The 72,089-nt window shown below is 36.4% G+C and overlaps 2 protein-coding genes across 2 annotated transcripts; one reads left to right on the top strand and one right to left on the bottom strand.

Annotated features, from left to right (window-relative positions):
* The first annotated feature begins 37,913 nt into the window (after positions 1–37,913).
* On the top strand, positions 37,914–60,540 carry LOC145765564 (trypsin 3A1-like). The gene is made up of 7 exons (XM_082577399.1): positions 37,914–38,022; positions 47,848–47,954; positions 52,402–52,490; positions 53,200–53,359; positions 57,183–57,270; positions 59,809–59,951; positions 60,220–60,540. The coding sequence occupies exons 1-7, from the start codon at positions 37,983–37,985 to the stop codon at positions 60,373–60,375; spliced, it is 783 nt and encodes a 260-aa protein (XP_082433525.1). The 5' UTR covers positions 37,914–37,982; the 3' UTR covers positions 60,376–60,540.
* A 3,241-nt stretch (positions 60,541–63,781) lies between these two features.
* LOC145765572 (chymotrypsin B-like) lies at positions 63,782–69,720 on the bottom strand. Its single transcript, XM_082577407.1, has 7 exons — positions 69,673–69,720; positions 68,875–68,981; positions 68,178–68,266; positions 67,778–67,937; positions 66,553–66,637; positions 64,257–64,399; positions 63,782–63,968 (listed from the first exon to the last, which is right to left on the bottom strand). Exons 1-7 carry the CDS (start codon positions 69,710–69,712, stop codon positions 63,813–63,815), a joined length of 780 nt encoding a protein of 259 aa, XP_082433533.1. The 5' UTR covers positions 69,713–69,720; the 3' UTR covers positions 63,782–63,812.
* Positions 69,721–72,089: the final 2,369 nt, after the last annotated feature.

The raw sequence follows: 72,089 nt of genomic DNA, 5'->3' as shown, positions 1-72,089 counted from the left end.
TTTCTCGTGTAAATCGTCTTGATGAGGCTTCAATGTGAAATCAGTTTGAAGACTACTGAACTTACTTGTTTGTAGCCAGTTTTTCGTAAAAATCAGTATTCAAACAATCGTTTCTGACATTAAAATATTCTTAGTGGCAAATTGATTTAACCCTATCTGTAGCGACATTGGGTTTTATGAGGACGCCCCACTCTAGTAATGAAAATTTTCACAGAAGGAAATATGCTAGAAATGTGAAATTTCTTGACTTTTAGTTTTTATTCTTTGAAAATTTTCTAAATCTTTACTGGTCATTTCTCTACCTTTCTGCCCTTCACAATAAGCATTTCGTCTCAGGAGGCTAGACATTTTCGTGCAGTGCTAGATATATATAATTTAATGCAAGTGCAATGTAAAAGTTAGTGCAATTACTTTGAAATATTAAAACGCCCAAAAATGCCTTATGTTTATGAGCAAAAGTATTTTTTTGTTTAGTTTAGCATTACTTGATGTTATAATTCAAAAATTTCAATTTTGAAGCTATTTACGGGAAATTAAAATAAAAACCGACTTTCCGACGTTTTTTCATCTCAAACACTTTATTTCAATAAGTTTGTTGGTAAAAATTTAATTTCTATGCGCAACAATACACATGGCTATTATCTTGTAAAATATTTTGGCTCTGTGATTTTCATAGCTCCGTTATTAGCGATTAATCAGCACCGGGCTAAGATAGCCCGTGACGTGCTTTCCGCGTACGAAAACAGCTCGTATTAAGATAGGGTTAAATGGGTTAACCCATGGCGTACTTAACAGAGGCCAAACCAACGTGCGTGCTGGAGTCTAAACTGGAGGCGAACATTTTCATTGACATATTGCATTGCAAACACAGTATATTTAAACCTAAAACGCTTATAATGAAAATTTTGCTTTCAAAATGTAAAATACATTTTCATCCATGGCATTTCATATGCTTGACATAGTCTATTCCAATGAATAGTTGTTCCCGTGTGTGTTACAATAATAAAAACAATTACAGTAGATGTGTAAGGTTTTAACTTTGAAGTTATTATTTTGTATAGAGCTGATTCACAAAAATACAATGTACCTACATGGTCAAAACTACTACATGAAAGGACTGTGGCTAGTAGCGCAACCAGGATTTTAGTAAAGTGGGGGGGGGGGGCTAAACCAAGCCCCCCTGTTGCGCAACTAATGTGGTGCTACTTTAGTTCAAATAATGAACGAAAAAATTATCTGTTACGACAACTTTAAATAATATCAGTGCAAGGACTTCTCAGGAATGAAAATGGACATTTAAAGAAGTTCTATAACAGTCCTTACAGAAGTCTCAACAACAAAGAAAAACAAACAAAAAACAAGTTTGCATAAGTTTTAAAATCTTTTGTTTTACTTCCTTTTCTGATACAGGTGAAAATAGACAACAATAATTTTTAAACATAATATTGGCCAATGTAGCTGCATACTTTTTGTTCACAGATACCTGGTATTGATCTGATATAAAGTGAAAAACACGACATAACGAGGTTCTGCAACAGTGGTTAACAACTTCATGAAACATGATATAACCATAAAGTACCCATTGGCAAACTGTGTCACCTGGTATATGCATATATATGGTATATTTCTCTTCAGGATTTCGAGGTAAACGAAAAGTTGTTTCTTTGTTTGCCTCATCATAATTTTCATGGCAATTAGTCACAACATTTTCTACCCATCTTAATTAAATATCAAATAACCTCTTAACATACTTTGAAATATACATGAAAATGAAGATGTATTGAAAACTATGCCTGCACTAACTATAGGCTACACTTTACAATGGCACAAGTTTGACAAAATTAAGGTCACAAATGATGCTTTGAGACCGCATGAACTGACCAAATTCAACTTATCAAACTTTAAGCAGCACAATTTAAATGCACAGTTTTTATAAGAACAATCTAAACATGTTAACGTTTTGCTTTTTTTTTAAAAACTTTGCTGGTCTCAAAATTGGAGACTAAATTTTTATTAATGCACACAAACTTAAAAGCGTTTGTTAGACTATTCCTTCTTATACCACATTAGACTATTCCTATTTATACTACATGCACAATATAGAACAATCGGGTATTTTAGACTGCAACAAAATTTTAAAACCAGGTTCGAAAATGGGAGTGTCTCTTAATTCCTGGGTGCCTTCATGCTACATTTTTGCTGTACTGTTCTACAGTGTAGCAAAGTATTAGCCTGCACAAGTCTAGCCAGACTAAGCAATTATTTTTCTAAAGTAGAATTTCAAAATGCTGCATAGGATTTCTAGATTTGTCTGAGCCATGGCAACCTTGAAATACTGACTATGCAAGCAATTTTAGGCTCAAGAGCTGAAGGCTGACCCTACAATCATGCGTTTAATATACTACACCTCTACTAAAAATAAAAACAGCTACACCAATTTGGAAAAAAAAAACAAAGCTAGCCTCAACAATTCCCATCATTCTCAAAGGTACCGTACAGTAAGTTACTTTTCACACAATTTCATAACACTTCTGGGTGTGCCCTCAAGTAGCCTAACATTATTTTACCAAAACCGATGCGGCTACCGGCATTCGCTAGCTAGCCTTCAGCCTCGGTACTCAATATTTGTTTGCATGGCCAGTATTTCAATAAATCAACATTTCATTTATCCAAATATCCTACCCTAAATAACATTTCAACAGCAAGCACCTTAAAAACCACCGCAAAACCTAATTCAATTATTGAACACAATATCAGTGTTGCCAGAAGTTTAAAACAATTAACTTTTTAAAGGAAATGCCAATGAAAAGGAGTGCAATTTTCAAAACAAAGCTGAGTAAAATTAAAAAAATTGTTCAATATATAAATTATAAAAACCACAGATAAAGCTGCGAAATGAAACGTTTAGTAAAGTTTCATCATATAGGAATTATATTAAAATTGAAAGAAAAAAAAAGTATTTTAAAAACTAAGACTTTTCTGCGTTTTTGAAAAGTAAAGATAGTTCTTGTAGATTTTTTCTGTTCAAAGAAGGGTATGTTAAAACAATTGTGCAAATTCAATAACAGAACAACGGGACAGTACCGATTAAAGCACACAGATATCTGTTGGGGTTTACTTTTCACACCTGGCAACTCTGCATCGTTTTAGTATGCTTGCGCAAATGGCGAATGAATATACAATTAAAAATTGATTTTCTAGCAAACTTTTTCATATAAGATAAATATTTAAGGTAAAAAACATTCACTTCAACTTTTTATACATATCTTTTCAATGTGGTATGTCAAAGTCATGAAAACATGTTCGCCTCCAGTTTAGACTCCAGCACGCACGATGACATGGCCTCTGTTGAGTACGTCATGGGTTAACCTAATCTCTAATCACAGCACTGCTTCATCTCTTCAATTCTATCTTAACAACGAAAAAGATACCCAGCAATTTTAAAGAAGCTCTAATAATTGTAATCTACAAGAAAGGCAATAGACTCGACTGCAGCAACTACCGTCCAATAAGTCTACTCAGTCATGTATACAAACTCTTTATCACTATCATTGCGGCACGCGTAAAAAATGACCTATATGCATCCCTCCCCCCTACACAAGCAGCCTACCAACCAGGAAGAGGAACAATCGAGCAAATCTTAGCGTTGGAACACACCATAGAAAAGTCTATTGAATTCAACAATCCCGTTCATATCACCTTCATTGACTTCAAAAAAGCGTTTGACAGTGTTAAATTACCCTACCTTTGGCAACTTCTGGATAAAACTTCCATCAACAAAAAATACATCAAGCTCTTGAAAGCAACGTACGACGACTCTAAAGCACTAATCAAAACAGACATCGGAACAACCAGACGAATTGATATTATAAAAGGTGTTAAGCAAGGAGATGTCTTGTTTGCTATCCTGTTTTGCATCGTAGCGGCTGCAATAATCTCAGAAACAGAAAATAAGTGTACAACTGGATTCACCATCGGCGGTCATGTAATATCCAACTTAAGCTACGCAGACGATATGGCCATTTTGAATAATTCTAAACTAAAAATGCAGGAATACCTAGATGCTCTGTCAAAAAATGCTGCTAAATACGCCTCCAAATAAATGTGTCCAAAACCAAATGTATGACAACAGACAAAACTAACAACACACTCAATCTCACTCTCTATGGAAAACAAACAGAACAAGTACCAGAATTCATATATCTTGGCCACCGACTATCCGCAACCAACGATGGAAAGACTGCAGTGCAACACCGAATTGGCTTAGGCTGGGTAGCATTTGAAAAGAACAAAAAGATTCTAACATCCAATAGACTCCCAGTCAAACTGAAAGCAAAAATTTTCAACACCTACGTTTTACCAGTCGTGCTGTACGGTCTAGAATGCGTAAATTGGACATCATCAACAATGAAAAAACTCACTACCTTCCAAAATCACATCATGAGAAGCATGACCAACAAAAGGTTACTTGCTCACACAAAAATAGAAGATCTTCTAACTATGACAAAACTACATCCAATTGCAGCAATAATAAAATCAAAAGTTTTAAAACTGTTCAGCCACACTAAAAGATCACAATTCGGAATCAGCAAAGTTTGCACAGAAGGCAAAGTAGAAGGAAAAAGAAAACGTGGCAGACAACCAAAACGATGGCAAGATAACATTCAATCATGGACCGGACTCCACTTGACGACACTGGGCGAGTTGGCTCAAAATCGCCACTCTTGGAAGCAAATAAGCCATGTTGATGCGCAATCTGCCGCAGGCGGAGATAACGACTGATGATGAAATGGGTTATAGGTGAATTGTTGGTAAACAGTTGTTCGTAAAACAATTGTTCGTAAACAGTTGTTCGTAAAATCAATTCTTCGTAAAGCAATTCTTCGTAAATCATTTCTTCGTATACATCAATTGTTCGTATAGGGAATTGTTCGTAAACAGGTGATAGGTCAATTGTTTGTGAACAATTTTTCAGTTGTTACTCAGGGACGCCGGAAGCGGGGGGCAGGGGGGCATCATGGAGGGACAGGAGGGCAACGGTGCTCTTTTAAAGTCATGTAAGCTACTGCACATTTTGAAATATAATTTCTGCTCTTTGCTTTTAGCCTAATTGTAACACAGGACAACAAAAAAATGTTGGCACAAATAAAGGTGAGAGTCATTTTAAAGTATTTCAAGACCCCCGATTCCGAAAATGCACTTAGTTTTTTCGAATTGGCTCTAGCTTTCGAGATATTCGACAATGAAAATATTTTTGAAATCGTTAATCAAAAGCTCAAAATAATATTCACAGCACAAATTCTGCAACACAGTATAGGTTACATCATTATAACATAGCATGATGTCCTTCTTTGTATATCGGACACTTGTGTCATTACTCGATAGTGAGCTGATAGATGGGCATTATTGCTATAACTTATCTTAAAAGTTTTAAAAAAATTGGCCTTTCAGCAACAAAAGTGCCCTTTTTCATAATCCTGCTCCCCAGTCAAAAATTGTTTCGGCGCTCCTGTTGTTACTCGTGCAGGACATTTCCTTTGAAAATGCTTAAATTTCCAATAAGTAGTTTCTTGTCCTTGTGCGACGTGCGTTAGTGCACTATAATCTTTGTAATAAAGCTGGCCACCATACAAAAGTTTTGGCTTTCCTTTTTCGCTGCCACTCTGAATCAGGGACTCTAAACTCTGTCTGCTCGTCTACAGGAACAGCACGTCACATCTATCTGCTCTAGCACATCTCTAGCATATACGCTACTCTAATTAATTGTTCGTAAAGAATTGTAACTGTTTTACGAACAATTAGTATTACGGCCAGTTGCATGCACGAAGAAATGCTTTACGAAGAACTGTGTTACGAAGAACTAATTTTACGAACAATTGTTTTACGAACAACTGTTTACGAGAAAAACGTCGGACACCGGTTAGATGTATATGTTGGTATTTTACTGTATTCCATACACTGGGTTCGTGCAATGTGCAAGCGTATTAAGCGTGTTTCTTGTACAAATTAGACTATTATTCTACACTAATTTTGTACAAACACAAGTGTTATTTTCATTTATTCAACTGCATTTGATATGTCAAAATTTAATTCAAACATGTTCGATCAACGACAATACATAATTCTTAGCATTACAACACTGTTTTTGAGTTCTTGAAAATTACATGCAGTCAATCATTAAGTTACGTTTTTCACACTTTACTAAAAACTGTTGATTGCAGGTTGTATTTGAAGTGTCGCCATCCAACAATAGTGATGTCATAGTGACTATCAACAACGCCACCGTGCCATTTCCTGGTAAGTAGCGCATGCGCAGAACTTTCATGTGTGACTGCAGAAAACTCTTGGAAATACTTTTTATTGTTTCGTGCTAGTGATAGCCTACCTCTTTCACACGTGCATTGAAATGCTATTGAGCCTAATACATGAACCAATGAGCGATTACAGAGCGAAAGAGTGCTTTAAAAAGTGTAAGCTACTACATTTTTTACCATTTTCTTCATTGATGGTGACGAATAATGTCTACCATCATGTTTTATAAAAACATCATGATAACATCAAGCATTTCTTTTTGAAACAGCTGAAGAGGAAATAGAAACTGGTTTAGATGATTTATCCTTTTTGAAAACATCTGATGGATATTTTGAAGTCAAGTTTTCAGATGACATTTCTATTGCTGTTTTATCGACTAATGGAATCCTTGACTATCTTTTCTCCATCAGTGAAGAATTTGGTAACAACTCCAGAGGTCTTTTAGGTACGAAATTGAATTTTCTTAGAACATTTTTATCATTGAGGTAGCCAGTTAAATTATTGTAGAAAGCACTTTTTTATCAATAGTTGAATAAAAAGTGACTAAACTATTTCAATAATGTTGAACATAGAATTTTTTCGGAGTTAACAATAAAGAATTAATTTGAAAGGCGGTCTCGCTTTCATTGTTCCCGTACATGAACGCTTTTCGAAAAGTGAATGATTTAGTGCATTTGAGTGATGTTGAACAATTTAAAAATTGTACATCATGTTAAACGTCAGAAATTTAAAAATTAAAAATCTTTGTTTGGTAAAGAAGTTGATCTGAAAAAAAAGAGAAACTTAAATTTTAACCTTTCATTTTGTTTTCTAATTACAACTTTAGTTGTCGGCTAGTTTACGAGCCTACATAGTGAAGTGTGTAACTGCATGAGAAAAGGGTAGCCTAATAATTTTAAGTTCAAAATGAGGTAACACTTGCAAAATATCTTTGGATTAAACTTGCATCTCAATCTAAACATCTTTCAGAGTCTTTGTTTTGATTTTACTTATCGTTTAATTTCGAAATGTGTAACTTCCTAAAGTCTTTACCAATGTAAATACAAACGACCTGTTCTTCCGAGGTCCGAAGCCTAGTTTGTTGCTGGTCCAACTTATTCTAGCTAAGGAATGTTTACTGGATATGAAACATTTTTTGTCGAAAATAGAATTCGCTACAAAAAGGCTTTTAAAATCTGATACAATTGTAAATTTTAACTTTTTGATTCAAAACCCAAAGTTTTGCATATAATTTATAGTTACATCTTGCTAGCCGAATGGTTCGAAATAAAACTCTGATGTCAATTCAGTTTGTTAACAATGCCTAAAGGTTAAAATGACAAATTAAAATTACTCGGATCACATAATCTTTGTCACTTTATTTCGCCAACCTACACAACAGTTTCTCAAAATTTGATAAAATTTTGCTTTTAGAACTTTCTGTCGTATCCAGGCTTTGGCAACAAATGTGCACTTTGTGCAGCTCAAGCTGGTAAAATCTCTTCTTTGGGCTTAAAAGAACAAATCTCAGTTTGTTTTTAAGCTTGTAAAAAGTTAAAACACTGATACCTTAGGTATATAAATGAAAATATTACATAGAAACTTATTTAATTTTAGGAACTTTTGTTGAAAGGGATGGAACTGTACTCTTGGAAAATGATTTGCGATTAACTGATCGCAACGACTTTTTGAATGGAACGTTTGACCAGCGAAAAATGTGGAATTACGGTCAAACATGTGAGCTTTTCATCTGTGAATTTTTAACTTATGACGTATGAGAAGTAGGCTATTCATTTTTTATATGAAGCGTTTCTCTGTTTAGAAACATATCATTTTTTTGTTCATCATTTTAGCCAAGTCTCAAGTCATGGGGACATGCGTTCCAGCGCCAACTATGAAACACAGACATAATCTTCAGTAGTAAACTTGAAGATCTTTACAAAATGGACTCTTTTAGGAATGTAGCACTTTTGCAGCGTTAGTGCATATTGCTAGCAGCAGTGGACCTGACAAGAGATGTTGTAAATTTTGCAACATATGCTTTTGTGGGGCCACGATCTCAACTTGTTGAATTTGCAATAATTATAATTACACATTAAAGCAAAGTAATTCAATAGAATGAATAAATAAAGTAAACTGTAATGTCAAACATTAAGGAAAATATTGAGTTCAATTTTGAAAAATGTTGCTTAAAAAGAAGCAAGTATTAGCCTAGTATATAACAATATTAGAAATTTAGTTAGCTTACCAACTAAGTTAAGATAATTACACTGTTTTATTATGGATTATTCTGTGACTTTTGCGTGACGCTATTGATGAAATATCACAAAAATCTAAATGGCTGCTTTTGTGGGGTGCTTTTTTTACTTTTTTGTTTCTAGGACCTACTAAAGGTAGCGTTTGAAGTTAACCTTTTTTATTTTTTTCGCTGTCTTCTCTTCTTACAGTAGGAATTGTTAGTTGCTAATTCTTTCATGACTAGTATTTTTGTTCTTTCTACAGGATGGAAAAATAAACTTGATTGCTTGAGTAAGGTGAAATATAAACGAGATTAATTTCTATCAGGGCGCGTTCTTGAAAACGAAACGATGTTTGACTATCCTCCTGATTCCAACTGGACAACCTACAATCCACAAAACCATATGCCCCCATTCCTAACGGATCTTGTAGATAACCTTCCCAATGATCAACTCCAACCAATACTAAGTGTCTGTTCCAACAATGCTGGAAGTCTTATACTATCTTGCGTGTTTGATCTCGTAGTTACAGGAAGCATGGAGATTGCTATGCAAACCAGAAGTGTTGCCATGCAAATAGAAGAAGATCGGGCATTTGAAAGTATGAAGTTTTTTGTATATAGGATGATTTTACGTATATTGTGTAAAATGTTTATTTTAAAAGTACTTACAGTAGAAAACTCATTTTCTGTTTAGTAGCAGATTTAAGTTCACAAAAACAGACATTGTCATTCGTAATCCAACATAACTCATTGTTTGCTACAACAAAATGTTCTTGCAAGGCTTACAATTAAAGCAAAATTAAAATTTCAACAAACTTCTTTCCCTACCACAGATAATATGGCTCCTGTTATCACATACGTGTTGCCAGATGAAGGCCAGGTCAGGTTCACTGTGGGCGAAACTTCAACTCTGTTATTTAGCGCTGTAGATCAAGATGGTGACAACATAACTTTCAGTATCACTGATCTACCTGGAATTTCCATTAATGGTAGCCTTTGATTATAAAAAAATTACCCATTTTTATTTTGAAAACACAGTTTGTTTTCGTTTGTTTGATTAAGCTACGTTGCTTGTAAAGTATATTGGCATTTATGTAACCATAATAAGGCCTTCACATACAGTTTCCACGACTCAAAGCTTATTGATTCTTTCAAAGCTTAATTTGGACTCCTGGATAAAATGTCTTTTGAAGGCATGTATAACTTTTCTGTTAAGCACATGCATGGTTTTTTGTAAACTAAATGTCTCCAAGAGGAGCCGTATGATCACTTTAAATTTTGCTTGATGCAGATACTAGTGGCTTGGTTACCGGTGACATCACATCAGAATTTTTTGACGTTATTCTCAATGATATCACATCCCAACTGACGATTTCAGCATTTGATGGCCTCGTTGCTGCCGAAGTAGTGGTGGAACCGGTGCTAGTGTGTGACTGTTCAGAAAATGGTGACTGCCTCTGGAATGATCCACCGCGTGGTGGCTCAATAGGGATAGCTGTAAGTTTATTGTACAGTAACTAGATTTCCGAAAAATGAATCTGTCCGCACTTGAAGCATTCTAAGACGAACTAAATGGCTGGTTAAAGTTGTAGAAAGCCCAGTTTCTTGCAATGCTTATGAGTAATATATTAGTATGTCATTTGCCAATCACGGCACAAGTCAACTTAGGCTATATCATGATCATGCTTCCTGCTTTAAGGTGGCTTGCGTTGTTAAAGTACCGTGGCACAAAAATCACCAACAACTTATAGACTGTAAGTATAATGGCTGGTAGGCTATAGGATGGTAAAACGTTAATGCTTGATACAGAACGCTTGGTCATCGTAAAGGCTCAAACGAGAAAGAAGTGAAAAAGTTGATATGCAATAGCGTAGTTGAGAGCAAATAAAGCAGTGATGTTTATAATTCACAGTTGTTTTGAGTTAAAATCTTTAAAACAGAGTTCAGCCACATACCGTACTACTGTATATTCCATTTTAGACGCGTGGACTAAATCCAGTTGAAGGTGTCTACAAGATTTTGTGTACGATATCGATATCAACTTTACATGAGAGGCAGGCGCAAAACTGAATAAAATGCTGATTAGAAGTTGACATTAATAAAAAAATCACTTCCTATCATGATTTTTAACAAGAAAATGATCTTATTGTAGATAGTACATTGCCAGTGCGACACTGGCTTCTCCGGTCCGACATGTGAAGACAATTTTGATGCTTGCTTGGGAAACCCTTGTGTAGGGTCGTGTACGGACCTTCCACCATCCAATGCAACCCAGTTTGTGTGCGGGCCTTGCTCCATTGGTCTCACAGGTGATGTGCTTGACAACAAGTTTGCTATGGCAGGTGGTAATCATTCAAACCATACCACTGCGGCAATAGTTTAAAGTGTATTAACCTCAATTACACTTTTCTATTTGCAAATGAGGTGGAAGACGTTCTTGGATTCATATAAATATTTTGATTTCGTCTTCGGAATAAAAAAACATCTAGAATAAAGACGAAACAAAACGATTCCGAACGTTCTGTCAAACCCATTATATTCATAAACAGAGAATCTGTCATGACGTTCTTTCAGTTGGAGATATCCATACAGTGATTTTAGTAAGCTACCTTACATCCTATATAACAGGGGTTCTTAACCTGTGGGTAATCACCCACTAGTGGGGAATTTGAGGATTTCAAGTGGGTAATTTGAAGTTGGGTTTGTTGTTCTATCTGTACTCCAGTGGTTCTTAAACGGTGGGAAATTTCCCACCAGTGGGAAATTACTGAATATCCATGCAGTGGGAAATTCTTTCTCGTCTGGAAGTGGGAAATTGTTTTAAGTTTTACTCGAATATCCAAGGAAGTAAATCTGATTAGTTGGTCACAAAAGTAATATTTTTTAACAAACACCGAGTCCTAGTGCATTGTTTTACAATTCATCTGGAATCAGATTTGCGTTGTGCAATCTCAAAAATAGAGCCTGACATTGACTCGATCGTCGCTGAAAAGCAAGAACAAAAATCGCATTGACATTAATGGACAATCTTTAATGTTATTCTTCTCATTGAAATTGTTCTTTTTGTTAAATACCATTGTGCTTTGGGATATGTCACACAGGTTACTAGGATTCATTTTGATTTTTCAGTCTGTTTTAAAAGTATGTGGGGAATAGAGGTTTATTAAGTAGCGGAAGTGGGTAATGAAAGAAAAAAGGTTAAGAACCCCTGCTATATAAGTATAAGCTATTGTAGGCCATTTAAGGCACAAATCGCGCATCGGAGCATCATATTACTGTACGGCCTGACCAGAAAAACTAACGATCTTTTTCTTCGCTATAAGGCTACTAAATTTGTTTCATGCTGTATTACTGAGTGGTATTACTTTACAGGCAATGGCGAAGTATGTGAAGACATCAATGAATGTGCATCAAATGAATCAATATGTGAACCCAATGCTATTTGCAACAACAACTTCATGTCGTACAAATGTCTTTGCAGAACAGGATTTAGAAAGTAGCCTAACTCATTGCCTTTTAATGATGGAGAAACTGTATTGTTTGTAATGACACCTAGAAAATAACAAAAATTATTCTAGCAGCTTACTTTAGAGACAGCTCTTTTTCTATAACTGACTTCAAGCAAATGAAATTGTGCGATCAACCTGTCTGTCTTATGTTCAATACAACGGAATTTAACATAAGACCTTCAATGACAGAGCACATGTGTCTTCAGTAGCTTACTGTAGCAGAAATATAAGAAACGTCCGGCATTAGGTCTAAGCAAGCCAAAAAGGTCGTCGTTTATATTATAGTGTTCACATTTTTCTTAAATTAGGTCTAAGCTTCGGAAAAATTATATTAGTAGGCCTAAAAATATATATATTTCATGTCAAAATTAGTTACTAGTTCACTTAAAACCTTAACAGCCTGTTTTATCTCAATAGGATCACCAAAAGAACATATTTGTTAAGTTTTTCGAAAATGTGAATCTTCTTTTCGAATGAAATCTCGACTGTACTCTTTTTCTATTTTACGTTATGAAAAAGCACCAGGGCAATGCGAGTATTGAAATAACAGAATTTTCCACATTTAGATTTTCTACATCTGGACCCACAGATGGATGCATCAACATTAACGAGTGCGACTTTAATGATGTTGAGTTTCAAGCTCCGTGTTTTCCTGGTGAAATCTGCAGTGATACGGTTGGCTCATTTCAGTGTGTCTGCCCTTTTTCAGTGAATGATAACTTGACGTGCAACTGTGAGTCTGCTGTGAGCTATGGATTTCGAAGCTTTAATTGTGCTACACCATGCATATGATAATAACCTCTTATCATTTTTTGATATTGTTAATTAAATAATCTTACATATGGTACTTCATTTGTCAAATCATACCCTTGATGGAAAGCTTGATTGTTTCAACAACGAAAATAAGACAAAAAATATTGTTATACTTCATTATATTAACAATTGCCGTTATCTAACAAGTTTTCAAACTGAAGTACATTAAAACTATGAGAGTGAAAGTCTTACGATTACTTTGTAGATTTGCTGTATTGAAAATTGTATGCATTTGGTTAATCCAGACACAGGTTAATTTAAAGTAAACAGTTCACGCATTTTGATACCTACAGTAGGCTATAGGCTACTACAAGTATATTTTGTGCATGATGCTTCTTTATAGAACACAACTATCAAACAATTTTGTTGGTATAGGCTAATATTCTAATGAAAAATCATTCTAGCTCAACTATTTACAATCTTGGTCGATGGAATAGTTGGATCCTTCAATGCTACCCTGGTCTCCAACGCAGTCGTTAATATTCTAAGCAGCCAATCAAATAATGTACAAGTCATGGTCGTTGAGTTTACAGAAGTTCCTCAACCGCCATCCCGTATCCACGTAAAGTAAAATGAAATGTTTCACTTTGTCCATTGACTTTGCTTTGCATTATTTCTTATTAGTTTCAATAAGGTTATCTTTTTGCACAGTTTTGACGTTTATGCCTGTAGAAATCTTATTTTAGGTAAGACAGTAGATTTAAATCCAAAAATTCTTTCATTGCATAATAAGAGGGCGTGCAGTAGGCTTAGCATTGCATACACCTAATACTGCACGCTGAGTTTATTTATATATCATATAACATAATTCTGGCTATGTATTCTGTCAGAGAAATGTGGAAAATCTACCAGCAAGATGCAGATAGTTTTTATTTTTCTGAATATAGTTTGTATTAGCTAAAAAATATTTGACACCCAAAAAAATTAATTTGCCTCACTTAAATTTTTAGTCTGACATTGTCACTAGTCTATTCAGGCGCAGAAAGCCAAAGCAACTGCCACTAACCGCAGTTGACTACCGAGTGCCAGCATACATTTTTGATTTTTATTTATTAGTTTTGTCAAGTTTTTCAGAAATCACATATATTTATTTTTATTTCTTTAAAAAACTAACTTACTTATTACAATCAATTTAGTAAATCAATAAAAGTGCAACAGCTAAAGATAATGAATTTACTGCAGGTACCGTACTAACATAGTTGCTTTCATTGTTTCAGCCTTGCGATTAGAACGAATGACTTTGTGACCAAGACCTTCCTCAAGCTAAGAAGAGCTTTTACGTCAGGAAAATTTGCTGCAACTTCTGTTATAGTCCCCCCACTTCCAGGTAGCTATGTTTTACTTTCTTATATGAAAGAAAAATGCTTCCAAAAGTTGAAATGCTTATGTTTAGTACAACTATTTTGCAGCGTTAGTTTTAATCAAGGGTAAGATAAAACAATGACTATGTTTGGACAAAAGGCTAGGACAAATCCTTAAAAAAATATACAAATCAATATTTTTGTTGTTGTGTGAAACTTTAACAGCAATGTCTGTCCATTCAGCTTGTTACATTTGCTTCTTACTTTTGATTAATCTGACTTATTAGTACCATCTACTTTTAACTACTGAATGACAAACGCAAAGATTCAAATTATTTTCCGCAGGAGAATATTGGTTCTAGGCAGAAGATTTATAAATGATAGCTAGTGCGAGATACGGTTTAGTAGTCCACTTACAAACCATCTTTAATTAATTCGGAATTCTTTTTAAAAAGTTAATGCTTATGAGAACATTTGTTGCAGTTCATCGACCCATATCAGTCACGTGTCCTGGTGACTTACTTCCACCTTCCAAACTTCCAACCACCATCAGTGGAGACGACTTTGGAGTCGTGACAAAATGTACCTTGCATTTGACCACAATAACGTAGGTAGCATGTTAAAGGCATACTAAAGGAAAATTTCAAACCGGAATTAAGCATTAAAATGAGTAAACTGAACATTCAAGAATACATTTCAAAAACAATTACCCAAAAAAATTTGTTTTCAATGGCGCTGGCAAGGCCCAAAGTCCAGTGTTTCATTTATTTTCATTTTTTTCAAAATGACCAAAACGTGCAAACACAGCTCAAGAATACGTCATAAAGTCCAGCAATAACAAAAACCACGTTACCAATCTGATGTTTTGAGCAAACTGTCTGCTGTTTTGATGTTAAAATGTGCTGTTTTGATGTAAATACATACATAGCCTACAGTCAAATCGCCCGCAGTAACAATTATTGCGTGATCGGTTGATTGCTAGACTTTATGACGTAGACTTTATGACGTTCTTTACAGTCGCACGCTTCGTTGCTCAGGCCAATCTCGTTTTGAAAGCTCTGACAAAAGCACGCGCACAATGGTGGTCAGACCGCAATGGGGCAAAATTTTATTGAAAATCGTTTTATGGTAGCATGTTAAACACAAAGAACGTGGAAAATCGCCAAGTCAGGTTTTTCCTTTAATACCCCTTTAAGTGTGTTATCTTCATCATCACTACGTTCTTTAATCGTGTTGAAAATTGGATGCAATACGCCATTGTTCACCATTAAAAGCTTTACGTGCAGCATAATTATCAATTGATTTTGTTCATTACTTGATGATTGTAGTCCAAATTATTTCTGTTTTACCCTTAATTTTTGTATTTCTTTTTCTTTCTAATACACAATTTTTGGAATGAATTTTAGTGTATTATAGCATATGTGCGAAACTTTTTAATTTTCTTCTTCTGACCATTTGCAACAAAACTTTGGTTGAGTTGAATTTGAAAAATGCTTCATCCGTCTAATTATTCATTTTCATCATTGTTTTTACACATGTTTCTTTGTTCTACAGAATAAACGCGTGCAACATAGCTAAAGTTCATGTTCGACCAGATCAAATAGCTTTAAGGGGAAGTGATGGATTCCCTATTGACTTTGAGTGCCAGCCCATCACTATCGACACGTCTGGTCGAAGTCTTTCGACTGTATTTCTTATAGAAGATCCGAGTAAATGTGGAATACAAGCAAAGGTTGCTGTTTCCGTTATTTAGAATTTTTAGAATCATGTCAAATTTCATCGCTTTGTGTATTTCCATTTCAGTTTTCCTTGTTTCTTACACACACACACACATAGCCTAAACACACAAAAAAAAACGAGAGCAATAAGAAGACAACTGTTTCAAAGTTACCGCACTATACATAATGTGTGGAGGTGCAATTTTGTTACATTATTTTCATAATCAAACATAAGAAAAGCGAATTTTTTCACAAACGCAACAAAAGTAGCTAATAAAGGAATCAATCATCGGTTTGTCGATTTAAAGCTCAAATCTTTGCTGTGGTGCCTTTGTCTTCGCTACAAAGCAATTCAATCTTGATGTGAAAGTGCAGAGCTCATTAAAGCTATCTTTTTTGCATAGGAAGACGACGGAATGTTAAAGTATTACTACTCGATACAAACATACGAAAAAGTATCTAACTCCGTAATCCAGCGAGTCCGATACCTCAATATAACGACTTCTTGTAGTTACCGTAACACAAAGACCTTGAAGATGGATGACGGAATCACTTCTTCGGTCAAGTATGATGTTGTTACTTTACTTTAGAAAAATCACGAGTTTTGAATACACAACAAAATCGCTTGAGATTTATCAAAGATGATATCAAAATTACCTTAGAAAAACCTTCCAACTTAATGGTTTGTGAATTCACTCAGAAACATTCAGCACGGGTTATGATCTAACTTAAATTACTTTATGAAATTCAATTGATTTTTCCATCTGATATTTTATTTTTATGCATAAAGAAGTACAAGATATACAGTACAAAGTAGATATTTAGATAAAGTTAAAACTTATATGTCAAAAATTGCTTTTAAAATTTTCGTGATGTGGTTTACATGTATATTTTTCTTCAATAAGCAACTAAGATAGAGCAGGCTACGGGAAGAGTTTTTTTTGTTTATTACCACTTAGTGCATCGTACCATATGCACCCGACACATGAATTTTTTGCACATTGTTAACATACTGTGAATGGCTGAGTCTGCGTCGACATAATTTGAAACACCAGATGGGGTTTATGTAAAGACGTTTTATAAACAACTTTCTTGAAAAGCGATATTTTCCAGGTCAGTTCAACCATTTTGTCACTTTTTGTTTCAGAAAAACTGAAGTTAAAGAGTTTGAGGAAAAAGCTAATTTTTTTGTACACAAAGCAATTTGCAGAGATGAAGAATGCAATGAACGCATTGACTTCAGTTCAAAGCCCATTAAAGTCACTGTACCGGATTTCATTTATTATGAGTTTAATTTCACTGACCTAACAAATCAAAATTTTATAGCCCAAGTAAGCACAGCAACATAAAAATTAGTTGCGTTCTATTAGCTTGAGTTTGAGTTATGTAGGTATAATATAACACAGGGATACCTAATTTGGTATCCCTGATATAACATAACTTGAGGTTTGCAGATTTTGTCATTAATCAGCAGACTATTAACAATACGGTCAAATCTTTAAACGACATTAAAAAAGGCAAGCAAAGGCTCCTTTCTAAACGCATCAAAGAAAGTTTTTGGTTTCAATGCAAAAAAGAGTTTTTTATTTAGTAAATTAAATACTGTTTTCTAGTATCACAGTAAGCGTTGTATTTGGCACGGTAAAAAAGAACTGAAACGTACAAAAAATAAAAAAAATATTTTTTAATTTCTTTAATTCTTTTGTTATCGACTGAGAGCAAAGCCTTAGGTTTCTAAGCATAATGCATATTTGATTGTTTATTACTAACTACACCCAAACTTCTCGACAGGCGATCAATTGCTGGACTTCTCCAAGTGGCAGTATAACCGACCAAATTAAATATGAAGTTATTAAGAATGGGTGAGTACAGATAATAGAGAAATTTGATTTCATGCAGTTGTCAATGAAGAATAAACCTTGTAGCTTCATCATTGTCAACAACCTGCATTCTTCTAATTGAAGATCTGAGTTGAAGAACTACTTAAGTACAAATACGATTTTTGAGATAAAGCAAGTTAAGTTCTTTCAATATTATTTAATCTTTTATATCTATGCAAGCAGCGTGTGTGTTGTGGCAAAATTAAACCGTTTTTTTAAATCAAATTTCGCTCTGAGACATGCATTGATCAACATACACATATTTTAGGTAATAACGCAATTTCCTCAAAATGTGACTTTACACTTTAGGTAATTCTACAACTCACCTTCAATTTAAGTCACACTCACATCAGCCATGAGTGCAGTATTAAATTGTGAATACTTTATTTAAATCGGAATCTTGATTTGAAATCCTTTCGTAACACAGAAGTCACGTAGGCTACTTTACTACCAAAATTAATCTGCAAAATAACGTCAGATCAAAACAAGCATATACAAAAATGGAAGTTTGCACCACTTACTCATACACGTAGTAAATTAGCCTTTTTTGCATTGAGTTAACTACAAAAGTTTAATCAATGTAAAAACACTGAGTTACCTGCTAGAACTTATATTTACAGCTCATTTAGGCCAAAGATTAACTCCAAACTATTGATTTATGATCGGAGTGTTAAGAGTTGAATGTTGATAGATTTGATATTTGTCATGAATGTTGCAATTGTGTTAGAAATTTGAAGAAAATTATGACTATTACTCTTTTATTATTGATGACAGCATATTAGGTTGAATTCACCAGACAACGCTAAATATAGTCAGATTAAATAGCCTAAATAAGATTAAATGATTCTCTAAAAGTTACAATATAGCCCATAGCTCAGACTTCCTAAACCATGCTCTTTAAGCATCTCAAATTGTAAATGACGTTGTAAGCCTATCACTACCCATAAGGCATGCTGAGTTAGTATTGTTGCTTGCAATAGTTGAAGCTTGCAATCTCAGTGATTCATTTAAAACATAAAAACGTTTATAAACATAAAAACGTACAAACGTTTATATGTATAGACAGGTTGATGAACAGTAACATTCAAACGTTGTTCATGTTTAGTTGTCCTGTTGAAGACAACAAAACTATTCGAATCATTGCAAATCACGAAGACACTCACGTGAAGTTTGGCTTTTCTTCATTTGTGTGGACCAGCGAGCAAGCAGAAAACCAAAAGATTTATCTTTTTTGCGAGTTTTTCATCTGTGCTAAATTGAACAACACTGATTGTAGAAATCCGGTAATAATAAATAACTAATTGCTGATATTTCATAATTTATTTATGCCCAAAAATTTTCTCAAAGTCAGGAATCCTATTATCCAAAAGATACCATTTGATAACTAATAAACTTTGCACAACAATGTACATTTGAAACGTACGCTACAAAAGCATAAATACATTCTATAACTATTGAAACTTTTTTAATTTTTGAATTAGTTTAAATTTGCTTGATTCTTGCAACACCTATATGCAGCTGTGCAACACAAAACGACGACGCTCACTTCACAAAGGAAGAAAAACACATATTGCTTCCTCTCTGCCAGTTGTAGTGGAAAGCTCATGTAACAAGGTAACTCAAGCCAACAACAATGGTATTGATGATCATTGATCAATCAATGTTTAACCTAATGATGCAATTTCTGATGAGGTAAAAGTAAAAGCTGGTTTGGTAAGTTAAAGTTAGGCATAAAAGTAAAAGCAGTTTGATCATATTGAAGTATTTTATCTTGGTTTTACAATACGCTAAACCAATTTGAAACAATACGCAGCAATAGGCTACGCAACAATATGCGACTACTCCAGTATGTAGACTGTTTCACCGCGGTCCAAAAAAGCTGTAACAGCTTCACGCTTGCGAATCAAAATTCAGCTGTCGTTCTACCGCTTGATTGCACTCCGTGGATGGTCGGGTTAGCAAGAGTAAATTGTAGGGTATTATGTCATAATTAAGACTGCGTTTTATACTACGCGTTCGTGGACCAACAGCAACAGCGTACAGCAGCCTACGCTGTCTGCTGAAGAAAATTCCAAAACAGCACACAACTAGAGCCTTGGACAAGAACTTCAGGCAAGCATCCTTTTCATGTTTTTCCTACAACAGAGGCTTCACCGCCTTCACAGGTCTCACCAATCATCTTCGTACCCAGTGTTGGGCGCGATAACTCATTTTTCAGTTAGCTAAACGATAACGATAATCGATAAACGAAAAATGCCTGAAGCGATAACGATAAACAATAAATCAAAAAAAAGTTAAGCGATAACGATAAACGATAAAATTATCACCGTTAACGATAATTTTTTTTTCTTGATAAGCGCTGCCCCATCCCATGCAGCACGAACTGTTTTCATCAACATAACGAAAAATCGAACATAGTATACAAAGGGACAAAACTTTTTGTAAGTTATGCATGAACAGAATCGCAATAGCGGCAGTGGGTATCGAACCTTCAACCTCTTGATCCAGAATCAAACCACTGAGGTAACCGCCGTGCTTATAATTGTACCTTCAGATACCAGTTGGATGCTTTTATCAATTGAGTTACACTGCCGCTTACGTGCAGTAGGCAAAATAATTAAATCAAATGAAAATACCACAAAAAATTCCAAACTTTGTAATTTGCTCTCTGCTTAAAGGGCTGTTTACAGCAAAGTCGCATGTGTGCTTACCTTTTAATTGTAAAATTCACTCGCGATTGCCGATTGCAGCAAAACAACAAGAGAATTGTTGCATGCATTTCATTGCATTGCAATTTGCAACTCTAAAAATTATTGTGTTGTCAGGGCCGTCGCTGAAGGGGGGGAGGGCGTGCCCCCTCCCCTGACAACAACCTGTGCACACACACTTCAGGCACTGTAGTGTAGAAGAACTGGTTTCAATTTTAGTTTCATTAACTAGGTGGCTAGTGAAAATATTATTTTTCATGTTCTTTCCACTTGTGTGTTGATCCGAAATAAAATTTATCGGCGATTATTATGGGCGATAATCAAATTTTGCCTTTGGCGATAACGATAAACGATAACTGAAAAAATAATTGAGCGATAACGATAGGCGATAAAAATTTATCGCCGGTAATTATCGCCGGTAAATTATTGCCGATAATGCCCATCACTGTTCGTACCAATGTACGCCAACCACATATTAGAACTTGATTCACATTCCTTGGCCATCTTCGAAAACAAATGGCCAACATCGTATTCTAAATTCTATGATGGTTTCTTAAACTCTAATGGAAATCTAAGTTTTTGTAAACTTAAAAGAACGAGTCCTATCACACCAAGCAGACATTTTTTATAAAGGAAACGATTATCTTTACTTTACATTGCTTTAATTAATGTCTTTGCTTTGTCCGCTGCATAGCTGAGTGGTGAGGGCTTTGGCAAGGCACCCCTCAAGAGCATGCAGTTGTCTTTGGCAGGACGCTTAAAGGCATGCCAGCAGGTGAACACGAATATTAACTTCCTTCCTGTCCGCGTAATCTAAATATTCAACTACCGGGCGTAAACCTGGATGAGACAAAAATTGTTTTAATAGTGTCTAAATATTTAAATCTTCTTGGTAAGCTAAAATCACTTGCTAGTTCGGTTCATGAGGTTGATTGGTTGAGATCTTTATATCTCAAACTCAGAAAGTCTCTGTCAGGTTTTCCTGGCAATTTCGTATACTTTTAGAGGCTTTCAACCACTGGTGCGGGCCCAGTTGCGGAGATAAAAAGAGTGACGTTTCCGATTGTTAAAGTGTTTTGAGTTTGAATTGTTACATCCACTAGACTAGATGCTGCTGAATGGTGAGCAGCCTTTCAAATACTTTGCTTAAAAGCACATTCGCAAAGGCCAGATTCAGCGTCGATTGATCTTGAGGTTTCAAGTACTGTAGGGCTATTAGGCTTGCAACTGGACATTCAAAGTAATGAAGTATGAAAAACTAATGTTTGCTTAATACTAAAATACAATAAAGTTTATGCATCCTAATTGAAGGATCCTCTAGTATAACTTTTAATTTGAAACAACATCGAAAAACCGACACAAAGATGTCTACATTATCACGCAATTTTGTGTCGCCTAGTTTTTGGATTACAAGCCAATGTTTTGCATAAAACGTCTGGTGGTCTTGCCTTGTTGTTATTCTAAGACGACTTTGTTGAAACCTAAAAGGCAATTGTTTGATTATATTGCTATTTTAGGTTAAAAAATGCGGACAGATTTGCACACTACGATTCCGAAAGACGACATGCAGTTGCCGTAAAGGGTACAAGCTTGCCGAAGACAAAAAGACCTGCATAGGTAAATAGTAACTTTGAAGGGTATTTAAGTTTGTTCATTTAAATTTTAAACAAAGTTTTTTATCTTTGTTTCACGTTGTCAAGTTCTAGTATATGGTCACGTTCAGTTATTCAAGATTTAGACGAGATTATTTACATTGAAAGACAAAGAAGCCAACTTTCATGTTTTGTTTCAAACAAGTCTTTAAGTGACTTTCCAAAAGCACAGCCTTATGCGTTTGACAGGTGTTGAACTGGCGTCCTTCCGATTATCGTGCAAGCGTTCTCACCACTACCCAGACAGAAAACCAACTGCTTTTAACATTGACTGACGTTGAATCAATGTAAATAATGGTTGATTTGTTGTCTGGGTAGACCATGCTGATCGTCTCTGTTGACCGTTTTGTTGTTTTTCGTAGAAACGTAAATGGTTGTTCAATGGCCTATTCCTATAGTAAACTTTCACTTTATGTAATTTCAACAAAATCTTAATCTTTCAGGCATTTTGTCAAACGTAAATCATGAAAGAGGGAACCAAGATCCTAGTGTAGAAGTTAAGTCGAATGTCCATAGAAGAGGAGTGATTTCGAAAACATTCAAAATCTTCATTTCCGTTTTTGTAGCCTTCGTGTGTGCATGTTTTCTCTTGATTGTCTTATGCAAAATACGAATGTGTACCAGTTGGAGAGACGGCTACAATCAATTTTACCTTGGAGACTGATTGAAATCTAAAAAATTCAATTTTGTTGAAAAAATTTATTCTGCATTTTGTGCTACATATTGCTTATAACTTACAAATTTATGTTCGGTCAACTTCCCTACTATCGCAACTAGCAAATCTATCAGGTGTCTTGCAAGTAAAGCACACTGGAAATCTCACACAAATATAACTCAGTGTCTCTACAGAAGCTTCATCAAACTGTATAATACAAATCGTATTGATCATGCATCAACCGATATGATCTGGAATTACTATTAGCTAGGAAATTACCTTGACATTTACAATAGATTCGAATTAAGTAAAATGTTGTAGAAAAGTAGGCTACATTTTTAAAATTCGTATTGTTGCCTGCTGGATTGCCTATGTATCAGCATTTCGACACTCTATGAACTATTATGAAGTTTACGGTAAATATTGAATTAAAAAAATTGGAAAGTGGAATTTTGAAACTCTAGTTTAACTTATGAACAGCTAATGTGCTCTAGTCTAAAATTTATTTTTATCTAAAACAACTATTTCATAACGGCCATATAAGTTTTGAGACAGAAATAATACAAATTGATTTCTTTCTTTTTTATTTTAGTCAGGTGATGTAACTTTTGGATTTTAAACTCTGGAGCTGAAGCTTTTTGGGCATTGTTGTATTTTGCAAAACAATCTACGCTAAGAGTATTATTGTGAAATCGACTTTATGGTCCTGTTTAGTCAATAATTAGCGGTTAGGTTCATTTATCTTTTTGCACCCGTAGTGATTTCAATTTGATTACCCTTGTAATAAATGACAATCATTGCAGTTCACAAATCCAGGACTATGAGATTTTTAGGACTTAAAGTTTAATGCATTTATTGCATTGAAACCGGCTTGGTATAGCAATGTTGTTGCGAATGAACTCGATTGTTCGTGGAAAAAATTTGACACCAAAGTAAATACTTCCTGATTTAATTGGGAAGAGATGACTAGTTTGAGAAAGATCTTGTATCACATTTCAAGAATAATAATAGGAAGCCTGGTCATGGTAACTCTATGGAGCTTCCAGAACGCTGCTGTTAAACAACGTTCTTCATAAAATTGTGTTTGTGGCAGCAAACAGACATGGCAAGCTATTTTTATCATGACACAATGCACCAATAAACACTGAATCAAAAGAAAGGTTGTTATGTTCACTTCATAAACTACGGACAGAGATAGATTTCACTTGTGTTTCTTACTCATTCCAAGCTGATCGTTTTTGTGAGCAAACACCAGATTGAGTTTGATTATGATAATTAATTATTAGTTGTGTTGGGAGATAACTTAACAATAGTATAACAAACTAGATTAAACTCATGAAAAAATTGCAGTAGCCTAGGCTTAATTAAAGTTTTAGGCTACTTGTGTAAAATTTTACGTGGTTGTGAATCGAAAAAAAAAATTCTAATTGTGCAGAGGCTAATATGTCGACAAGTAGCCTAGAATATCTAAGTTAATGCAATTGCTGCCACGTTCTGATTATTGCGATTTTTCGATTCAATCAATTGCAACAAAAAGTGTAGGCTTTACGCTTTATTGTTTGATAGAGTTTATTTTCCTGCTGCTGAAGGCAGAATAATCAGCATTTGTTTTGATTGAGGTGAATTCACTTCCTGCCGTTGGAGAACCGGAAAATTATGTGTCCACTCATTTATGAAAAGACTAGATAGGAATGTGCACCACATGTGCGCGGGATTATGAATGATGGACAGATAAGACGTTGGGAACACAAATTTATTACTTTCGGATTTTTTGGAAAGTTTTTAATGACGTTGAAAGTTAAATTAGACTGCAAACATAAAATTGTGAAAGGGTCATGTAGCTACAGTAGGTTAGCCTATAAGCTGAAGACAAGAAATCCATAGTAGGTTAAACAACAGATTAGCCTATTGTAGTTGATATTCTTTTGTTAAAAGTGAAGTAAAAATTTTGGTTTTGATAAGCTAGAAACTCGTTTGTTTAACTTATCCAATATAAGACTTCACAGCGATATGTCCCATTAGCCAACTATAAATTCCATCGAGTATAAAAGTATTTTTTTTACGTTTTTGCCGAAAGTTAGATTAAGTTACGTAGCCTACGTGACAAAGCATACCATACTGCTTTTCTTTTAGATTGTAGCCTATAACTAAAAAAATTTCGGTACCAAAATAAATTGAAATGAATAAATTGTTTTTTTTTATTTTGTTTATTCGGTTTTGCACGCGACGTCGCATTATGTGAACGCAATGTGGTTCTCTCTTGTGGGGAGAAAGAAGATGCAGAAAGAGGGTTACCTGGGCCCCCTGGGAAGCGTGGACCAGTTGGTCCTCGAGGAGCTAGAGGATTGCAAGGAGAACCCAGTCAAAGTGATCCTTGGAAGGAAGCCTTCATGAATCTCAACCAGTCTTTTGTTGAACTCCGAAAGAGAATGGATCAGCAAAGAAGTAATTAGAATATCATTTGATAGCCTACATGGTTTGAACTCTTTAGCAGCTTGTAAAGATAAAATGTTAGTTTTCAAAATGTTAAAGTTACCGCAAAATTGCTTTAAAGGTAGAGTAGTGCGGGAGAGGCTGGTCATATTTTGGTATTATCCTCCATAGCCTATCGCTGGCCTGCTTTGCTCCGAACTACCCTAAACTTAGATTTAAGCGCACAACAACTGCGATTGTCCTGCATTGGTATCATGCACGTTATAACGTCAGCGTTTCATCGCTTTTAACTATTTCCAGACCTCTGCTATGTTAGGCATAATTATATTGATTTTCGTTGTGATGGTAAAAAAAATGAACTGAACTGAACGCATAAAATTTTACAGCATTCAGACATAAAATAGCCAAAATTTTTATGAATTTACTGGATGGTGCGTAAACCGAAACCCCCACAAACTGATATTCTTTTTAGGCAAATAAAAGCATAATAAAACCTTTTTAACCTTTCGGTGGAATAAGAATAAAATCTTGGAATTCATTTCAAACGAAATAAAGAAATTAGTTTCAACACTTTTTTTTATTTATCTTTAAAGCTGTACAACATTTTCGATTGCCTCCTGCGCAAGTGACATGGACTCTTGGGAAAGCGTATTGTGAAAGACTGAGCTTGAACCTTTGTTCCAACAATGATATTTTTCCTTTCAATAACAATGCCCCATTTATCATCGGAGTTCAAAAAGGTGATCACTGGACTCCTATCAGGTGAGCCTTTGTACAAAATAAACATCTATGCAGGTGTTGACATAGCCTATGCGTATCTTTACAGTACGGTAATGAAAAGAAAAACATTCTGAAAATAAGAATACGATTGAAAAACTATGACATAAAGGGAGAGCAAGTGTCTTTTAACATGCATAAGCTGATTATGTTCAAACACGGCAGCCTATGCTTTTGCCTTGCGACTGTTCAATATTACAAGTCATTACGTGAAGTCTTCGTTGTGTTGCATGATATGGTTCCATTATTAACGATATATTCTTACTACAAATTATTGATAACAATTACTAAACCACAAAACATACTTGTAAAATTGTAATATAGGCTATACCTATGTTTTTTAATTTTTATTATCTCCAACATTTTTACTATTTACTCAGTTTTATTTTATTTTTTCACTTATTACATTCATTCGCAGCAACCAATCAATGCTTATCTATTTAAACACTCATCCATTTTCTGTAGAGACATTGAAAATGATTGGGTCCAAGTAGGGACTGCTCACCCAACAGGATTAAGACATACTGCGGCCTATGGAGCTTTAGGGTGGGGAGAACAGCTTCACGTTAGTGCCCCCCATAAAGGGCACTTGTTTTGCTGTGTTTAAATACCTCGCCATCGATTTGCTGTTTTCATCTTTGCATTATACGTAATTTTTTGCATCAACCCGGACCTGAAGGGTTGCAATCGTTTGTTTTCATGACAACGTAACTCTTTTATATGAATAATAGGCTATCAGATGAATAAACTTGTTCGTCATCACATTTTTACCAATATCCTCCTAGCGTCAGTTTGAACTGACTGAGCAAAAACACGGATTCTAACCATAAGCTACCGATGCTGATGCGAGTCGAGTTTTGGGTTAATCTGATAGTGAAGAACATACTGTAGCTACTTATTTGACCACTTACCCCAAACTGGATTTCTATCCGCATCAATACGCTTGGAATACATTTCTCACCTCTTCAGTTTAAACTAACCAAGGATATTATGGGTTAAATTCTACTTTAATTGTCAAAAATAAAAAGTATAAAAAACGTGCGCTGGCATCAATCAAATGTGTGTTCGACTTTATACTAAAGAGAAATAAGCAGGTATTAGATCTATAGTTGAAAAGATTCATGTGACATTAAGCTACTGTTGGAGTGTTCTGCTTACGTAGCACTGAATGGAATTCATAATCTATCCTTTCCAGATGAATCTTTATGTCCTGATGTGGTTTGGACTTGAACACACACAGTAGAACACACACAGTAGGCTACTTGCACATACTATCGGAGAGCTGAAACAGTGATCTGTTTAGGCTAAACAGTGGTTTTTAACCAGAAGAAGGAGGGTCAACCAATTTTTGTGGGGGGCTCAAGCTTTCCAAAGATCTTTTATTTTTTTCAGTAATTTTAATGTCCTGAACTATTTTTTGCCATTAAGATTTTTTAAGAACTGGGAATCACAGGTAGGGTTATATGCAAACGGAGCTTTTGTTGCCATTGTTCTGCAATCTGGTTTCGGTACACGTGAAAATAAAAAGAACAAAAACTTTTAAGTATTAACACTCTTTGAGTTATTTATCGAAGAGCCTTAGCATCCAAAACTTTTCTTCTAGTAATGCAATGAAGAGTGTGCATAATTTAGTTATGAACAAGTTAGTCAGCTTTTCTAAAGCAGAGTTGTAACTCTGTAAGAAGATGCAGCCTGGTTGTTAATAATGTATAGGCTAACCTGGTGTATTTTTTACACAAACGATTGATGGTTGTCCAAAAAAATACATTTTAATCAGAAGTTTCGTATCCAAACTACATACATCTGGAAAAGTGGAGATAACAAGAAAATCCAGTGAGTTTCAGTGGCCAAAGTTGAAAATGGTAACTTCAAGTTTGAGTGGACAAATTAAGTAACAGCTCATGTAAACGCTTTGAAAACAAAAAGCATAAAATAATTATCAAATCCAGATGAAAACATACAATTTTGGTAGAGAGGTGATGTTTTTGCCATAGGCTAGCCAGTGGTTCTCAAACTTTTTACAGTCTAAGCACACTTACAATACTACAAATAATTCTGGGCACACTTTATATAAAAATGCACTAAAATGTCATAATTAAGTCAAATAAATAAAACTCAAAAATAAAGAAATTATCTTTTTATTAATGGGAAACATGTGCTTGATGAGCCTGTGAGATTTTCTCAATGTTCGGTCTTATGTTTGAGAGGCAAACTCTCATTTCCTCATCGATGCATTGCAGAGTTCCTCTCTTTTTACACTTAATTGTGGCGAGGGTAGAAAAGCCAAGTTCACATAAATATGACGTTGAAAATTGCAATAATACAGTCAGTGCTTTTTTAGATATCGCGACATGTTCTTTTCTGATAGAAATCCAAAAAGCTTCAAGAGACCACTCTTTGTAGTTCATCATCAATCCACGATCTGTGGACACAGCTGCCAGTTCTTCTTCTTCTGTCAGTGTTAAACTATATTCAGAGGTACTTTCTAAAAAAGGATTTCTAATCCAGTCATATTGCGCAGTGTTAAGTGATGGAAAGTAAAAATTCATTTTTTCTTCTAAAGTTGATAAATGTTCAATTACAAGTGGAAGGATTTCAGTTTTGCAAGTATTAGTTACCAATGGGAACATTTCTAAACTACTTTTAATCGTTGCACTTTTCCAAACGTGTAATTTTTTCTGAAACGCTTTTATCTTGTCAGTGGATGTAAGAACGTTTTGCCCTTTCCCTTGCATACTGGTGTTCAAAATATTGAGATGCTGAAATATATCTGCCAAATATTGTAATTTAGCAATCCAAAATTTACACTGCAAGAGGTCACACAAATGTGACTGCTTTATTGCTTCGAAAAATACAAGAAGTTCTTGTCTTAACTCGTGTACACGAGTAAGCACTTTGCCTCTTGGTAGCCACCTCACCTCGGTATGTAAAAGTAATCGTTTGTGTTGAGATTTCACATTGGTACAAATTTTTTCAAATAGCCGCGATTTTGCAGGTCTTACTTTTATAAAGTTTACCATCTTAAAGGCATACTAAAGGAAAATTTCAAACGGGAATTAAGCATTAAAATGAGTAAACTGAACATTCAAGAATACATTTCAAAAACAATTACCCAAAAAAATTTGTTTTCAATGGCGCTGGCAAGGCCCAAAGTCCAGTGTTTCATTTATTTTCATTTTTTTCAAAATGACCAAAACGTGCAAACACAGCTCAAGAATACGTCATAAAGTCCAGCAATAACAAAAGCCACGTTACCAATCTGATGTTTTGAGCAAACTGTCTGCTGTTTTGATGTTAAAATGTGCTGTTTTGATGTAAATACATACATAGCCTACAGTCAAATCGCCCGCAGTAACAATTATTGCGTGATCAGTTGATTGCTAGACTTTATGACGTAGACTTTATGACGTTCTTTACAGTCGCACGCTTCGTTGCTCAGGCCAATCTCGTTTTGAAAGCTCTGACAAAAGCACGCGCACAATGGTGGTCAGACCGCAATGGGGCAAAATTTTATTGAAAATCGTTTTATGGTAGCATGTTAAACACAAAGAACGTGGAAAATCGCCAAGTCAGGTTTTTTCTTTAATACCCCTTTAACAACTTCATCTAAGACCTCTCTTAAATTCTCTCCTAAGGTTTTTGACATCAAGGCCTCTCTATGCAGAAAGCAGTGAGTTACAATAACATTCTCGTTTTTCTTCTTTATAAAATTATGATAAATTATCGTAATAATGATGTTATCGTAATAATGAAAATTATCCTGAAATTATCGTAATAATGATGTTAAACGGAAGGAGCAGATAAGAAAATTGATCTAATATGGTAACTATTCTTTTTGTTTTTCTTATTAGAATACTTTTTTAGGAATGCTGTTGGGCACACCTAGATAACCTCTGGGGCGCACCAGTGCGCCCGGGCACACCGTTTGAGAACCACTGGGCTAGGCAAATAAAACCTAACAAACAGAAGACAGTTAACATAAAAACATAACAATAAATTAAAAATTGCAAACGTTTTCGGCCATACTCATGTTAGCCCTTTTCAAGTAACCAACTTCCTGACGTTCTTCGTGTATAAAAGTTTCAGATCTGATCTACATACACAAAAATCGAAAAAAGAAACGCATGAGAATGAAACGGAAATTCGTATGCAATTAAGCGTTATGTGATTTTCCCTTTCCTCTGCCTTGCCGTTTCATTCTTAGGCGTTTGATAATAAATATTATGCTTTTTTGTGCCGACTGCGATAACATAACCTACCGTAGGACACTGCGATCACAAATGTGATACAACAGACAACAGGAAGCAGCGAATGCACATATTAGTCTTCAAGTGAGCTGTTCTCTTTATTTTGGCACAGCCGACAACATGGATACGCAGCCGGTCACATGAAAGTAGCCTAAACAATCAAAACATTTTTGAAGTAGCTCAAGAGGATTTTTCTGCATGAAAGTGTAACCACACAGCCAAGTCGAACTTCCAAGAACAGAAACTAGAGATTATCTTCCTATTTACTCACTTGTCTGAACTCAATCTTTACAAAGACTAGGTTAATAGTGCTCGAACCACATATCTTTGCTCCTTTTCCTACAACAGTTGCTGTCAAGACCAAGGACAGGCTGAGAGTTGAAGACTTAAGCAACGTCACGCAATTTCTGAAGTTAAACCTTGCGTGACGTGATGAGTGAAGGTGATATAAATTGTTTTAAAATTGATGTTAGCGTTAAATTTTAATTAACGATAAAAGATTAACTTTCTGCCTTGGACTGCTCATTCGTATTGCATTTGCTGATTCTGGTTTGGTTATAATCGAAGGAAAAGCGACACAAATGACAGTTTCTAAATAAAGATCAACGTGAATCAAGATAATACACCATTTCGTGATCGTATGAAAAAATTAACTGTATCAGTCGCGAAAGGGTCAGAGAAAAAGCTGCTTCTTTGGTTCAATGCAATATGAATGAACTAGGCTATACAATAAAGAGGTTGTGAGTAATATTTAAGTTAGTTAAGTCTTAAGCTTTTTGTGGTATTTTAGCAAAGGTAAACAACCGGTACCACTTACACCAAAACGATTTTCCTATTATTGTGGTTATTTGCAAATATATCAACGAATTCGTTTAGAATTAGATTGAGATCAGTTGACCTTTACTATTCGATATTAATGACACCGAGATCACTAAGCCTCAAGTTGTAAATGTGGACAGGAGCAAACGATGCAATATCTCCTTAAATGCCCTGTCCTAAAAGGAAGATGCTCTGCACAGGATTTAGCTAAGTTCAGCGATAGAGCAAGAGCTTGCGTGATGCTCTGGGCTATAGCCGTGTGACACACGATGAAGAAGACTAAGCCTTTTATCTGTTATATGACTATTTCTATTATTATATGATTATTTCTGTCATATGATAGTGTACATCATACTTTTCATTCTATCTGTTTAGCTGTATTTCGTTTGCTTTTTTACCAAAAACGCTCCATTCTGATACAATGGGAATGCAGTAACTACCGATCAACTGATATTTCACCTATTCACCATACAAAGTAGCTGGTCACTGTGGTGCAAACAATTCCTACAACAAAGCTGCAACTTACTCCTTGCAGCTGCAAGGAGTAAGTTGCAGCTGCGCTGACATTTTCATAACTTGCGCAGTGGGACTCTCACGAGGTCACGCATACATGACAGATACAAAAGACTTTCCCAAGACCATTGTAACATATTGTTTTCAGATGGATAAAAAAAACGAATGTATTTAACCTTAGACAGAAAAATTGGTTATTTTTTACATTGACTCAAAGTAAAAACCAAAGTAAAAAATGATAGATTTTGCGGTCTCGGACCGAATCTGGTTAAATTAGGCGAGCTAGCCTACTGCAGCCCAGTGCTCCATGAGAAACTGAATTTTAATCAAAAACAGTTCTCGCTAATTAACTACTCAAATTGGATTTTGATAGGGGGAAAGAGTACAAAGAATCTTTTTTTGAAGTTTTCTAGGAACACTATGTTTCGCTGGCGTTTGAAATTATACATTTAAACGATTCTGGAAACCATTATCACATCGGAAACTTTTAAGCAATACAATAGAACTTTCTACTCTCATTTCGCTGCACGAGGTTAAGATTAAAAAGTTTGCTAAGTATAATTCTGCGCTAGAAAATGCTTTAAAAAGTTGCTATACTTGGATCCAACCTGTCAGGGGCACTTTAAGATTGAAACATTGTCTGCAGTTAACAATGTCGTTTTAGGCATTTTCTTTGAGCAAATAAAAATGATTTAAAAGTTATGTAATTTTTACGTTGTTGTGGAGCTACATGTACTGTACTTGACAGGGTACTGATATGTTTTATTTTTATGCATTTTTGATTTTTTTTTACATTTACTTTTGAAGTTTACCCTTCTTTTCGTTCAAGCACAGCTGTACGAGACCACTTTGGGAGGGCAGAACGTAAATTTGCCCAAATCTGCACGCTTTTATAGAAATTGCCCAAATATAATGTATGCGGTGCAATATAACGGTGAAAAACTAACAGTTTTATAAATAGACTATGATCAGATAATTTCATATTTTTGTTGTTGCCCAAATCTAAACGATACAGTTATTTAAATGGGAAAAATTAATGAATTTGTGCGTTTTGGGGAAACTGCTTCACGCTAATTTGGGCCAGTTGCATAAACAGACTAATCAGTTTCATCAAATAATTTCATGTTTTCAGCTGCCCAAATCAACACGATGCATTTGTGAAAATTAATAAAATTAGCTATACATATAGCAAATTTTGCGTTTTGATTTGGGCAGTTTCACAAAAGTATAAGAGACATATTTTGGTGGCTGCCCAAATTGGCATGATGCAGTTTGTTAAATGCATTTCGTACTACAGTTTGATCACCATGCAATACAATACATCAATACGGGTGTGTCAAATGGCAACGGTGGCCGAGTGGTTAGCGCGTTGGGCTCGCAGTCGAGAGCCTGCATGTTCGACTCCAGCCACCCGCACTTGCTGTTGTTTCTCTGGGCAAGAAACTTTACGATAATTGCCACTACCCAGTGATCGATTTCGAGTAATGGGTAGTACCAAATTCAAGTCATAAGTAGAGTAGACAACCGGAAACAGACATTGCAGTCGGCTGCAGCGTGGGTCAGGTGTACGTCGGAAGGCGTACACCGATGCATAGCGCTCAATTCCGCTTTCCCGCAATGCAGGATAAAGATAATAAAACAAACAAATGAAAATTTTGCGGCACATTTCTTGTGCAAATAAATGGCTGTAGCCTACTTAGTTTGATAGGTAAACTATATTAATTTATAGTTTTTCTTAATTCATGCAATTTTGTAGCTTTTCATATAGCAATTTTTGCCCTAATAATCCCAAAATTTTGCCCGAATACGCGACGTTTTGAAACAACAGAGGGGGCAGCCGCCCCCCTGCCCCCCTGGCTCGTACGGCTTTGCGTTCAAGTAACATGTAAAGCGTTTTGGCGTAGGTAAAAATATTGGTATAGTTTTATTTATTGTCGCTCTACAACAGCTAAGTTTTTTTAGCGACAGAACTCATTTTTAATTTTACATCAGGTTTGCTATGTCATTACATTATTACCCGACTTATTTTCTATGCGTTATGTAAGAAAGAACACAATCGGTACCGTTTAGTCTTCGGTTTGCCCCGACCTGGAATCGATATCAGGTCTGCCAGCAACAGAGCCGAAAGCGAAACCAATCGGACACTGAGCTGGTTTTGGAGTGGCTGATGCATAATTTGTTTGCATTGAGCCAATCAATGATTTGCTGCACCTTACGCTCAGTGTTTTGCTGCAATTGCAAAAACATGTTGCTAAAGCAAATAAATAGTGTCATCAGTAAAAAGCTGAGAATCGAAAGATGTTTAGCAGTTTCTTAGAACTTCTTATTTGTGAAAGATGGTTTGAAGAAAAAATAAATAAAGAAAACAACCGCCTGTTGATGCAATAGCAGATGATTGAATTCCCATAAACGAGCTCATGACCAAGTTCATACAAACATGTGAGTTTAAAGCTGCAACTTTAGCCGTGCAATTTGACATGCTGACAAATGCAATATTCGTTTCTAGCACTAGTTGCAACGTTCATCTTATGAAAGTGAAAGTAAAAGCAACAATAAACAGGTTGATTTATTGCTTTACCGACGTTTCGCGCACCATGAGAATGCGCATCTTCAGAGCGAATACATACAATTTAAAATTTACAAAAATATAATTATACTTCAGTGCGGTTGAAGGCAAGAAAAAATGAATCATACCATACTTTATAGATTGGCCAAAGATATGTGAGTGGTTACTTTCCACGTTAAATTACGCAAAAATTTCCAACATTAACCATAAATTCGAAGCAGTGGAGACCAAATGGAAATTCGAGACAAAATTAAATTAAAGCAACGTTTCCAACTGTGTCCAAATAGGCATGAAGCCTGCGTTTTAAGACAATAACGATTTATAAGCTTTCGGTAATACATTTCCATAGTTCCGGTTGAGTACATTGCAATGTTTTGATGTAATGTTGGTGAAGCAACTTTTTGCCTTGGTGCGTTGATAATAATTTGATTCATTTTTCCAAAGTTTTGTTTCTGACCAGTTGATTATTATTATCATTATTATTGTCATGGTGTCATAGCATGGTTGTCATAGCATTGCCATGGTGCGCAAAACGTCAGTGAAGCGATATATCAACTTGTTTATTGTTGCTTTTACTTTCACGTTCATTAGATGAACTTTGCACTTTGTGCTAGAAACGTTATTGTCCTGATGAACACCTAAGCTTTTCAGTATTCAAATGCAATATTGCAAATTTTTGTGACGTCTTGTCTATATCCTACATCAGAGGTGGGAATTCGGGCAACCTATTCATTATCGCGGGCTGTATTAATTATGAAATATCAGTTAGCAACAAAGTTTGATTTTTAATGGAATACAAAAACATGATGAAAATAGCCTATTAAAATTAAGGTTACACAGTATGAAAAGACGGATTCACGATGTTATGACAATCATAACATATCTCAAAAACTACATACAATAGCGACGTCAATTAGCCATTTCTTCTGTAAGAGTTTTTGGCTAGTTGACCTACGAACTGGGTGTCGGTACTCGTATTATGTAATCTCTCAAGCAATTATAAACAACTACCATTTAAGCAAAGATTCAGTGCTGCGACAATAGGGTACTACCGTGCAATGTTTTTCAAAGCACAATTTGACTGACTGTCGTTTCTTCACAAAAACATAGCAATTTTGATTGCATATATCAATTTTTATTAAAATCCTACAATTTATCGTCTTGATGAAACATTTCAACAACATCCATAAATATTTATGTGAATACAAATGTAGGCCACATGTGAAAACAAGCGTGCGTCACAAGATGCAAAAGTTATTGTCGAGGAATCAAAAACTCACTCGCTGTTTTCTTCGGATAAGAAATCAATAAACCCCTAACACATAAATCTGTTTCAAGAGATAAAGTGAATTTTGTAAATACCTTTCGCACTATTCATTGTGATAAGCAGGGTTGCCATACCGTCTTTACTTTTAAAGAACTGTATGTCCTTACTGTATTTTAAAAGGCAATGTCTTAGAAAAATGTGATGTTCTTATGTTTAAGAAATGTTCTTGTTTTTGACTTGAGTCTTCATTTTGTCTTATTTTTAACAATTACAAAACTTCTATCTTTGTTTGAAATATATCAATAAGGGAACGTTCAAATATTACGTAACGCCTTCGAGGGGGAGGGGGGGAGTTTATGCAAAGCGTTACGTTAGCGTCACATCGGGGGGGAGGGGGTTCAAGAAAAACGTTACGTAACGCTTTCGAGTACGGAATGGTAGTTTTTTGTGCTGAATTCGTAGTGAAAAAGCGTTACATGGGGGAGGGGGGGATTGAAAAAAGCGTTACGTTGGCGTTACATGGGGGAGGGGGGGTCAAAAATTCGGAAAAAAAGCGTTACGTAATATTTGAACGTTGCCTAAGTGATATCAATTTGATAAGCATCCAACTCACATCAATTGAACCCTGCTAAGAGATCAAACAAGTGAGTACGAGGAAGTTAAGGGGTTGGCGATGCAAATTAATCTGCCAATGGCAATGAAGGATAAGTTGTTCAATGAGGTGTCGGTTGTTAATACTCTGTTCAAAAAGATTCCAGATGGTGTGGTGTTCCGTAAGGATGAGCCTGAGAACTAGTGGATGAAGATCTTTACTGGAGACGACTCTTTTCCGTTGCTTTACAAGCGGGTTAGGACCATTTCCATTGCAGTCAGTAATGCGTGTGAAGAGCGAGTGTTCTTTCTTGTTTCGCCTAGCCCTAAGTGGAACAAGGAAAGAAAGAGACTTAGTGAAATAACAGTCAATTCCCTGATAGCCTACAAGTAAAGGTTAACCTAGACCTGAGCTGTCGTGAGATGCACGAAGTACTTTTTACGAACAAGGAGTTGCAGGAAGAGATTATTTTGGCAAAAAATAAGGCATGGGATAATAAGTCGTGACTCATACTATTGCAAAGATTTGTTCAAAAAAACTTTTTTCGGTTATCCTTATTTTGGGGTCCAGGTCGATGGCTTCGCAACCTTAGTGATAAGTTATAAACAACTGAACAATTGTAAACAATGTAAAGCTACATCTCTTTACAGCATAGTTTCTCGTATGGTCTCTTGTAGTTCCAGAAAGACTTTGGTGAAATAAAAAAGATTAATCAAAGCAACCCACAACTCGAGTTTGCAAAACCAAAAGAGAAATCATTACGTTAGAAAGATTTTGGCTACAACAAAACAAACTCATGAAATGTTTGCGTCGCAATTCCACGCAATGTGACTTTCAGTAATTCTACTAGTTCCATATAGTTGGAAAACAAAAAAGCTACTGTAGTAAGTAGTAAGTTAAAATATCAGACTATGTTTTAAAAATCATATCATATCTCCAAAACTACGTAGCCTACAATAGTAATGTTATTTCAAGCAGAATGAGCGCTTGAATAAAACTTTGAGCAAAAGTAATAAAATTTCAAAGGTATTGGCTGTGCAGTTTTTCAATGATATTGCTTTAAAAGTACCAAGGACGAACGGATCCTTCTCCATAAGATAAAAGGTTAAAGAGATTAGTGTATTTGACTCGAGTAAAGAGAAAGGCAAATATATGGTACATGTTTATGGAAAATTGAAGGCTATTTGTCTAAGAAAGGGATTTTCTTGGAGAATAGAATAGTTCAGGAAGTAAAACTTGCTTGTTGATATCAAAACAGGAGCTTGGTTTTCCTTAAGTCTCCTCATGACACAACGCTTACAAATATTAATCTAAAGTTGCACAAAGAAATAAACTACTAGAAACTGTAAAAAGTGTTATTAAAATGCATTTTCTGTAACGTCAATGCAAGATAATATTAGCATACTGAATATTGAACAGTTCCTCAAAAAAAAAAAAAAAATCCGTGTAATTGTTTTAGTTGAATCAAATGCACCTCATTTCAATGTTGACTGCGAGGGCAGCACGAACAAATGACCCTCTTCATTTGAGGTCTCTTAAATAAGAATTGGTATAAATTGATTTGGTAAACCTATTTCCCAATTTGGTCTGGGCATGTGACTAAGTGCACCCATCCTGGATCTTCTACTCTACTGAAAGCAGGTGTCTTACACAATACCGTTTTTAGTTTTTATGAAGTATATCTTGGTGAATAATCTCGTTTTGTTGCTTTGTGATATTTTCATTTTGATAAAAATTTTCAGCAAAATTATTCATCGCAATAATTTAATCTTCGTCGTAAAAAATTCTTTTTTGTTTTTATCCTAAACCGTTTTGAGCAAAATAAATTTTCGTTGCAAACTCTTCAAATGTCATTGTACTAGCACCGTGAGAAACAACAAGTGTTGTTGTATGCAAATGTTGTTTTGAAGTCAACAGAGGTGCTTATTTTTAGCTTATATACATCTATATAAGATATTCATATGCTCTTGATTCATGTTATTGATACTACGAGCTTGAGAAAATGATCTTTTATCTTCTTGCGATCCTGGCTGTTGTTTCTGGTAATGCAAGATACTAAACCAGTCACTTAATCATATAGGCCTAACGTGCTTTTAATTGTGATTTAACGTAGTTTTTAAACGTAATATTAAATCCTTGCATAAATTTTACAAATGTATTTTAGCTTGTAAACTTCACAAATGTAAGTTAGATGCAAGCTACCAGTGTTAGCATGATGCTGCGGGTTTGCTATGATAGTAGCGGTTTGCACAAACTTTCGAAACACAGTTCCCTAGTCATGTGCAACGACGAGTGGTCCATTGCAGTAGCTTGTAAAGTTCAGAATCTTTTAAGCATAGTGTTGTGTTTTTACCTCATTCAACCAGAGTCATGCAAAATTTTTCTACATGTATTTAAAATCGCAAGAATGAAACTATACTATCAAAAAGGCGTGCAACCCAAAATATGTTGTGAAACAAAACGAGAAGCGCTGACCCTTTCCTTCCCGAATTATTATTTTGTGCGGGAAAATTTTTCTAAAGCTCTCATGGGGTAGTAATGACTTCAAAAAAAAAAAAATGAAAAAAAAAATTTTGTTTGTTTATTTTATTTCGTGACGCGACAATTTATCGAAAGACAATTTATCGAACGACAGTTCATCGAACGACAGTTTATCGAAAGACCGTACATCGAACGACAATTCATCGAAACGACAGTTTATCGAAACGACAGTTCATCGAACGACAGTTTATCGAAACGACAGTTCATCGAACGACAATTCATCGAAGGGGCGAGGGGCTAGGGGCTAGAGGCTAGGGGTTAGGGGATAGGGGCTAGGGGTTAGGGTTAGAATTAGGAGTTAGAGGTTGGGGGTTGGGGGCTGGGGGTAGGGGTTAGGGGTTAGGGGTTAGGGGTTGGGGTAGGGTTAGGGGTTAAGGGGTTGGGGTTAAGGGGTTGGGGGTTAAGGGGTAGGGTTAAAGGGTAGGGTTAAGGGGTAGGGTTAAGGAGTAGGGTTAAGGGGTAGGGTTAAGGGGTAGGGTTAAGGGGTAGGGTTAAGGGGTAGGGTTAAGGGGTAGGGTTAAGGGTTAGTGGTTGGTGGTTAGTGGTTGGTGGTTAGTGGTTGGTGGTTAGTGGTTGGTGGTTAGTGGTTAGTGGTTGGTGGTTAGTGGTTTGTGGTTAGTGGTTAGTGGTTAGTGGTTAGTGGTTAGTGGTTAGTGGTTAGTGGTTAGTGGTTAGTGGTTAGTGGTTAGTGGTTAGTGGTTAGTGGTTAGTGGTTAGTGGTTAGTGGTTAGTGGTTAGTGGTTAGTGGTTAGTGGTTAGTGGTTAGTGGTTAGTGGTTAGTGGTTAGTGGTTAGTGGTTAGTGGTTAGTGGTTAGTGGTTAGTGGTTAGTGGTTAGTGGTTAGTGGTTAGTGGTTAGTGGTTAGTGGTTAGTGGTTAGTGGTTAGTGGTTAGTGGTTAGTGGTTAGTGGTTAGTGGTTAGTGGTTAGTGGTTAGTGGTTAGGGTTAGGGTTAGGGTTAGGGTTAGGTTTTAGGTTAGGGGTTAGGTTTTCGATTAACTGTCGTTCCAGGCCCGTAGCCAGCCGGGGGCCAGGGGGGCCTCGCCCCCCCTGAAAAAAATTGCGCCCTCCCTGGCAAAATCCCAACATTCAAGAGCAACAGCTTCAATTATAATGATTTTTCCCATTTACATTTTTTCGGCCCCCCTAAAAAAAGTTGGCCCCCCCTTGCTCTGCGGTCTGGCTACGGCCCTGTGTCGTTCGATAAATTGTCGTTCGATAAACTGTCGTTTCGATAAACTGTCGTTTCGATAGACTGTCGTTCGATGAATTGTCGTTCGATAAACTGTCGTTTCGATAAACTGTCGTTCGATAAACTGTCGTAGTACCATTTTATTTAGTGTTGCCGAACGGCAACGCTGGGAAGAAAAGAAAAGACCTAAGTGAAACAAAAGCAAGGTACATTGTTTCAACGAAAACAAACTAAAATACACAACACCTCCCCAATAAAACTTATGACCCCCCATAATGAAGGGTGGTTGGCGTCTTCTGTGACCGTCTCAATATATGTCCTTGATTCGTGACCGATCACGATGATGAGTCCTAGGTTGCGATCGGCGTCGAAAGATCAGGAACCTCGTCGGCTGTCGGTGAATCAGAAACTTCGTCGGCTGTCGGTGAATCAGGAACCTCGTCGGCTGTCGGTAACGACATGAAAGTAGTCTCCCCTGGATCTTCGTCTTCCGGCGAGATGTAACACGGACGTAGCTGGTTGATATGGCGTCTCCTTATTGGACCTCGAGGGTACGGTACACTCGAAACTGTAAACTACGACTCCCATGTCGCTTCACCACGACGGCAGGAACCCAAAGAGGGCTTTGGCTTTGCCTGGAACCAAAGTACCAAGCAAAACAAGGATCACCAACATCAAACTTAATTGTTTTCCAGTTTTGTCTCCGAGGCGAAGAACTCGTCGACGTTTTCATGATCTGAGCTGAAGAAGGAAGTAAGAAATCTAATTTAGAACGTAATTGGCGGTGGTTTAACAACTCACTGGGAAAGTAACCACTGGCATTAGGCGTACGGCGAAACTGCATCAAGAATTGAGTGGACGCACTTCTGGGCGGTAACGACGATTTTCTCAAAGCTTGCTGGAAAGTGTGCACCACACGATCGGCAGCACTATTCGTAGCTGGATAGTATGGTGCTCCAGTGATGTGTAGTTGTGTACTGTTCCCCTAGCTTTACAATAAATCTTGAATTCTTCCGGAGAACGTAGTCGCATTGTCTCAGACAATGGAGTGGGTGTATCTAAAATGAGAAAAGTCCTGCTCTAAAAGATCAATAGTAACAAACGTCGATACGGAAAAAGTTGGGTGAATGGAAGGATACTTACTATAAGCATCAGTAACAATAAGCCAAATAGAACCCAAAAAATTAATAGCGTGATTGACATGAATTCGACTCCAAGGCTTCTCTGGAGCTATCCATGGGTAGATATAGGAGCCTCGTATGGTGCAGTTTGATGCTTGCCACATGTAGTGCATGATCGGCAGAGGTCTACAATGTCCGCATCTATATTGGGCCAGTAAACTACTGTCCTGGCCAGCTGCTGTTTTATGCTCTGCATGCCGAAATGACTCTCGTGTAAGAGAAAGAATATCATTGTGGAATTTAACCCTATCTGTAGCGACACGGGGTTTTATGAGGACGCCCCACTCTAGTAGTGAACTATTTCTCAGAAGGAAATATGCCAGAAATGTGAAATTTCTTGACTTCCAATTTTTATTCTTTGCGAATTTTCTAAACATACACTGGTCATTTTTCTACTTTCCTGCCTTCACTATAAGCATTTCGTCTCAGGTGGCTAGACATTTTCGTGCAATGCTAGTTATACATATTTTAATGTTAGTGCAATATAAATGTTAGTGCAACTACTTTGAAATGTAAAAACGCCCAAAAATGCCTTATATTTATGAGCAAAAGGAATTTGTTTAGTTTAATATTACTCTATGTTATAATTCAAAAATTTCAATTTGAAGCTTGGTGATTTTCAGGAAATTAGAATCAAAACCGACTTTCTGACGTGTTTTCATCTCAAACACTTTATTTTAATAAATTTGTTAGGTAAAAATTTAATTTCTGCACGCACAATACACATGGCTATTATTGTAATATTTTGGCTCTGTGATTTTCATAGCTCCCTTATTAGTGATTAATCAGCACGGGGATAAGGTAGCCCTTGACGTGCTTTCCGCGTACGAAAACAGCTTGTACTAAGGTAGGGTTAAGAATAACTACTCCAGAATCATACAACAACAAGCATAACATGTTGTTAGAGAATCAGAAATTCTTCTCAACTGTTCGATTGGATCGTTAGCATTTGACTTCAGTCATTCTTCGTGTGTGAAGCGAATGATTTTAGACAAGACCGGATCATTAGAAGTTTCCTTGCACAAAGTAGAAGAATCGGAATGACTCACCCGCGAGTCTAACTTATTAAATGTGCAAAAAATATCAATATCATCTGCACTTCCCTCCTCATCAAAAATTCGGTCATCGTTCGACGTAAGACGGCTCAAGGCGTTAGCATTTTGGTGATGCGTTGTTTTGCAATACCTGTAGCAGTGTTTCTCACCTTTTTTGGCCCAACCCCTCCTTTATAAACAGGCGAAATTTTACCGCCCCCCAACAAAAACGTTACGAAAAGCTAATATATATTTGCGAGCATGAAAACAGTATACTAGTAGTAGTGGCTACGTCATAATGGAACTCACCAGATTTTGTGATATACTGAACAATTACCTATAGCGTTTGTAAACAAAACGGTTGATCAATCAAATACGACGATGGTGTAAGAGAAATTGTTGGCTATCGTGCGAGCATGTAGGCCTATATATTATCCAGACAATGATGCGACGAAATCGTTACGCTGGTCGGTAAACCAGAATGCCCCCTAACATGGCCACCTGGAGATGCGGCCTGATTTGTCACATTTTGAAGATTTTGATTACCGCTAATGCTAGTGTTTGACTGACATTTTTTGAAATGTTTTTACTTTTTGCTGTCTCTTAATGATATAAAAGCTCTTTGTTGCCTTAGGGAAGCAGAAGCAAATGATAAAAAATAAGTTGAAAAACGCTCAATCAGACTGTTATTGAAAAATTATCAGTTTGACTAAAATCTTCTAAATCAAATTGTGTTTGTTTTTCAACATCTGATGATGTTAAAACCTATTGTGTCATCTGGGGAATACAGTAAAGAAGGAGAAAAAATACAATTTAAAAAAAACTTCATTTAAGCAGTCGTCCAAAGTTGACAAAATCTGGAAATTTCTTTAAAACGTGACAAATCTGGCCGTATCTTTAGGCAGCCATGCCCCTAATAATCAAAACGCCCCCCTTAAGCCGAGGTAATCATACCGCCCCCCTGCAAAATCAAAACTCCCCGTTGAGAACCACTGCTCTATAGTATGACTAAACTGACTCGAAAACAACGCCCAGAGTACTGACCGGTTATCCGCCAGCGCAGGGGTAGGCTTATCTGGACCAAAGAGTGAATGCAAAGGCTTATGATCAGTTACTAAAATAAAATCTCTACCGTTGAGGTATTGGTAGAATTTCTTCAAAGCGAAGATGATGGACAAAGTCTTCTTTTGGATTTGACTGTAGTTTCTTTGAGATTTCGTCAAGATTTTCGACACGTTGGCTATTGGCTTCTCGCTTCCGTCCGGGGAGCGGTGAAACAATGAGGTGCCAATGCCTACGCTTGATGCTTCGCATGCAATTCCTAAAGGAAGCAACGGGTTAAAGTGTACGAGAACATCGTCTGCGGAAAGAAACGTTTGAATTTTGCAAAAGTGCATTTTTCTTTGTGTTCCCATCTCCAAGGAACACCACTCTTGGTTAAATAATATAGCGGTTGCGCTACCGTAGAAAAACCTGGGAGCATTAACTTAGAATAAAATTGAACCGACCCCAGAAAAGAACGTAAGGTGCCAACATTGGAAGGAGCAGGCATGTTCAGTACGGCATCGACTTTAGGACCCTTTGAAATCCCTTTTTGGAAAGAAGATCACCTGAGCATTCGACTCGTGCCTGGGAAAATTTACATTTTTCCTCTTACATCTAAGACCTTTCGAAGATAAACGATCGAGTACTCGTTTAAGGTTCTGGAAATGCTCTGCTGTAGCTCCACTTATCAAAATGTCATCCAGGTAAACTGCTACACCTGAAAATCACTAGTTAGATTATCCATTTTATCTTTTGGAAATGGCCTGAGGCAGAAGAGATGCCAAACGGCATAACATTTTGTAGTAAAACCTCTCTATGGGTACTTAGTGCCAATGTACAATATTTGTCGACTCCTTGGACCTAGCCTAAACTGGTTATAAGCATCTGCCAGGTCAATCTTAGTGAATCCGTGGCCACCCTTTAGTTTAGGCATTAAATCTTCTGGAAGATGAAAAGGGTGCCTGTGAGTTTTAAGTTGTAAATTAACCGTCGAGGAATAGTCACTGCAAACACTTAATTTGGATTTCTTACCTTCGGTAGAGCCTTGCGAATTGGTACTACAGGAGTTCCTCAGTCGCAAAATTGTACAGGTGTCCACTGTCCATATACCTTTTTCTTTGCCAGCGTCATAGGCAAGAGCTAAGTCTTCTTGAACGGCGAAAGGCACTGGTCTGGGCTTTGAAAACACTGGTTAACAATCCAAGTTGAACTCAATCTCTAATTTTTAATCCTGAAGACAACCTAATTCAGGTTTAAATAAGTCTTCGTATTGATCACATAACTCGGAACACCATTTTTACGAGCTAAAATCTATGTCGTTGTGACGATGAATAGAATGTAAACATAAAGAAAAGAACTTGTTTACCGAAATATCTATAATGCTTAAATAGCATCACGCCCTAATAAATTAAGGTTAGGTAGGCTACTTCAGTACTTCACATACCATAAATTGAACTGTGGTCGTCTTTCCCGATTTGTTGCAGATCGCTTCGGCTGGGAAAGATCCAATAATAGGCATCGAGTGCTTACTTGCCGACTAAAAACGTAGCTGCGGAGTCTGCAAGTTAGGTTTGCCTAGCCGCGACCAAACTTCAGAAGAGATGAAATTTCCCTCTGTAGGCTATAGCTGTATCAAGTTCCATTAAAACAGGAAAAGACTTAATAAAAATTCGAACCTCGAGTTTGGGAACTTTACACGACGAATTATGAACAGTATTTACCTCCTGTATGCAGTTGACCTTAGAAGAATGCACTTGTGCGGCTTTCTTACGACAAGCGGATTGTACATGCCCTGTAAGTTTACAAAAATGACAGACCTCATTTTTAAATCTGCAGTTGTTAGCAAGTTGATTAGAATTACCACATCGATCGCACTTGCTTTGTTTGTTCGCATTAGCATTGTCCACAGTAACTTTCTTGAAAGAAAATCGTCGATCGGTTCCTTTAACTTTATGTACCACCGACGATTCAGTGCCAAACACCGTCTCTTTAGCCACTTTGCCAGCGTATTGAGTTTCTATGGCTATTTCAAGAGCACGTGAAAAAGTAAGATCGTCAGGTTTAATTTTAAAGAAAGCTTTAAGAACTGCTTCATTTCTTACCGAGCACATAAAACAAGTACGCAAAGCTTCGTCTAAAGCAGTGGTTTCCAACCTGGGGTCAGCGGACCCCTTGGCCTTGGGGGTCCGTGAGAAAGCATTTGGGGGTCCGTGATTTCCTTGATGAATTTTTGAAAAAAAACGAAAAGCGATCTTTTTACTGTCATTTCTCTCTTATGCAAATGTGTCAAGCTCACGCCCGCGAGAATAAACTGTACCGGTATGCATTAAAATAAATCTATGCTGCTGCCTACAGTGTATACATTGACCTGAAACTACATCTACCACCAGGGCCCACAAGAGGGGGGGACAACCGGTGCATTGCACCGGGGCCCGGTGAGTTTAAGAGGGCCCAAGAAATGTTTAAATTTGCGTGCTCAGGTCGATTTTGCATAAAATATTGTTTTTTATATGAATATTAGTTTTGTATTTTGATTAGGGCCCCCTCATGGGTATGCCCTTTTTTAGAACCACAATATTTTCATTTTTCTGCGTTCAGGGGGGCCAATAAAATGTTTAAATTTGCGTGTGAAGGTCAATTTTGCATAAAATGTTTTTATATTTTGAAGTTGGTATTTCTTATGTATAGTTGGTATTTCTTATATGAAGTTGGTATTTCTTAATGTCATGAACAATAGCACTGCATTCATCTTAAGTTTGCTGCCCTAGTCTCTGCAGATTTCAAGGTCAGAAATGCTATTGTATGTTAATGTAAAGCTGTATGCACACATATGCAATGCTATGTCGGATAGTATTGCAATTTTTATCTTCGAAATGGCTGATTTTACCCACTTGTTGCCATGGTAACAATCAGGAGTTGCCAGAGTTAGGAAAGGTTAGAGTTAGGAAAGATTAGGGTTTTGATCTTTGCCTAGGACTAAACAAATTTCCAAAATACAAGTTTTTGTTTTCAACAGCTATAAACTTTTCCTCAAATTAGGCCAGAATTTCATATCTGACAATGCTATTGAGGCTATATTTACACTATGTAGTGTTTTAGCATTTTACAGTATTTTATCTTTATGTATAACTAGTGTGTATCTGTGAATTTAAAGTTATATTTACAATAGTGCATTGTTTGTGAAATAATGAAGTGTTAATACTTTAACCTAATTTATCCTTTGTAAGAACGCGCACCGCAAATTTTGCTTGTGATTGGTGAGATATCACTCGACATGTCGCGCTGGGGGGGCCGGCAGCAACATCTGTACCGGGGCCCGGCAAGGCTCTTGGAGGCCCTGTCTACCACAACGCATGTCGATTCCAGTCAAATCAGGATTGGCTCGTCCATTAGGCTACGTAATAGAAAGCATGCGGTGCAACCAAAGTTTACCTCATAAGTTTCGGCATGGCACTTTGGGTCACCTCATTCGAATACTGCTGACATTTTTTGAACAATTCATTCATTTTCTTATTTGAGCAACTGTTTAACCTGATATTTGCCGCAGGAGTCATAGCGGCAATACGATATGACACAGTAGGCCTACAGTAGTTGAGTAGCATAATTATTACAATAGTCAATAGTATGTTAATTGAGTCAGGCAAAATTTAGGTAGGGGTCCGCAGAATTAATAATTTGTTTAAAGGGGTCCGTGACAACAAAAAGGATGGGAACCACTGGTCTAAAGGATTAGTAATAGAAGAAAAGTCGCACGTGGCAGCGGCTTTCCGTATTCGTGCACCCAATTCTGGAACAGGTTCACCTGGTTTTCGCTTCAAGTTGCTCCAGAAGCGAAATCGTTCACGAATAATGAAGCGCTTGGGTCGAACTGTGCTTTCATGTCATTCGAAATTTCCTTTATTATAAATTCATTGATTGGCTTTGCTGTAGACTCTTGTGCGGCCAGCTTGAGGATCATTTTGTAGATACTGGCTGACTGGTTGGTATGGCGAGGAAAACTTGGGCCTTCTTGTCAGCAATAGACTATGCTTTTACGTATGTGCAAAAACGGAACCAATATTCAGTCCAAAGTTCTAAAGTTGAATCAAACTCACAAAATTTAGGAATAGCTTGAAATACCCGATTTTGGTTTTCCGATTCGCCATGAGTTTTGAGTGCTGAAATTAACTCCTTCAGTTGTTCTTCATGATGACGTTTTTGCTGTTGCATTTGTTTTTGTATCTGTTCTTCTTGCTGCTGCCTTTGTTGTCGTTCCTGTTCTTCCTGCTGTTGCATTTGTTGTCGCATATGTTGTAGCTGCGACTGCATCAATTCCACGACCTTTTCCATCTTGAGTAGAAGATAATTGTAAAAATTAAAACTTGTAGAAATTAAAACTTGTAGGACTAAAACTGATCACTCTGCGTAGCACTGTAAGCTTCTTTTTCAGTCAATCAGAAATCCCACCCTCGTCGCCAAATAACTCTGTTGTGTTTTCACCTCATCAACCAGAGTCAAACAAAAGTTTTTCTACTGGTATAATTGCAAGAATGAAACAATACTATCAAAAAGGCGTGCAACCCAAAATATACTGTGAAACAAATCGGGAAACGCTGATTAACAAAAACGCGAAAGAGAAGACCTAAGGGGAACGTAAGCAAACTACATCGTTTCAACGAAAACAAACTAAAATACACAACGTATAGAAAAGTTTAACTTCAGTATAATAACTTCTCAGTTAAAAATGCACCAGCAAACTGTACCTTGACATGTTGTACTTAGGCTCTGTACTACACAGACATATTGGAGGCTACTCATTTATCTATTATAGTTCTTATGATATAAAAATATTTGATTACTTAAAAACTTTAGATCTTTGACATAAGGTTGTTTTTTCAGCCCTTCCTCAACCAAAGGTGATCACCAATCCCCGGTATGCCTATAACCAGCAAAATACCAAAATTATCAACGGAGTTGAGGCTTCCCTGGGAGAATTTCCTTGGATGGTAAATATTATGTTATGTATTTGCAAGCACTGTCTTCAGTTGTGCATCATAGATCGTTCTAACTGACTCAATCAAATTATTTTATCGACAAAAGCATTTAACCCTAGACAAATTTATGTTAAAGTAATTGATTCAAGACAAAATAAAAGTTCTAGCCACTCACTCCAACTTTCATTTATAAATAATAATAGGCTAATTATGTTTTATTTTGCGCCCATTGCAATAATATACAGTAGGCCACACTGCGATACAACAGACAACAAAAAGCAGCAAAGTGACATATTAGTCTTCGAGTCATCTGATCCCCTAAACCCACGTCTTTTCAAACATCGCAAAGACGTTCTCATCACTCGGCCACACGCTGTAGAGTCTGCTATTTTATTGATTAGCTTAAATACTTGATAGTTGTGTGGCACGAAACAGCTGCATAACTCTGCTGCAAAATTGTAGACCTATGTCACAAAACGGTAGGCACGTATAAGACATATAAAGTTGTTTAAAAGCAGGCAACATTGAACCAATCCGACGTTACAGAAGCAGCGTTTCAACCAATCAGACGTTGCAGGTAACAGAAGAAAAGGCATCACCAGCTCAGTGGCCAAGTGGCCATCGCCTTCGTCTCTGAAAGATCTGATCGATTCCACGTCGGGTCAAACAGAACGTTAAAAACAGTACTGATTGTACTCTTTCTTGCATAACGCATTGAAAATAAGTCGTGTAGGCCTAATAGTGCGATGACATCGTAAACCTGATATGAAATTAAAAATGAGACTTGTTGGTAAAAGACCTTAGCTGTTGTAGAACGACAATAAATAAAAATATAATGTCATCATGAGAGAAAAAACGCAAACACTTCTTCTTCTTCTTCTTCGTGTGAACCTTCTTCGCCACTTCAGGATTCAAGAGGCTCTGCTTTCTACGATCTTTGGGCAGTGGTAACGACTCGGTCTATATGTCTGGGCAGGTGTCGAGAAGCCACTGATATGATTACTCAGTTCAGGCAAATCACGCACACCATTTATCTTATGGTAGACGGCGCAGTTGCTGATGGTGTGGTTTGCGGTTTGTTCCTCCTTGCCACACTTACAGATCGCGGATGGAGCCATCCCCCATTTCTACATGTTGAAGCGGAATAGTCCAACGTCATTGCGAAGGCGGTTGTCGCACTCAGGCTTTCCTTGGCAAAAGCAATCCGGTTGGATGGGGGCCGGTGTCGGAGATGAAACTTTGGAGTCTTGAGAAGTTCTTCTTCCACTCCGAGCTCCATTGGTGGTCAGTCCAGTTAGCCGCTCTGATGGATTGGTTTTCAGCGATTTTTATTAAGAGTGTTGCGGCCTGTAAAAATGGATGTCAATTTCAGTCGCCGGGGTTGCTCGCTTGCAGACTTGTAGAGACTTAAGTAGAGCATTGGTTGGAATTAATAGCGCCGAGAGAAAGAAACAGGATGACTTCGTCGTAAAAAGCTCAGCTGGTTGGATGCCGACAAGGACAGGGAGATTGTCCGATGGTGTAGGTCGCAGGCATATAGTAACGATACGCAAGAGTCATTTATGACAGTGGACACTGCGACTCCAACCAGTTGCACAGTATTCTGTTGAAGCGTGACCTAGCGCAATGGTGGCAATGCGCACAGTGTCAACTCCGGCTCCCCAGCCTGAGCACTGAGCAGACCAGACGTCTTAGCAAAGCTATTATGCGTGTTGAGATTTTTTTGGCTGGTAACTCCTAATGTTGACGGTAAGTGAGCGACCTGTCCAGGACTATCCCCGGATATTTATGGTTTAAGCAGAAAGACAAGGTTTTTTCATAGTATTGATCTTGAGCTCACACTTCGTTTCCCGGTTGTTTAAGGGGAAAACAATCGTCACTGTTTTGATCTCCCTATAAGCTTCAATCTCCTTCTCAGGAGGTATGCCGCAAGTGTTGACTTGTCCTGATTTAAAGCCCCTTTAAATGTTTCCCAATGATTTGACAGGTGTAGAATAGCCAAATCATCGGCATCGGCGTAGGCTACGTTACGCATACCGTGTTTGGCTAGTCGTGGGTGTAGATGTTAAACAGAAAGGGGACCAAGTGAGACCCCTGAGCGATGCCATTTTCAAGGCGTCATGACTTGCTTGGTTTAGGCTACAACTTCCGGTGGTGAGGGTAAACCTTCTGTTGTAAACGATCTCCAAAACCATGTGCCTGTCCGAGAGCAGGTGAAGCATCTACACCATGCATTCTATTTTGTGCCTTGTAAATTGGACATTGAAACGGTATTTCTGTACTTGCCTCCAGCTCCAGGGAACATACTGATACATCGAAAACACGTTTGCAATACTATAAGTGATGCCTTGAGAGAACTATAACAAAATTTCGCAAGACTGTAATCAGAGCAGAGAAAACCATATCATTGCTCATGAGCAACAGGATTTTGAAGAACAGGAGAACAGGATGAACAGGATTTTTTGAAGAGTGTATATTATATTACACTCTTCAAAAAAGTTTGTATAAGCTTTAACCTCACAAAAATAAATTCGATTGTCAAGATATTTACACAGTCAATAAACATTGACCTTGGCCGTAATCTCTGAAAATGTTGTTTTATTTTGATATAAACTGAAGAAATGAGAGCAAAAAAGAAAAAAAATGTCTAATAGGTCCTGCATCTCCCCTACTACAAAAAAATAGTAAAATTCAGTTTTTTGCTTATAACTATTTTTCAAGTAGTCCTAGAATAAAACGTGTTCTTAGGGCAGATATAAACATGCCACTTCTGCAGCTTTTGATGTAACGTTCTTTTTTTTTTATCTCTAGTGGTTTTCGAAATATGACAATTTTTATGAAAATGGGCCATAGAAACGGGGTCTGCTTCTATTTGGTGAGTCCGATTCGGTGAGTTCCTAACCACTAACCCCTAACCCTATCCCCTAACCCCTAACCCTAAAACGGCAATGATAATTAGGCTACGGTACCCGATAATTAGTATTAAAAAAATCACCGAATAGGGAAATAGGGATCGGACCAGGGATATCTATAACTACTTATAGATATCTTACTACTTATACTAGTTATAGATATCCCTGGATCGGACTCACCGAATCAGACTCACCGAATCGGACTCACCGAATCGGACTCACCGAAACGGGCCATTCAGATAGAAACGCCCAGCGCGACCGCGTGACGTCATTACTTTCATTTTTTTTTCACGTTTGTGTTTGTAAAAGTCCACTACAAATTTTCAGAAAGTTAAGAAAAAATCTCTGAACCTCGCCATTTTTTGGCACAGCCTAATAAATAGGCTACAACTATAATTTCTGCAAGATGTTAACTTCTTAAAGCTCGTCCACTGATCAACACATTACACTGCATCGCGGGTCTTGCGATGTAGCTACTCTTACACAACATTAAAAACAAGGTGGCGGGCACAAGAAAGACTGCTAAGTGAAGGGTAACGATCCACCAGTGATGACGTCACTACGTAATGAAACGGCCTTCTAGGTTTAGGCGTGAGGATCGTGGCTTGTATACACTGATGATGTTATAATTTTTAATATTCACTCAAACCGATTCTATTTCCTCATTTGCGGAGGTGTTTGCAAGCGTCCAGTTCAAGCTCTTATGGACAAACGTGGCAGCCATACTTCCTGCTTTGTGTGAACCCAGCTTTGTCTGCAGAAGTGCAGTGAGTCTCAATCTTGCTGGATGTGATGCCATCGGCGTTTAGCTGTAAGACAGTGGGACGACGGTACTTGTCGACAGTCGAACTGCCGCACTCTGAAAAGAGCCCTTTTCGCAAAATCTTCTAAACGTTCCGGGTCTATGTTCGGTTTCGACAGTCTTGGTTTCGCACTTTCATGTTACTTACGTGGAGGACCGCGTGAAGGTGATTGCTCTCCCCCCTTTCAATGTCTGATAGAAAGTAAATTAAGGGAGTTATATTCGCGGTCGGCAGCTTGGTTTAGAAGGTTAGGTTTGGGAAAGTAGTAGTCATTTCGATGACGTGCGTTTGATTCCCACCTTGCCGTAACTCTTTTTTCTTTTGTAAGTGCCAAATAAAGTTCAAAGCGTGAATCAACTCTCTGAGTGCTAAATGGGTCACAATTAGATGGTGGCTTATGTTCTACTTGGTTAACGGTGTCATTGCATTCGTTGGTATCTTATTGGAAATCGACCTGTTTAAGTGGCTACCTCGCAAAATATAGTCAAATGCAAAAAAAGTCAGGCAGTAAAGACTTTGAGCAATTTGTTTGTTAATTTACTTGGGTGTAATGCTGGAGATCAAGATGTCAATGTAGAGTGCACTGCACATAGCCCACTGCATTGGTGATACATGAAGGTTAAAACGGTGTAGCCTACCAATGTACAGCACCCTGTAAATTGACTTATAAAATGAAAGCAATAAAGTAGATCAAGAATTGTGTGATTGCATTTTCGCAACTCTTTTAACAAAGAATTGTTTCAGGTAAGTCTCCAAAACAGCGGCAGCCACTTTTGCGCAGGATCTCTGATTGATACTAAGAACGTCATTACCGCTGCTCATTGTACCTCCAGGTGAGCTTCAGATTGTCTCTGATATAATCCAAAATAAATCGCGATGTTATTTACTGTGACTAGCTTTTCATTGTATCTACTCACAGATAAAATAAATTCGAAAGAACATTACGATTTTTGACAAGTAGCAGATACTCCGGATGTTCAAGGGGTTCAACCAATCGTCATTTCCGTAGAGTGGCAATTGACTTGTAGACCGTATGGTCGTTTCGTTGTCTCCCTGTCGGTATGGGAACTTGTGTAACTTTGCATTGTGTATATTAATTGCATATTTCAAACATGTACCTATGTTCCTGTTACTGACAAATAAAACATTGATTGATTGATTGAATCAACACTCGTTAAAAACTAGACAACTATTAAAATTAATCAATTTTATTTTAATTGTCTGGATTTTTTATGATTGTTTAAAACCAATTTGTTAAATCAATTTGCTTACCCTTTCAAATTTTCATTAATTTATTCTTTACAGTTGACTAACTTCAAATGTTTTCTTAAAAATATTACAGTGGGATTGTTTTCGCTTTTTTTCCGGATTTTTCTTTTTTAATTTTTGTTGTCTATAGTCTATACAACATGATTTTTGATGGAGTTTTTGAAACAAACCGGTCATTTGCCATGGTATGTATGTTTGTATGCAAAGATGCATTTTGCATCGAGATAAAATTAACAAAAGTTAATGATTTCTAGTAATTATATTTGTTTGCAGAAACGCAGTAACGGTTGCACTCGGTGCCATAGATTATAAGTACCCTGAGCAAATCATCGACCAATACAAGTTCAATTCTCATCCGCTGTACAATTCTGCTACCTTTGATTACGATTACGCCGTCATAACATTGAAAGATTATGCAACACTGGGAGCCAACGTGAGTAATACACATGCATAAATATATTCTTCTGTACGTAGTAGCCTACTCACTTTGTCCATTAACCTAATTGCATTTATTTGCGTAGAACCAAAACTTTTATACTTTGAAAAGCATTTTGCAGTCAATCTCCTAGGCTAGAGGTATCCAAACTTTTTCCCAGACGGGCCAGATTTGATAATTCGGAAGTGCCCAAATGCCAAAAATCTTTGATAATTTCATTTTACGCAAAAAGGTTGATTATATTGTAATAGTTTGTTATTTAATGTCATTTTCATACAACAAAGTAAGGTGTATTTTGTTATATAAGCCCAATATCACGGGATATGATAAGTTAGGGTATCTATACTATCTAAGTCATCTACTTGTCCATTATAAATCGAAACATCCAGAAACTTTGTGAAACACAGCTGAGATAATGTAAAGGATGAAGTTTACGTCTTGATTTCAATACACAGGTCGTCTGGTTTGGGATAAGTGGTAAACAGCGTAAAACATCGCGAAAGCGGAAGTCGTTCAATTTTGATCTCAAGTTTATGCTTAAGTTAATAACCGAAAACGTCTGCTCACAAAAATATGTTGAGCCAAACAAGTTCAACATTTTCTTGGCAAACTTTTACATATCTGAAAATTTGTTTTTATCTAGCTCAGGGATGTCGAAAGACCGGCCAGCGGGCCAAATCCGTCCCGCGATACGTTTTCGTATGGCCGCGCCTGTTGTTGCACAATATGCTATTTTTGGCCAACAGAAACACAGAAATCATTTAAATCTAACTTGCGTTTTTTTAAAACTTAGTGAAGACAGTATCTTTCCATAGACAAAAGCCACGCAAGAAAAGTTAAAATCATTGTTGTGTTATCTTGAAGAGCAATGTTTAGTAATGAGTTGTTGTTGTAATGAGTGATACCGAGTGATAATGAGTGATACCGATACCGATAATGAGTGATACAAACAAACAAGCAGTAATGAGTGATACCGTCGAACATTCATGCATTTTTTTGCCAGCAAATTCAACCACCGCTTTCAACATTTTGCCGCAAATCATCATCATTATGTTCCTTCCTCGTATTGAGGGTTGGATACAATGCGCTATTGTTCTCGACTATGAGCTGTTCGACTGTTCGTACTGCATTTTCATAACTTAATTTTATTCATTTAGTGATGTTTGATATCCAAATCATTCTTGGTCTATCTTTGTTTCTTTTACCGTTTATCTTCCCTTGTTGCCGCAAATGCAAAGGACTTATTGCTATTCATTTTATTTCTGCTTAAATTCTGATGAGGCTCCAGCTTACCTGCAGCTAATTAAGCTTTTTTGCAAAGCCCACAGTAACATTTTTCTCTCGAACATTTTTCTCTCATTTTTCTTTCAGTAACATTTTTCTCTCAAAGTTGAGTTTGTTTGTATTTGTGTAAGCCATGGTGCAAGCAGACGTTCTCGGTTATAAAATTGAACATGGGCCAGTTAAATTTAAAGCTGAGCGACTCCCACCTACGTGATATTCTACGCTTGTCTATTACTTACCTCGAACCAGACTTGGGTACAGAAATCAAGACGTCAGTTTCATCCATCACATTTAACCCTTTAAGGAACAGTGGGTCACAAATGACCCCCAGCTTTGGGAAAAGTTCACAACCACTTGAAACAGTGTTGAAACAGTGTTTTGAAGTTTTTTCTGTTCCACCCCGTCATCAAAAATGCCAAAGATAATATTTTTTCCAAATTTTTGTTATTAATTCCTGTTTTACAACATTTAAGGGTTAAAGAATCTTCCTTGGTTTAAAATTTTTTGTTTTTTAAAGTTATGTACCTTAAAGGGTGCATGGCTTTGTTTCACAAAGTTTCTGGATGTGTTCATTTTTGATAGAAGAGCAAATAACTTATACAACCTAACTGATCATATCCTGTAATATGTCTTCAACAAATACTTAAATTAAATAAAGTGATACGTTCTACTTGTGCAAACTCATAAGAACTATCATAAGATGTATAAGGTGATACCCTGCTTTTATTCTGACGTTTCGTTAATCAGACGCGACTGACTTCTTCAGGAGGCTAAACCAGAAAGTAACTACGTGTCTAGCATGGCAAAACACCGGACCATGTTGCTGTAAATCAACTAAACATGCAAAATGAAATTCAACTTTTGAATAAAATATTTAAACCTGAATGTTACTTTGATCTATTAAAATGACATCAAATAATACAATAGTGCTAAAAATGTATCTTTCTTCACGCAAAAATATAACTGCGCAAGACAAGGTTGTCAAAGGCTGTTGGCCCACGGGCACTTCGCATTATCAAATATGACCCGCTTGGGAAAACGTTTGGACACACTTGCTAGCTGCCGGTAAAATGATACAAGGAAAAAATGTTGCTGTCGGCTCAGAGTTAACTACTGGTGAGCTGGAGCCTCATGCAGAAAGAAGTGAATAGCAGTTATTCCTTTACAAGTACGGAAAAGCCATAAAAGCAGTCTTTAACCCTATCTGTAGCGACACGGGGTTTTATGAGGACGCCCCACTCCAGTAGTGAAAAATTTCTCAGAAGGAAATATGCTAGAAATGTGAAATTTCTTGACTTTTAGTTTTTATTCTTTGCAAATTTTCTAAACCTACATTGGTCATTTTTTCACCTTCTTGCCCTTCACAATAAACATTTCGTCTCAGGTGGCTAGACATTTTCGTGCAATGCTAGTTATATATATGTTAATGTTAGTGCAATATAAATGTTAATGCAATTACTTTGAAATATAAAAACGCCAAAAAATGCCTCATTTTTATATTTTTATGAGCAAAAGTAATTGTTTGTTTAATTTAATACTACTTTATGTTATAATTCAAATATTTCAATTTTGAAGCTACTTTTGGAAAATTAGAATAAAACCCGACTTTCTGACGTTTTTTTCATTTCACACACTTTATTTCAATAAATTTGTTGGGTAAAAATTTAATTTCTATACGCGCAATACACATGGCTATTATCCTGCAAAATATTTTTGCTCTGTGATTTTCATAGCTCCCTTATTAGCGATTAATTAGCACGGGGCTAAAATTGGCCGTGACGTACTTTCCGTGTACGAAAACAGCTCGTACTTAATTTAGCTAGCAAAGAAATGAATAAATGCTCATTAATTTAAAAAAAAACCTCAAGTTTAATTGGTATGATTTCTATGTGTCTGCGGGTTAAAAATAACACATTGCGCAGCAACAGGCGTGTCCATGCAAAAACTATCACCGACCCGACTGGACACCCCTAACTGAAGCCTACTGTTTTTCTAAATGGCTGTCCAACTTCAACGGTGTTTTCTCAAGGCCTATTCACCTGTCTTGTTCCAACATCTAAAATGAGTTAAAATAAATTTAGCTTATACTGTGGATAGTTAAATCCGACCGGCTGTTTATCCAACAACCAGGTTACATATTTTTAGCAATGATATAAGGCTGTGATTATAGCTTTAATTCAATTGACTCTGCTCTGTTAAAAAATAATTGCTTGCAAGCACATTTCGAATCATGTTAATAATACTGTAGACTATTTATTGCGCTATTGTAAATTAAATGTTTTTGGACCCTAAAGTACCAACTGTCACCCTTCATAAAAAACACAAAAACTCAACAAGTAGGCTGCACTTTTACTGACTCAGCCTAGTCTAGTCCTAATTTTTTTTTTTAATTTTAATTAAGTTTAATCTAGTATTTATACATAAAACGCAGGGAACAACGTTAAGTTAATTTCCAAAGTTTGGTACCGGTTGGGTAAACGAGTTTCCCAACAACCATGGTGATACATTTACTGTCTGCAATAGTTCTCCTGTTTAGATTCAAACAATCAAGCTTGCAGCAGCTGGAGTGGATTACAATAACGGAATGGCGTCGATTTCAGGATGGGGATACACAAATCAATTCTGTAAGATGGGATTGTGACGTTTTATCTGCTTGCACCACAATTATTAGCGTTTTAATTTTATAGGCTACTCTCCGACATCAATGTATATATTCAGGTATATCACGCGATAACGTGATAGACTCTGGAGATTGTGATAAAGTGATTACTGATTATGCGTGTGAAATGTAGCCTAATCAAAAAAAAAAACTTTTACCAATCTAAACAAAAACCTTTCAACAATCTAAAAAACAAACTTGTTTCTGTTCAAAAACTCTTCTCACAAAGCTGCACTCGTTTGTAACAAAATATTATGTAGACTACTGTGTCATACATTTAGCACAATATGCATTTTGTTGTTTCGAGGTTACCATGTGGAAGCATAGATAGACTAAATAGGCTACACCACGATAGGTCAATTGAATAAGAGCCGAAGTTTTGTGAACAAAAATTTAAGTTTTGGAGTGCATGCTTGAACAAATCATTTCTAGGACAACTCTCCATTCCACATCATCTACAGTAGTATAGTATGTTGTTGTAGATGAAGCAATTTACTTGCAACAAAACTTCACCAACAAGCGAAAACTTCCTCTTGTTAATCTTCGTGACGGGTTTACATGAGTTATTCAAAACGTTTTCAGTAGGCTACCATATGTGAAACTGCTGGCTAGATTAGAAAGTCACTTTCCAAAGTGACTTTCTCAGTTTGAAGATAAAGATTTTCAAAAACAATCGGCCAAAGGTAGGAAATATTTTATGAGAGTGATTTTAACACTTTTGATCAGATGAAAGCCAGTTGCAACTAAAATAGATGTGTTTTGATGAAGTTGTCTAAAGCTAAAACTGACATTTACAGTTTCCCACATAGCCTAACCTAACCCATGATGGCTACCTAGACATACGGCTTGATTTGTCACATTTTGCAAATTTGTCTAGATTTTGCCAACTTTTAGTTCCTGTCTGAACAAAATTGTCTAAGAATTATATTTTAACGTCTTCCTTGCTGTCTTTTCCAGGTGACAAAATGAGTTTTAACATCATTTTGTCACCTTTTGTCACCATTTGTCACAAAGTTTTATTCAGACTGTTGACCACTCAATAACAGCTTTATAGGACGTTTTTTACTTCCTTTTTATCTTTTTCCAGTCCTTTTTCAAAGCAACAAAAAGTCTTTATAGTCAGCAAACTGTAGGCTAATAAAGTTAGAAAATTTCAGTCAGATAGTAGCAGTAGCGGTAATCAAAATCCACAAAATGTGACAAATCAGGACGCTTCTCTAGTTAGCCATGCCTGACCCCGACAAACTAGTTTTCACAATCGCGGTTTATATTCCTAAAAATGTCGATAAGATTTGACCATGCTTGAGTATAGTTAGTGTCAAATCAAAAACAAGTAGCTTACTGTCACGATTTCTTTCTATCTCTTACCAGGAAAGAGACTTGTAAAGGATTAATGACGTAGTTTAATGGGATATCACCGAAAAGCAGTCAATTAAATGGTCGAATATTTCTACTAGTGAAATGATAGTGAAAATTCTTTGAAGGACTTTAACAAATGGTTCAGCACTTCCAGCAACTAATCAAAGTAATAGTAACAGTGAACAGTAATAGATTCCAACGCCTACAACTATTAATCGAGTTTAACGTAATCCACTCACAGAGCTTCTCATACTATTCTAATTTCAATCAGAAATTATATTAGCATCAACTTTGGTTTACTCGTATTCAACAACTTCAACTCTCGATCAACAATAATCTTTGCGTCCATTAAGCCACCAACTACTACAACGACAATCTCTCACAATAATAGTTTACACAAATTACGCTACTATTTATAGTAGGTTTGATGGTCTAATAACTTCGAGAAGGTACAATAACGTTACATCATAAGAACTCATTGTTCTGTCAAATTTTACTACCAGAAAACATTTTTAAGATGTCACAACACCCAACACCTGGCAAGTCAAGCCAAGAACATTCCCGACTTGCACGTCCTCAAAATATTCTGGAAATACGTCACATAAAAAAGATTTCGCAATCAGAGGTCACTACAGGACAGTAACCGATAATAACACATCGCTCAAGAATTCCACAATCAAAACAGCACGTTCGGTCACGATACAAAGCACCCCGTCGCGAGGCCTTGTACATTGATTGTGACACCTACTTTAGTTATGCCATCTAATTGCAACTTGGACATTTTAACATCTTGATAAAGTATAGCGTATCTCAGGGTTTACACAGCAGTAGGCCTACGTAAAAATTGTATTTCAAGTTTTCTAATGTCAAAAGGAAAATTAAAACAGTATTATTAATTAAAAAAAACAAAAAAACATCAGTAGCCTAACATCATTAAACAACTTTTGTTCATTTTGTTGGCTGAAAAGTGTATGTATTTATCATAGTAGAAACTCATACTTAAGTAAGCAAATATGTTTATCAATTTTAATACTGTGAGAAGGAACTACTTCTCATCAGTATGCAAATATAGCCTATACCTGCACAAATTCATGGGTAGGTATAGTGCTAAAATAAACGCTGATTAGATAATTTTGTATTTCAGTACAATCTGCACCACGGATCATGCATAAGGCCGATATTTCTCTGATGTCGCAGGCTGAATGTCAGGCAATATTGGACGCATACATTACGATTACTGCTAGAATGCAATGCGCTGGAGGAAAAGATGATTTCAGCTCTTGCGAGGTATGAGAGTTTTGTTCAAGCTAAGAACCTACAGTCCATGCAGATTAGTTTTGTTTAATATCTGAGTTGTCAAAGCAATAGTATACGATGCTTTTAAATACGTTAAAAAACTTTTTTTAATATGGTAGAGCATTGTAAGGTTGTTTTACATATTTACAGATAGTTTTAACACTCAAACATTTTAGCCTTAACTTAGTCCTCAACACTAATCTGAAAAAATTGTAATAAGACTTTTCAAACTTCTTACGTTTCACATTTTTGTTTAAAGCTTGATTCTGGTGGTTCGTTGACAGTCATGGAAGACAATGAACCCATCCTTGTTGGAGTAGTATCTTGGGTTCATAGCAGTTGCAGCCCTGAGTACCCAGGAGGCTACGCCAAGATCTCCGCCGTAAGGCAATGGATTTATAGCGTCACCAATTAGAAAGCAAAGCAAACGTTGCAGAAATAAAACACAACAAATGATGTGAACTTGTAGTTTTGTTGCTGAAATTTGAGTTAAGCAGCAGAAGGACGTGTTTTAGTATTTTAAGACAGCCTTAAAGATAATGTACTTTCAGCAAATGTGTAATAGCCTATCACATTCAAACCGACTAACAGATCATCGTAATGTGATCTATGAAAGCAAAAGTTGACTATTAGGTCCTAACGACAACACAATCATTTTTGTTTTGCTTTGCATTGTATCCGAACAATAAAATAGCACGAAATACATGCATGTTATCACTTACATTAGATCGATCTCTAAGCTTACATGAGAAATATCTTTCCCCAAGTAGGCTATCTATCTTCAGAGCATAGAAAATAAAATAATTTTCTTCGAGCACTTCAACTACAAACCTAAGAGACTATCACTCATCTCCGGCCAAAGCTTCCACTGCAGATGAGTGTGTAAAAGAAAGACATTTAAAATTGATTGAAATGAGATTATGAAAGTTGCTTCTTATTTGGAATAAATCCTTCCTCAACACGCTTCCGTGTATCGGTTACAACATGTAATTGTGCTGCATTGTAGATACGGTAATTTATAATTCTAGGATTTAATTGTTTTGATTGCCAAGACACCTTATCTAAAATTTTTTGTTTCATTCAACGTGATCGAAGTAAGTTATAGGGATGTCACCGAGCCTAAAAGAAAGAGAACTTTACACTTTTGCTTTGAGAAACTTTTAATCTCGTATTAAACTCAATTTGCTAAGCTTTGACATCATACGGAGCAAAGAGCATCTTCTAGATGTTAACTTTGTCTGGTCGACAAGGTCAACGAAGTGAACAAACTTTTCTTGAGCTTCAAAGGCTAAAAGGTTTTGGCTAAAATTGTATAATGTTTGCCATTTTAATAATATCTATCACCCATGGCTGTAAAAGCAGGAGGGCATTGCTTCTAGTGTCGACAAACGTTACAAATTATAACAAAATGTAATAATGTAATAATAAATATTAAATAATAAATATAATTATTTCCATTTGGCACACACACACGCATTCGGTTTGGTTTGGTTGGTTTGGTTTTGAATCTTTATCTTCGGACTGACAAAGCCTTGGTTGGTTATTTCTGGTAGTTTTGGTAGTTCTTAACGCAGGGCCGTTATGAGATTGACAGAGTGACGTTTTCCGATTGTTGAAGTGTTGTTGACGGAGAATTATTCCATTCACTAGGTGCCGCTGAATGGAGAGCAGTCCTGAAATGCGTTGCTCAAGCGCACACCCCGACCGTCGAACCAGCGCCGCGTGATCTTGAGCCGGGCTCGTAACCATTGAGCTAACGGAGCGGGCGCATATTAATGAAGCAATTGTTTCAAATAGTTATTACAATAATAAAATATTATTAATTTTTTTGGGGCGAAAGCAAATATTTCCACGTTGTCGTCCCACAAGTCCCAACCTGGGAAACTAAACGTGCTTCACCTGTCGCTATAAAATACAACAAGAGAGAAGATTAATTTTGTTTATTTGCAACTTTACCTTGTTGATTTGGGAAGCTACAAACTATGAAGTTAATTTAAATTTGAATACTCTTTTTATAAAACTGTCCTAATCAACTTGATGAACGCAATCGATTTAAAATCAGTAAAAATCCTTAGTTTCGTTTATTTACACATCTGAATCATGCTCATCTGGGCTGCCACAAAACATCAAATTACTTGGTTTGGGTAATCGTTCATCAAGGTTTGTTTTTGGTCTGGTTTTGTTTTGAATCTTTATTCTCAAACTGACAAAGCATTGATAGGGTATTCCTGGTAGGATGCTGAAGACAGTTTTGTATAATCGGTGTGAATCTCGCCTTAATGTTCAACTGGATGAATATATTTATGGTTTAAGGTTAAACATTAATATTCACTCCTCAATAAACAAAAACGTGTTTTATGTTAGCCATAACCAGTATTACTAATGTAACAATCAATATGCGTAGTCCCGCAGCAGGCTACATTTTTGTTCTAGAATGGGTGAACTATTTTATTGAGTAATTCTGTTGTGGTGTTTCGACGATTACTGACCGATAGTGATCTTTAGTTACGTAATGTGTTATTGTGAAATATGCTTCTAGATTCTAGAAAGTTTTGTCATCCTGACATTTTGGAAACTTCTTTGACTTGTTATGTTGATATTGCCCTAGAATCCAGCAGATATTGAATAGATTGTATAAGTGGAAGTTATTGCCAATTGTAAAGTAGCTGTTGCAAGTAGCAGTGTATATTTATGTTAAAATCGAAAAAAACCTTTACTGTTCACAAATCAGATTTCTTTATGTGCTGGAAGTGGTGAAACATCCGTTAGTTCAAGCATTTTATCTATCATATTGCATATTGCAACTGATACAAAGAAACGCTTTAGGGAAGAATTCTTATTCAAAACGAGAGACAACCTTTACAACCCTATACCAGTTCAAACGGTTTAGCTACTTGCAAAAATTTAAAATTTGAAAACTGACTGCTCGGTATCAGCGCATAATCATAAAAGAATTGCAGTTTAATGCAAAACGTCCAACACCATTAAAAACTTTGTCTAGAAATTGAATTTTCATTTTGCATGTTTAGTTGATTTCAGCAACATGGTCCTGTGTTTTGCCATGCAAGACAGGTCGTCACTACCTGGTCTAGCCCAGAAAAAGTCAGTCGTGTCTGATTGACGAAACGTCGGAATAAAAACAGATTGTCACTGTACACATCTTGTGATAGTTTAACTTAATTTGCACCAGTAGAACGCCTCATGATGCCATTTAACCGTTTAAAACTAATACTCGTCAAAAATCGTTGTTTTTAGCAGAATAACTATAAATTTATTAATTTTTTTAAAAATGTGTGTGGTTAGATTTGAAATATCAAGGCTGTTGGAGACAAAAATTTTGAATGCTTGTTTTATTGAAAATTGGATCTGAAACTGAATCTTGCAGAACCTCTTAGGGCATAGGCTTTATAAGTAAACTGCGAAAAACCATTGAGCAAGAAAGAGTTAAAGTTCTGTTTATAGCTGAGGTACGTTTTGAAGTTAATTTTATCCATTAGAATGGACAGGTGCATGGAAGAAGGTTGTTCGTCACGCGAGCATCTGATTCATCCGTGCTTGATCTTCCTAGTGACGACTTTACTGAGCTTAGTGTTAAAAAGTGTTTTTCCAGTACTCTAATACTTTACTAAAACATTCAGGTGATTTACTATTTAAGCGTAGTTCATTCTTTTCTTAGTAGGTCACACTATAACGATCTGTTGTGATGTGACATAAAGCATTGAACTTTGTCAGCAAGTTTACACTATAATAGCCTACGTCACATTATATTAAAATATTGCTGTCTAGCCGCTTGCAACAAAAGTAGACGTTAAAACTGCTTGCTGAATTTTATTCTTCAAAAATTGCTCAGCTTTAGCCAGTGATGCTGTCAATCCAAGATCTTACGGCTGAGATCTTGGCGTAGCCTCCTGGGTAGTCAGGGCTGCAACGGCTCTGAACCCAAGACACTGCTCCAATGAGGATATCTTCACCGTTATCTTTGACTGTTAATGGGCCACCAGAATCTCCCTTCAAACAAAAAGCAAGTTTAGAAAGAAACCATCACTGCTAGTCCGTTTGTATTTGTAGAATTAGCAAAAAAAACAAGTCCTTTTTGATCCATAACAATATGGAAAATCAAACGCTTTTTAGCATGCGTTCTACTTTTATAATGCAAGGTCAATATAAATAGTTTTAGAAAAACATATTGAAGAGTCCTTTATTAAAAACACCGTGCTAACGGTGCTTTGCTAACTCAAGCAAACCTAACTATTTGGTTTGGTGTTGTAGATGCTTAAATTAGGAAAATACTCGTACCATGCAAGAGCTGACTTTGCCAGTTCCCCCAGCGCATTGGATTCTATCGGTAATGACGATAGTTGAGCCCCATACTGACTGGCAATCAGCCTGCGACACCAGAGAAATATCAGTCTTCTGCATCATTGTAGGTGTAGATTGCTCTGAAACAAATGGTTACAGCACAGTGAATTAAATAGAACGTTGCGGTTTCATTAAGCTTACTCAGACATATGCATGTTCATTGCATTTAGCTCCTAATCAAACACACCTTTCCTTAACACTAGAACAGCCGAAAAAAAAAGTATACCTCCAACGGCCACTGGTGTCGAAATCGACACTTTTCACAAAACTTCATTTTTCCACAAAATTAACAATAAGAATTCGTTTTATTTTACAGTGATAGAATTATCTGAAGCACTTATTACTTTTGTCATCTATTTGCACTGTTCATATTTCGGTCTTAGACGAAAATTATGACGTAGGCTACCAGGGTTTGATCAGTTCGAAGCTTGACTTTATCTGTGTCTTGACTCTGTAGTCTGTACGATGATCTAAAAATTCAACAGAGCGAATACATAATTATCATAAAAATTGCACAAAGTTTTCTTATTCAGGAGTAGAAAACAAACCACCAAACACTTTACGCAGTGCAGCCTTTGCACTCTGTGACTTTCCAGTCACCATTATCACACTTTCCACAATGGTAACTGTATTGTTTTTGCAATATTGTCCAGCACATTTTCTGCGTTTTCTAGATGGTCGTCCCTGCTTTCTGCAGTGTCGGCTTTCGTTTCAGCACATGAGCAGTTCTCAAGCTCTCAATGAGCTGGAGGATAAAATCACGTCGGTTGATGTTGCTGCCGGAACGTTTTCTAAAAATAATCCAAGAATTCAAAACTGCAACATCTAGCATATTTGTTTAAACTGCAAGAGGCCATCTTTTACTTGCTGCATGTGCGGTGTAGTTTCTTGCCATTTGGTCAAACACATCAACTGCTACTTTGTTCTCGCTATAAAAATGGATCACAGAGGGTTTCTTTTTCTCTGCTGCATCAATACTAGGGCTGTCATGCATAGTGTAAACTGTAAAGAACATTTGCATTTTTCTTTTGTTTGCACTGATAGTTTACAAGCATGCAGCTGTTCGTTGAATTGCAGAAGAATTTACTGGAAAATCTTTCTCCTCCACCCTTGGTCATCTTCTTTGTCAGCCCTTTACTGTTAGCTCGAACAGTTCCAACAATGGTTATATTTCTTTCCTGTAGCAAACCAGCAAGATTCATCCTAATAAAGAAGTTATCTGTTGTGACGTTGTACCCGCCTTGTCTGTGTAAATTGGTGGTGATCCTCATCACTACATCCTCGTGGAGAAGCTTTCCATTTCGTTGCTTTCTTTCAATAGCTCCGAGGTACGATAAGTACGGTACGGTATTGAATACGTATTTGGAATGAACCTCGGCTAACACCCACAATTTCATGCCAAACTTGTCTGGTTTGTTTGGCATAAACACGATAAAAGGACATCTGTTTTTCATTGGAAATAGCTGTTCATCGATGGGCAGGCTCCAATCCGGAGTGTAATTTTTGATGCAATTAGCAACAAGTCCTTCCAGTGGCTCTCGAATATGAATAAATTTATCTGTTGCTAATCACTGATAGATTTGTGAAAGGTGTCTGTAAACTCAGTACGATGACCTAAAATCAAGCCGAGCGATAACACACATCAAGCCAAGCGTTGGACAATTGTCATGAGAAACGCTATAAGTAAGTGTGAAAACTATTGAATTAGTTTTTTTCACACAGGAAATCTTTTACACTTTACAAATCTTTCTATAATATTCTTTCTTTTCTATACTATACAATTAAATTTGTATGAGATGTCGATTTCGACACCTCGGCCGTTGGAGGTATATCAGCACATTGTAGATAACATAAAAAGATTCTTTAGAAAAATAATACTGAATTATGAAGTGTAAGCATAATTGGGAAGCTACTGAAAGTTTGAAAGCGTTGCGATAGCAATTCAGGCCTAAAATAGTGCACTAAATTTTTAAAAGTGTCGATTTCGATACCTCGGCCGTTCTAGTGTTAAACTATTAAAAATTTGACTCACTAAAAACAAGTTTTTAGCTGAAAAAACGTACAGAAGTTAATTGTTATCATACTGACATTTTATTCAAAATTGATGACGGAATGATTTAAAAAATAATACTTTCTTGTTCATATTTACATGAGCAGATCAGGGAAAGTTACATCCAAGTATTACTTTAATCATTTTAGTGCAAGCTTTCAAAGTGCCTTAATTCTAACTTACGGACTTGAGTGGTGTATCCCCATCCTGAGGTTGAAGCCATCCCGCTATATTCCTTTCCAGCATCTGCAAGTTTGATCGTTGCAACCTGAATACAAGAACATTTTTAGCTGCTGATTGACCAATTTTGGCTATCACGTCAGGTTTTTGAGATATGATAACAACAATACTGTTACTTTTGCCAAAAGTAGAAAATTTGAAGTTGCTTTTATTACACACACACACACTGTGCTATATCCACTAATCCCTGCCATGGGGTGCACAAATAGATGAAATGCACCCCAAAACTACAATTTTGATACCTATTTGTTTTTGACTCAACATTATTAACAAAGCATTAATGACAAGCTAAAACAAAGGTAAAAAGCATAACTGATCATCTCCTGTCAATGTTGTGCATGAAATCACAAATGCTTAAGCAGGCCTATGGCAATGCTTGCCCAGTAAACTTGTGTAAGCTTTTTGGCCTGTCTAACGCTAACCTTTCGCTATAGCACTGCGTATATTGGTGGTGAACGCAACGTCAAATCGTCCACTTTTGGCAAAAGTAACAGTTTGTTGTTATCATATCTCACAAACTTGACGTGATAGAATAAATCTGAGGTCAGAATCGGATTCAGCACCCCAAAATTACGCTAAATCAGTTTTCAAAGTCCAAACCGCAGAACAAAGTGCTTTTTTTGTAGACCAGTGTAATCTATCTTTTTTTCCCATACAAACCCATAATACAACTTAGTTTGATCATAAACATGTTTGCAGAAACTTCGGACAACGACAACAACAATCGAAAACTCCACTCTGTCAATCCGGTGACCGGTCATGCGTCAGCGGATTAAAGCCTCTACAAGTATGCGAAACTGCCAGGATTGAGCTCTCAGAGAAGCTTTCCCAGTCCGAGGATGAAAATCAAATCAATCAGACAATCAACATTGCGGTTCTTCAATATTATGTGTCTGGATATTTTGATTCAAATTTCGCACATCTCATGTTTTACAGTAGATATTTTTTATAGTCAATTAATCTATATCTTGTTGATAAGTTTACATCCGACAAAGATCTCATCTAATTGGGCAACTGTTGAAAAATAGTTTATAGGCCTAAGCTACTGCACATCAAACGATTTCGATTATGAAAGTTTAGATTCGATACAACTATGATAAATCATACAAACAAAGCGTGCAAAGAATTGTAGTTCATACACTCATGACGAAATGATTGAGTCACTCACATTGCCTCCCAATTCCGCAGGAGATGCCAAGGTTATGACGGCGTAATCGTAATCGAAGGTATTGGCATTATGCTGCGGGTGAGCAGTGAACACACTTTGGGCGATCAATTGTTCTGCTACATTATAATCTACGGCACCGAGTGCTACTTTCACCCCCGTTCTGCAAAAAAATGATATGATGGCAAAAATATTAATTCTTGTCATTTATACCAAATTACCAACTATATTTTTACATTTGATAGAAATGTTTGATAGTTTTATAAAATTACTTAGGCCTACTATCAGAAATTACAGCATATGACAACTTTGCTTTTATTTTTTGTCAATAATGGAAAGCAATTTAACCATAGTTATGATTTTCTTATAAGCTACATCAAACAAACAACCTATACTAACTTACGTGATTTCGCAATGAGCAGCACTCATGACATAATTTGTTGCTATCAGAGAACCTCCGCAAAAGTGGCGGCCAAATTGTTGGAGACTCACCTAAACAAATTTTTGGTCGAACAGAGAGTGAAAATAAAACAAAGTAGCTCATCCTTGTGTGTTTTCCTTGCCTCTTACTTAACAACTAAACTACATAAATTTGTTACATCTAAAACAATCACATGCATTGAACTTCAGGAACAATAATTATACGTTTTTGCTGAACATCGAAATAGTTTCTGCTAATAAACAAGTAATTCATCTATTTTTAGTTTTTTTTTAGACTTTATTAGCATGTAGCCGATGTTGAAAAATAAAATACAAGTCTAGATCCATGGACACAACCTGCCCTTACGTTTATCGGTAGGCTAACGTGGTGATAAACAGTGCAACAAGTTAGATAATAATGGGCCAGTACTATTATATAACTTAATAAAACATTTTTTTCTTGTAAACATCTACTGTGAACAAACAGATTTTATTTTTATATAATATAGGCTATATGAGTTGAGAGTGTCGGTGAAACAAACTTCATTGTCTTGAGTCAGCTGCTTAGAAAGTTAGTTCTTATGATTATTTTCTTTACACAAAGAAGCGTTTCATCTAGCCTTTGTAGTAAGAAAAAATGTGCATGAATCTACTGTGCAACCGACTGTAACCGTAATTACCTGCCAAGGAAATTCTCCCAAAGTAGCTTCTTGTCCTCCAACAATTTTACTGTTTTGCTCGTGATAAGCATACCGGGGATTGGTGATCACCTTCGGTTGAGGAAGGGCTTAAAAAATAATTTTAAAACATTTAAAGTTTGCAGTTGATCGGTTTGGTTGGTTGAACCTTTATTCTCGGACTGAGAAAGCCTCAGAAAATATTTTTCTGGTAGTTTCGCGTATTTTAGAGGCCTTTAATCGTTGATGCAGGCGGTCAATGAGGTCAACGGAGTGAAGTTTTTTTGCTAGTTGAAATATTATCGCTTGTGAATTATTTCATTTGCTAGGTTCCGTTGAATAGTATAAGCTGCCCTTGAAGTGCCTTGATCAAGCGTACACCCCATCAGTTGAAGTAGCGTTGCTTAATCCACCCGTTTGTTCGTTCTTGCAGTCCAGTGTTTATCAAACCGAGCTATGGGAGCGGACAGGGTGTCGAGGCATTCGAACGTTATGATAATATAGAAACATTTTTGATGCATATCTTGACATACCAAAATCACAATATTAATTTTTTCACACCAATTGGGTGCTAAATAACGTCAAATAACAAAATAGATACGTTAATTAAGATTGCAACATTTTTTCTGGAAGGTGCTGTGTGCGTTAGCATTTTTAACTAAGCTAAGTTTCAAACATCCAATATAAAACATTTCAGTATTCAAGGCATGTCAGAAAGCTACAGAAGTCACACTTTTGAAATTCAAAGCTATTTTGCGTAATTTCCTTAAAGTCACAATCCAGTACAGTATTGTGCCTCACCTGAAGCAACAGCCAAGAGCGCAAGTAGATAGAAGAACATTTTGTCAAGTTTATGTTTCAATAACATGAAACGATAACCCATGAATACCTTATATAGACTTATGAAAGATAAAAATAATCACTCTGTTGACTCTAAAATAAAGATTAAATACAACGACACTTGCTTTTTCTCACGGTGTGAATACTTACAGCCAAAAAGTAAACATTAGAAAAGTTTATATAGATTTTTTTTCAAGACAGTTGAAAATAAAACAAAAAAACATTTTTTCACAAAGAATTTTAATTCGAAACTAAAAATCATGGCGATAAAAAATTTTTTTGAAAAAATGCTTACGAAATGCCATTAAAATAAAATTATTCACAAAAATGACTTCATTCAAAAACAATAAAAAAGTCTGACCAAGAAATGTTGCATAACAAAACAAAAAACATTAGTTTGTGTGAAACTTCTAATTAACTGTAAAAAAGTTGCATGTTATGATGAGTAAACCGCAGGTTGTTGACAGTAATTTTCAAAATTAAATAGTTAGAACATTTGCGACAATCTCTATCATTTATGTCATTACAGTACTTAACGGTTTGATTTAATATGCTTGATATTTCGTATTTGAGTCGCAAGTGTTACTGGCCAAAATTACTAAATTAGGTCAACATTCGAAAATCACATTGTAAAAATTTCAAGTGTGTAGGTCAAGAAATTGGTGGCATTTTTAATGCATTAATGCCCAAAGTTCCCGTATGGAAACAAGATTTTGACAAAGATTTGCAGCAAGAAAAGAAATGATGTTTGAATTCTTTTGATACATGTCAGTAGAGTAAGTTTGGAACTTAATCGCATTTAATTTGTTTTGAATTGTTTATTAAATTCAGTGTAAAGGTCGAAGTTCAGGAAAAACTTGACTTTTGACCGGAAGCGGAAGTAATACGTTTGAGTTGTAATCTTATTTCTACCCTGTTGGTTACACACCTATTTTTATGTTTGTGCAAAAGTTATAAAATATGGTACTTTTACATTTTTTTATGTTTTGTTTGTCGTATCTAGGCTTATCGTTGTGGCTGAAGATTTAGATATTAAGTGGATGGGCAATCAAGGAATCCAATCTTCGTGTCCACCTTTAGGCATGCCTTTAAGTGTCCTGCCAAAGACACAGCCACATGCTCTTGAGCGGTGTCCGACCGGCGCACTTTTGATTGCCGTTATAAGGCTCTCACCACTCGGCTATGCAGTTATTCTTTTATGACGTTTCCATACGGAAAATTGGAAACTCATGGCTATGCTATATCGTAGCTTCATGCAGAGCACTGCGGCAAGCAAAACTAAGTTTCTTAAAGCAACAAATGCATCTTTCAAATAAGTTTGTATCGAAACAGTGGATTTGCTACGAATCCAGGTCATTTGATTGTATGTTGTGTGTGTATGTGTAGGCAGTGATTGTTTGCTAGAATTTGAACTTTGAGAAAGTTTCATGTTATAGAAGATATAGAAGATATTGCAGTATTCCATCCGAGGCTAAAAGACAAGTCAGACTGCTCCGAACTGAGCTGCACAGGAAAGCAGCAATGAAGGAAAGTTGCCAAAATACTATAAAAATAAAATAAAAGTTGTCACAAACAATACTTGAAAAAAAACCTTAACCGTTACAGGAAACCTACTACGTGATGGTGGAAAATAACAAAAAAATCATGGGAGAAGTCGATCTTGATTGATTTCTCAAGGACTACTGATCTCGACTCCCAAGTAGGCTATTAAAAGTGGCGTTGTCTTCTTTAATTTTGTAAACATGTCCGTAGTTGCAGCTTGGCACTTGCATAACGAGATTGGGGGAAATATGAACCGCTTGCAATTCAGAAAAGATGTCGTTCGAACATTTGCCAAACGTCAGCATAAACCACTTCAATCTGGGCCAAGTGGAATATACTTGGTTTGTTGCAATTTCGTTTTATTGTAAAACATAACCACTTAAACCTATATCATTGGTAACATAATAAACATCAGTGACTTTGATCACCTTTTTACACAATGCACCGTACAGTGCACAAAAAAGAGAATTTTTCTTACCCTCGACTTCCTAATGTTCCAAAATGGTAACACACCTATTTAACAAAGACAAACAAGAAGTTTAAGAACAAAAGTGCGACATTAATGACAGTAAAAAGAAACGCTTCGACTTTCAGGGTTATGCCGTCTACTTGCTCCTGCCTACTAAATGCTATAAAAGAGGAACGAAAAGCTCCTACATAAGCAAAGAGAAGAATGTACCGAAAGAGTTTAGAAACTACTGGGTTAAGTTAAAAAAGTATTGCCATCCAAAATTTGAAAGTTGCCTAAAATTAATCAAAAACAATTTGCAAATCAATATCTGTAAATTTGCTTTTTGAACCATCAAAAAAGAAGTTATAGATTCATAAAGCATTAC

Source organism: Aplidium turbinatum, chromosome 2, assembly GCF_918807975.1.
Source record: "Aplidium turbinatum chromosome 2, kaAplTurb1.1, whole genome shotgun sequence".
NCBI lineage: Eukaryota > Metazoa > Chordata > Ascidiacea > Aplousobranchia > Polyclinidae > Aplidium > Aplidium turbinatum.
Note: the sequence above shows the minus strand (reverse complement) of the source record. Positions and strands in the feature narration are given on the sequence as shown.

Coding starts and splice junctions, on each gene's coding strand:
- LOC145765572 (XM_082577407.1), bottom strand. CDS start 69,712: ATGTTCTTCTATCTACTTGCGCTCTTGGCTGTTGCTTCAG. Junction 68,982..69,672: donor GCTCTTGGCTGTTGCTTCAG/GTGAGGCACAAT, acceptor TTATTTTTTAAG/CCCTTCCTCAACCGAAGGTG. Junction 66,638..67,777: donor CTGCGGAATTGGGAGGCAAT/GTGAGTGACTCA, acceptor TCTTGTATTCAG/GTTGCAACGATCAAACTTGC.
- LOC145765564 (XM_082577399.1), top strand. CDS start 37,983: ATGATCTTTTATCTTCTTGCGATCCTGGCTGTTGTTTCTG. Junction 52,491..53,199: donor GCTGCTCATTGTACCTCCAG/GTGAGCTTCAGA, acceptor ATTTGTTTGCAG/AAACGCAGTAACGGTTGCAC. Junction 57,271..59,808: donor GGGATACACAAATCAATTCT/GTAAGATGGGAT, acceptor TTTGTATTTCAG/TACAATCTGCACCACGGATC.